General features: G+C 35.0%; 1 pseudogene; it reads left to right on the forward strand.

Annotated features, from left to right (window-relative positions):
* Nucleotides 1-8,127: 8,127 nt before the first annotated feature.
* LOC144370199 (polyamine-transporting ATPase 13A3-like) lies at nt 8,128-37,689 on the forward strand (annotated as a pseudogene).
* Nucleotides 37,690-72,089: the final 34,400 nt, after the last annotated feature.

Consider the following 72,089-nt stretch of genomic DNA (forward strand, 5'->3'; position numbering starts at 1 on the left):
ATAGGAAATGAAATCTGACCATCTTTTAATTTAGATTAAACACCATGTTCCTTAATAAAAATTTTATAATGTGAAAAAATAAGTAAACTTTCAAACATAATCATTATGTTAAATTTCATGAGAATGAATTCTGATAGTTTCACTTTGTCCTATATTACCTTTTTTTTTTTAAACACAGCAAGTCAGTTTCATTATAAATTCAAGGAAGAGTTTGGTTAAGCACAATAGGCTATAAGCTCCTTGCTATTAACATCAAGACTCAGGCATGCACTGTGGAATTGGAACTTCAGAGAGCTAGCAAGATAGTATTTATTCAAATAATAGGATCTCTACCAGTGACAGATCTTTTGAAACCCATTTAAAATTGGGGAATTAATTATAAATTCTAAATTTTAAAGCCTTAATCATTTTGAAAGCAGTTAAAACAATTAAAATAAATATTTGGAGTAGAATTCTCATTTGAATGAATTTTTATGCTTAGTTTTATTTTCAGTAAGAGTCAGATTTTGAAAGCCCTATTAATATCAACAGTTGAGAGGAATGATGATATAATGCTATTGGTAAGAAAAATTTCTTTATTTTCTGTGATTTAAAAATTGAATTGTTTAGAAAATACACCAACAAACTACCATATACTTTGTTTAGTATATTTTAAAAGTTTGCTATTCTTCAAGTAAGAATCTAATTAGATATATGATAGAATGGTATTTAATGTGTATCCTGATAAGCACTGTTTAAAATATTTTAGGATATTTTATATAATTCTTTATTTTTATGGAGTCATTGATAATTTTATGTACACGTACATGTTCTTAAAATCTTAATATGCATTTATAATATACCTATGTTTTAAATAAGTAGTGTTACAGTTGTCTCATTGAAGTTTTCTAAAAGATTATGTAAAATGTGAATTCTTGTCAATTTACTATCAGGTATGTATAATATGCTTAAAGTGAATAATTGGTTCTTAGAGCAAATTTAATATTTAAATTATTTTTAGCACTTTTACTTTGGCAAAATTTGCTAAGACTTAAGAATTTGTCTTAAAAAGCAACTGAATTCTGGAGAAATAATACTCGTAAAATGAGTGATAATTATAATATGGTCAGTAATTGTATTTAGAAATGTATGAAAATAAGATTGCTAAGGCTGTAAATTGTGATAGCTCATTTAAAATAATTGTAGTATTTCTTGGTAAGTTTTTTTAAAAAAAACTATTGAAGATGAAAATACAGTTATGCTGCACTAAGGTGAACTCATTCAACATATTTAGAGAAAGTTTTAAAATATAAATACATAAGTTTAATGAAAACATTGAATTTTAATAGCATTTCATTTTCTAAAATTGTGAAAACCATGTTTATTTATCTACTGGTGAGGAGGTTATTGTAATGAGTTAAAACAGATAATGCCTGGAATGTAGCAGATTCAGCAGTAGATTTGGGATTCCATAGGCAGATTTCTCAAGATTTATGTCCCCTTATGCCAGGAATAAATGTCTTCAAAAATTTTTGTTTTCTACCTGAAAACTTTGCTAGGTAGCTTTTGTTTTATTTATTTTTAAAAAAAGCACTTTGGTTATGGACAAATTCTACATGCTAAAATGTAGAAAGATTGGTATAATGAACTCTCATGTACCTATTCAGTTTTTAACTCAAATTTAGCAGTTGTCATTTTATGGCAATTTAACCTCTAAAGATGAGTTGATTTATTTATTTATTTTTTATTTGGAAGCAACAGAAAAGTTGGTGTACTAATGTAAAGTTGTTCTCAAAGCTCCTTGATTAGCCTTCTCATATCTGCAGATTCTGTTGGAGAATTTGTCTGTCCTCATATTCCTGGGTAAATTTGGATCTTCCCCAGCTCTTTGTCTTTTAGATGTGTCTCTCTAGAAATTATTAATTTTAATGAATCTAAAAGATCATCTTCGGACTTCATCACCTTTTCTCTATTTTTGTTTTTTATTTTATTGATTTCTTCTCTGAACCATCCTTCCCTTTTAATGCTTACTTACTCTCTCTCCTCTACTGTTTATTATGGTGTTAGTTGCTGGCCGAGATCATGACCTTTCTTCAGACATTGGAATTTGTTGTTACAAATTTCTTCTTAGTACTATTTTAGTGGCATTCCACAGATTTTGGCATGTTACACCTTCATTTTAATTCAGTTCAACATACTTTATATTTTCTGCTTTAATTTCTTTGGCCCTTGGGTTTTTAGAATTTTCAAATCGTCTTCCTGTTATGGTTTCTAATTTAATTACATCATGTTAAGTACATGCTTTGTATGACTTGAATCTTTTTTATGTTCTAGAATGTGGCCTTTCTCTGTAAATGCTTTGTGTATGTTAAAAGAATGTGTATTATGCTGTAGTTGCGTAGAGTTTTATGTAAATGTCAGTTAGGTCCACTTGATTATTGTTTAAATCTTATATGTTCTGTTTTTGTAATTTACTATCAGTTATTGAGAGGAGTATTAGGAAAATCTCCAATAATTCTGAATTTTTTCTTACAGTTTTATCTGGTCTTGCTTCAGATATTTTGAAGGTCTTAAGTGCATACATTTTTAGGATCATTATTTTATCTCCATGAATATCTCCCTTTTTATCTCCCTTTTTCATTTCAAAAGACTACAATAGTCACTCCAGATTAAAAAAAATTAGTTGTAGATGACTGGATTACCTTTTATTTTATTTATTTATATTTTATGTGGTGCTGAGAATTAAACCCCGTGCCTCACACGTGCTAGGTGAGTGCTCTACCACTGAGCCACAACCCCAGCATCAGATTTGTTTTTAAATGTATTGGCATATTGTATCTTACTTTCTTTTACTTTTAACCTTCTTGTGCCTTTATATTTAAAATGCATTTCTAGGACTGGGGATGTGGCATTTGCCTAATAAGTGTGAGACCCTGGGTTCAATCTAACAACAGCAACAAAAACCAGGTTTCTTGTAGGCAGAATATGGTTAGGTTAAGGCTGTTTGTCAAGTGAGTTTTTTATTTTTATTAGAACATTATGATTATACGTAGTATTTGGGTTTATTTGACAAAATCATACTTGCAAGCAATTTTATTGCAGTCCCCATTCTTCCCCCTTTTCCTCTCCCCCATCCTCCTACTCTCTTCTAAATATATGTGAATATAACATGATTTTGTTAAATTCATTTCATTTTTCTTCCCCTTTTTCTTTGTTCCTCCCTCATTCTCATTCTTCTCTACCAATCTTCCTTGTATCTTTACGGTATTCAGGTCCCCCCCACCTCAGCCACACCTTCTTTCTGTGATTTTCTGAGCCCTGGCTTTCAATTGCATGTTTCTTTTTATGGTTCCATTTGATCATCTTTGTTAGTTTTTTGGCTATGAGTCTTTGTTTTATTTTAGTGCCCAGCTTAGAGTTCATAATATACACTTTTAATTTACCACAATCTACTTTCAAGTGATAATAAACTTTTTGGTATATTCTGTGAGCATTTTATAATAGTATAGTTGTTTCTTCCCTCCTTTTATGTGCTGTTGTAATGTCTATTTACCTACATAGTTACCTGTTTCTGATGCTCTTCATTGCTTTGTTGTCTGTATTTTCATTTGGTGTCCTTTTTTTCCCTTCCTGCTCGAAGGACTTAACACTTTTTTTAGGGTAGGTCTGTGACTTATGATCACCTCCTCCCAAGTTTTATGTCTGAAAAATCTTTATTTTATCTTCAGTTTTGAAAGATATTTTTTCTGGGAATAGCATTCTCTTAGTGGTTTCACTATTTTGAAGCTACTGCTTTGACAGATTCTATCATTATATACAACTATAATGTACCGATTTAAAAAAAAACAGTCATGTTGTGGTAATTTTCATTTGCATTGTTTTGGACAAGAAGGATAACATCTTATTTGTCTTGTTATTAACATGTCTATTTTCCTATAATTAGATGATTTTTTCCCCCATGACTCTTTTGGGAGAAGTTTGACATTACTTCTTAATGTTTCTTTAGTACTTTATTAGTTGAATTTCTTGGCTCTGATGGTTTGTAGTTTTCATCTAATGTGAAAAATTTTGACCATTACATTATACATTTTTGGGTCCAACCCTCTTCTTACATGTATATTAGCATGCTACTGCCCCACAGCTTAGTAATGCTGTGGGGTTTATTTTCCCCTCTCATCTTTTTTCTCTTCATTTTTATTTTTGAATAGTTTCCACTATAATGTCTTCAAGCTCATTGATTCTTTTTTTCTTCTGCAGTAATCTAATCTGCTGTTGATCTCATCTAGTGCATTTCCTTCTTGAACATTGTACTTTTTTATTTGCAGTTTAATTTTGTTCTTTCTTTATTCTTTGGGGGCAGTTCTGGGGATCAAACCCAGCACATGAAGCTCTACCACTGAGCTTCATTGCCAGCCATTTTTAAATTTGAAACAGGGTTTTTCTAAGTTGTGTATGCTGGCCTCAAATTTGTATCCCTCTTGTAACCTCACAAGTAGCTGAATTACAGGTGTGCATCACCATACCTGCTTGGTTCTTATTTTATGTCTTTGATGTCTACTTTATACATTCTACCTTGCTTCTCTGAATATATAGAATACAGTGACAATAGCTGTATTAATATTCTTGTTTAGATTCTAATTTTGTCAGTTTTGGGTCCTTTTTTTGGTCATTGAATTTCTCATTATTGATTGACTTTTTTTTCCTAATGACTTTTAAGTTACGTTTCAGTTCAGTGCCAAACATTATGATATAATGAATGCAAATATTGCTGAACTTTGTTCTGTTAGTTTAACTTGGAAACAGTTTTATTCTTTCATGCTTATTATTTTCTTTTTTTAAAATTTCATTTCAGGTCTTATTTTTAAGCTTTATTAGGCAGGACTTGAGCAGTTTTTGTTCAGGGCTAATTTTATCCCAGTATTGTAGCAAAAATCTTTTGAATATTCTTCCCTCAGTTACTTTTTATTTTTATTGAGGATGGAACTCAGGGGCACTTAACCACTGAGGCATATCCCCAGTTCTTTTTGTATTTTATTTAGAGACAAGGTCCCACTGAGTTTTTGAGGCTGGATTTGAACTTGACATCTTCTTGCCTCAGCCTCCCCAGCCTCTGGGATTACAGGCATGTACAACCACTTGGCCTCATTTACTTGTTTTTTTTTTTTAAGCTGGTGATAGAACTTTAATGTTATTTATTTATATGTGGTGCTGAGAATTGAACCCAGTGCCTCACAAATGCTAGGCATGCGCTCTATTACTGAGCTACAACCGCAGCCCCCTCATTTACTTTTTGACCAGTGAGGTTTTCCTTTCTGGTTGGTGGGAATGGGTACTATTCTCATCCCTGAATGAGCAGTGGTTTCCCCCCCTTAGTCACTTTGAGTTGTTCTTGTTCTGGCCTTTGGTAGTTTTCCTTATAAGCTCTGAACACTCCTTAGCTGAAGACTAGAGTTGGGGGAATCAACCATCTTGCTGATCTTTGGAGTTCTTTCTTTGTACAGATCTGTCTTTTTTAGAGATGTGACCTATAAATTGAGTTCCTTTGATGCCTCCCCAGACTCCCAGCTTATCTCACTGCTCTCTTTGGTTTCCCTGTCCTCCCGTTTTGTGGATAAACTCTTCTCAGTTAATAATCTGGAACAGTTGTAGAAATCACCTTGTTTATCATTTCCCTTCATTGTCTAGTGCCCAGTTCATTGAAAACCATTATATAGTTTGTCCATTTTCTTGTTGCTGTTTTAGGGAGTTGGGCAAATCTGATCTTTGCTTTCCATCTTGGTTGAAAACCAAAGTCTCTTTATGTAAAAAATTCAGTTCCTTTCCTCAGGAAACATATAAAGGTGGGGAAGTGGGAAATAAGGATCAAAATTGGCTATCAAAAATGACCTCAGAAGGACCCGATCCTAGTACAGTATCCTTTAGTGAAAACAGTTTTGGAAAAGAGGGCTTTTGTCTTATCCTTTGTAGGTTGACATGTGTGATATTGGACTATACCCTACACATTTAGTTAGTGACTATTGATCCTTTTCACAGGGAAAAGAAGTTGGGCTCACTTAATCTTTCCATGGTCTACAGCAGCAGGCATAGACTTTGAGAATAACTGCCACTTCAGGTCATATTGATTTGATGCGTCACTGTTACTGTAGTGGAACACCTTTAGTAGTATGTTTTAGGGGACACACAGTGTCCTAGATTGAGAAGAATTCTTAACTGAATTGCCAAAAGAGTTTTGTGTAATTATGTGACTTACTTTGGAGAAGTTGGACCTTCACAATATCTCCTTTTCTAGTGTGGCACCAGGTCTGATATTTGTATTATTTGGTTAATGAGGTTTCAACAGTTGTATTAGGGATTATTTTAAAATTCTGCATTTGGCTTTTATTTGGCAATTTGTATCATATAAGAAACAAATAACTTTTGTTATCTTAGTACAAATGTCTTCCTCAGGTCATTTATTCAGACAGGTGTTTGAGTTCGTGACATGTGTCAAACCTGCTTTATAATGAATAGAGTAATAGTCAAATATAGAATCTGAAATGGGGGGGCGGGTAATAGTCCCACTGTGTTCTATAAAGATGTGCCTGGATGCTAAAGAGCTTTTGTTTCTGTTTATCAGTTTGTACCATATTATGAGTTAAAACTTATATTTAAAGATAACTGATCTCTGTGGGGGTTTGCTTCCAGGATTCCTGTCAGATACCAAAATATGAGAATGCTCAAATCCTTATATCAAATAGTGTTTTATCAATTACATGGGAAAAGTATCTGCATTTAACCCATGCATATTCTCTTGTATACCTCATATCACATCTAGATCACTTATAGTAGCTAACGCAGTACAAATGTTATATAAATAGTTGTTATGCTGTATTGTTTAATGAATAATGATTCAAAGTCTGTACATGTTCAGTACAGATCCAATTTTTTTTCAAGTATTTTTGATGCTATTGTAATTAGCAATAGTAATTTTAGCAATGATAGGTAAGCCATGTTAATAATAGCTAGAGGGTTTTTTAACCATGGGATACAGAAAACGTGTAGCTGTATATCTGACATTTGATTTGTAGATAAACAGAAAAATGTATCAGTAGGCTCAGTGAGTTTTCTTGCCTGACAAGTTTCATGGATAGTCAGAAATAATCACACGTTTGCTTAGTAGACTTGGAATCTGACAGGGGAGTCAACTGAGTGCTTTCCAGTAGGAATATGGCTACCCTAGCAGTTGACTCTTGGCCAGTGATTCCCATTTGTGTAATAGATGCCCAGCAAATATTTGTTAGGTGATTAATAACATGTGAGAAGTTGTGGGTAGGTTTTAAAATTGGTACATTACTTGACAATAGTTTAAGAAATAAAATTTAGTTCTGTGAAGTATTGTAGCTCAAGGTGGTTAAAGTAGGCTACTTTCTTGAATCTAGGGGATGAACTTTTGCTTTTATATATTTACTTATTTACTTATTTATTTCTTGCACTACTGGGGATTAAATCCAATGTTTCATGCATGCTAGGTAACTTTACTCTGCCACTGAGCTACATCCCTAGTCCTGTTTCTGGGGATTGCACAAAGAAGATTATGTGTAATTGCTCTCTGAATTTTAGTTCTGTACCATGAGCATAAATTAACTAATGACATACTGAATTTGATATTAAATAAGGCAGGTTCACAAACTGAAATACCATTGGAACTGTCATTAGAACCATCTAGCATTTTAATGACTAAGAGATCAGTTGAACTTTAATGCATGTATTACAAGAAATCTCCCATCAGCAGGTGTTCATCATTGCTTTGGAGGTATTTAAATTCTTTCAAAGTATTTTAGACCTTTTTTTTTGGCCGTGGGGGGGGTAAGGTGTACCAGAAATTGAACCCAGGGGCGCTTAATCACTGAGCCACATCCCTAGCCTTTTCTTATTTTTTTTTTTTTTTAATTTTTAGACAGGGTCTCACTAATTTCCTTAGGGCCTCGATAAATTGCTGCGGTAGCCTTGAACTTGCAGTGCCTCCTGAGTCACCAGATTATAAGCATGCACACTGTGCCTGGCTTTTTTAGAATGCTTTGATGGTATAGTAGAAACTCGATAGAGTAAAGTCTACTAAGATTAAAAGTAGTTCACTGGCAATCTTTTCTTTCTTTCCGTCAGTTCTTCAGTTGTTGGGAAGCATAAGACCTTTCAAAGCACTGTAGATATGGACAAAGAAGAAAGGAAGACTATCAACCAGGGTCAAGAAGATGAAATGGTAACCACCTTTCATGATTTACTTGTGAAATATAAAGAAGTAATCTCTTCCATTTATTATTCTAAGGAGTAGAAAAGTACAGTTATGAAACAAATCTAAATCAGTGAGTTTCTCTCCTCATCATGTTCTTCAGTTGGTATTATGTAATATCTATATTTGTTGTTTTTAGAATAATTCCTTTTTTTTTAAACCTGTGAGCTGCTCAAACTTGGGAAAAGAAGTATGCTTTTACATTTGGTGATTTGATTTGCTATATTAACTAATGTTTAAATATAACTCCAAAAGAAGATTTGTAATTTTGATTTTAAAATTTAAAAATCAACTTCATAAAAACAAAACAAACAGAAAAACCCAACTTTAGCTGCTTGTGGTGGTGCACATCTAAAATCCCAGTGGCTTGGGAGGACCGAGAGTTTAAAACTAGCCTCAGCAATTTAGTGAGGCCTTGAGTAACTTAGTGAGACCCTGTCTCAAAATAAAAAATAAAAAGTTCTGGGAATGTGGCTTAGTGGTTAAGCGCCCTTGGGTTCAGTCCCTGATATCAAAAAACAAACAAACAAAAAACCCAAACCAAAACAAAACAACTTTTCATGCTGGAGATAACAGCTCAATTGTAGAGTGCTTGCTTAATGTGCAAGCGCTCTACAATTGAGCTGTTATCCCCAAGTTCAATCCCGGCACCACAAACAAAACAGAACAAAAAATGAACTTCTCAACTCTTTAGTGAAGTGCAAGTCGAAATATGCCAGATAAGCTATAAATTTTTCTATTATATGTAAATTTCAGATAATCAAGAAATAAACCTTTAGTATTACATATACCCAGAATGTTGCATGGGACCAGCAAAGTTATTTGTTGCTTATTTGAAATTTTAAGTGTAAATAGGTCCTCAGCATTTGCTGAGGACCTATTTACACTTATGCCTGGCAACCTCTGTGTATGTGTGCATTTGTGTTTCTGTTCTAATGGTAATATTTAAAATAATTTTAGTCAGGGGTCTAGTTTATCCAATTATAGTGTTACTGAGACTTGGTAAAAAATTAAAACCTACCTTATCTAGATGCAGTGTGATATTCTGGATTATGTCCTGGAATAGGAATAAGATGTTAGTGGAAAAACTTAAAATTCTAATATTGAATTTAGTTAATAGTAATATAGCAGTGTTAATCTTTTGGTTTTGACAAATGTATCAAGACGTTAACATTAGGGTGAAGTTGACACAGGAACTCTCATTTTTGTAACTTTTCTGTAAATAAACTACCTCATAACAATGTGAATACTTGAAGAATTATTAAGACTTGTAAAAATTATAATAAAATATACTTACTATGAATATACTGTGTTAGTGGAAAAGAACTTATTAAACATCAAATACCATGCCATAAATTATAAATAGCCAATTTAACTTTAAAATTAGTTAATTTTATTCATAAACTTTTCAGGAACAAAATATAAATTATTGATTGAGAAAATATTTACTATTTATGTGACAAAGTATGTGCTTGAGGTGAAAAAGCATTTTTTAATTCATTTGTCTGCTGTATAATTTGATAATTAGTCATCTGATCATTGTGTCCATAAAGGAGATTTATGGTTATAATTTGTGTCGCTGGAAGCTTGCTATAGTTTCTTTAGGAGTGATTTGTACTGGTGGGTTTCTTCTCCTCCTTCTGTACTGGATGCCTGAGTGGCAGGTGAAAGCAACTTGTATCAGAGCTGCAGTTAAATACTGTGAAGTGGTGCTGCTGAGGACTACTGTAAGTCCATATATTGACTGATAGCTGCTTATTTGAGGAACAAAATAATGGTTTTGTATTTACTTTGTTCAAAACCATGCTCGAATGGAACATTAGGGGGAGGTGCCAGAATATAATGAATTTTGAGTATGGTATTTCTAAAGTATCTGTGTTTAAAGTGAATATTATTAGAGTGATTAGAATTTAAAGGAATCTTTAAAATGGTCAGGTTTCTTCCCTTCTTTTATAGCTCTTGATGTCCCAAGAGATTAGAAAAAGTCTAGTCCTTTAGGACTCTCTGGGCTGTTTCTCATTTAGTAGACCAGCTTATCTACTGTGGATGCTGCTTTATCTCAGATTATTTTGGTTGGTTGGTTTGTTTTTATTCTAATTTGAAGCATTTTAAAAAAAGTTTTAGTTTCTAATGCTCATGTACAGATTCATGAGTAGATTAAGGAATTAGTTGTAATCTTTCATGGAGTATATTGATGTTTGTACTGGTGAAATGTGTCATAAAATTCGTGAGCAATGAAATATACTTCATGTTTGAATTTATTCGTCTTCTTGTAGTTTAACATTTAGTGAACAGGAAATTATGTTTTTAGGCAGGTACCATGGTGCATACACATAATCCTGGCAACTTGGGAGGCTGAGGCAGGAGGATTGCAAGTTTCAGGGCAGCCTTAGGAATTTAGTGAGACTTTCAGAAACTTAGTAAGACCCCCATCTCAAATAAAAAGAACCAGGGATGTAGCTCAGTAAAACATCCCTGGGTTCAATCCCTAGTACCAATAAATAATAAGTAATGAAAGAATAAAACAGACAGATAAAAAAAAGCCTGGGGATATTGCTCAATGTTGAAACAACTCTGGGTTCAATACCCAGCATGGGGTTGGGACCATTTGGGTTGGGGAAGCAGGAGGAGAAATTATGCGTTCGTAATTAGAGGTGGGTAAGTATGTACAAAATGGAAATTAAAAACAGGCAGTCATATAATATACATAATTGACTCTTTTCCCCTTTCTTCTAAGGATGAATTCAGAATGTGGTTTTGTGCAAAAATTCGTTTTCTTTGGAAAATTATCCATTTTCAAATCCAAAATCTGTAACTGATAAGATTTCAAATGACCATGCAGTTCATTTAACTGAGAATCCTGCTGAAGAGAATAGGCATGAGATGAGTAAATATTCACAGACTCAGACACAACAGGTATTGTGATCTAGTGTTCAAATTTCTTTAAATTGTGAATATTTTGTGCTATCATATGTAACTTATAGGATACATATTTTGGGTTTACTGTTATTGCTTGAGATAAATTTATATGCATATAAAATAAAATACCTATCACTAAATGTAACAGTTTAGGTGTTCCTTAAAAAAAATTACATGTTACAACAAATGATGATATGCTTTGATGTAACATTTATGTATGTTCTACAGATTCGTTATTTCACCCACCATAGTGTAAGATATTTCTGGAATGATACCATTCGCAATTTTGATTTCTTAAAGTTAGTATCTTTCTTTTTTTGGACTATATTAAGAATTTTTTGAAAATGTTCCAAGTAGAAAAGAATCTATTGTAATTTTACATAGAATTGAAGGGATTTTATTGCATAACTTTTATTCATTTGTTCATTAACAACTTCTGTAGTTTTTTTTTTTTTAAACCACTGATTGAACCCAGGGTGCTTGACTACTTAGCCACATCCCCAGCCCTTTTATGTTTTATTTTGAGATAGGGTCTCACATAGTTACTCAGTGCCTCATTTGGGTTGCAGAGGCTGGCTTTGAACTTGAGATCCTCCTTTCTCAGCCTTCTAAGCCACTGGGATTATGGGCATACACCACCATTCCCAGTTCCCCCCAGTGGTTTTGAAGACTCAGTATTTTTTTTTTAAAATCCTTACCTGTAACTTGCATTGGGTAAAATTTACATAAGAGTTAGAAGCAGTATGATACCAAAGTATTCCGAAGTCTGAGGTCTTTTGATTTTCACCTCAAAGTGATTTTGTTAAAAAAATTATGTCTAATAGCTTGTTTAAAATAGATTTATTCATGTAGGTGGTCCTGGGAATTGAACCTAGGGTCTTGAACCTGCTAAGCAGGCATTCTACCTCTGAGCAGCATATGTAGCCCACTATGATTTAATTAGAGGATCTGAATTATTACTTTCTGATTTGTTGACAGTCCCATCCATTGTACTTGAGGACCATACTAATATACAGAAATAGAAATTTAATTTTACTGTTTGGATAAAGAATGCAATGTTGTCAGACGTGTTATCTTTGGGTAGCATACATTGGAGTAATACCTTAAAATTTATTTTTGCCCAGGCTGGCCCCAAATTCTTGAGCTCAAGTGATCCTCCTGTCTTAACCTCCTGAGGACTGATGGAGGGACTATAGGTATAGTTCAGTGATAGAGCACTTGCCTAGCATGTATAAGACCTTGGGTTTCATCTCCAGCATGTGAGTGAGCATATGTATATGCAAACTCACATGCACATATAACTTTTAAGAAAGTGGAAATGGATTGAAATTGAATATATGTAAGGTTCTGTTTGTTGTGGAGTACCGTGCTTATACCTTAGTTAAAATAAACATAAATAAGACATTTTGGGGAACATTAAATGTTAGTTGGGTCCTATTTAAGATTTTTACAGATTTTAGACATTATCTGACTCATAAATTCTGTACTTTTAACCTATGCATTATTTAGCTCAGGGAAGGATTTGAATTGATGCCTTTCTGAAGATGATAGTCTATGCATAGGATTTCTTAGTTTGATGCTAAAGGTATAAAGGAGAAACTACAAATAGAAAGTAAAAATAATTTAATCTTTAGTTTGGAATTCTCAAGTCAGTTATGCTTAATCTTAACTTTTATTATTGACTCTTATAGCTTTTGCATAGCCTTAAAAGGATAATGGTGTTACATAAACAAGAATTTAGAGTCATCTTATGTGAGAAATGCATTAATTAACTTATTTGCTATGTTTTAGGCCATTCATAATTATTTATGTTAAGATTTTGAGATTTTTAATTTTCGTTTCTAAATTTATGGTAAGCATTTCTAAGAAGATTATAAGGAAGTTACACTTTTAAAATCAGCCATGTAGAAAAATGAGACATTAAGAAATTTGGATATTTTAAACTTTGATTACAGTGAAAACTTTGAATATATTTAGGGGGCTGGATGAAGGTGTTTCTTGTACATCAAGGTGTTTCTTGTACATTTTTTTTATGAAAAACATGGTGTGGGACTGACAAAAGAGATGCATGCCTGCAGGTAATTTTTATTCAACTAAAGTTAGATTTGTTCTCAAAATTTTTAAACTTAGAAATATATATGTGTATGTGTGTATACACACACACTAGGTCCTTTGCCTTGTAGTACATATTAACAGGTGTTTAAATACTACAGACTAGTTGTTGAGAACTTATTTCATTTGAGTAAAACTGTCTCAGTTTTAAGAATTATAAAAATGTTGAAGCTGAAGTTGAAGTTGATGTACCCAAAGTTCTACAGTATTTCCTCAATTCTAAGGTGCACATTTTCCCCCATTTTAATATCTCTAAAATTGAGCCATTCCATGTAGCTGTTTGAATATCATCCTTTGCTTGACTGAAGATTTATCTTTCTTGATCATATATAAAATAGTGGTGTATCTTGTAAAAGGATAACATCTTAGATTTTCTGAAATATATTTTCAGATTCACACAAGGAAAATTTGTAAAATGAGAGTCCTACTCTTTCATGTTATTAAAGCAGAAAATATACATATTGTATGTTTTATACTTATATTTGTGAAGTATGCATATTGCTTATTTTAGATAAATGCCATTTTCAGATTATAATAGAAATTTTATTGTATTTGTGTAGCATTTTTTTTCAAAGAGTTGGAACAAAAAAATCAGTCAGACTTACACTTTCTTATAAAATGTAAAATTATTATATAGAAGGTACCATAAGGAATTATCTAGAAGGATTTAAGGAACATTTTAAAAATATTGTTTTCCTTATAAGTCAAATGTACAGTGTTTTGAAATAAATACTCAGTACAATATTCTTATTAGAGGAATAATATAGGATTCCTTAAATTTATTTAATCTCTTGTAAAACTTAATTGTAATTCAAACTTTGTTAACATCTGTTGCCTTCAAGGATGGAGAAGAGATCCTTTTGCTTAATGATTATTGACTAGTGGGATTATTATCAACTCACATGTAAGATTTGAATAATGAAATGAAACAGTATAGTTATCCAGGATTGACGTCTGTGATTTAAATACAGTGGGTAGAGAATTTTTTTTCATAGAGAATTTTAATTGTAGAAGCATGTTTTTAAAAACATAAATTTAAGAACAGTCTGTGGTTTGAATCTTATCTAATGCAATCTTTCCTAAATTATACTGTTATTTCATGATACAGTGTAATACTATTAATTCTATTTTCCTGTTACAGAAAATTGCTTTATGGTGTAAATGAAATTACTGTGAAAGTGCCTTCTGTTTTCAAGCTTCTAATTAATGAGGTAAGACCATATAGAACTCAATATTTGTGATTAGTGAATTTGTCTATTAAGAAAGAGTCACAATTAAGCAATAGAATATTCTTGGTTTCTGTTTGCTAACTTTGCTTGCCATTTTACAATGGAAAAAGCTTGGCAGAGAAGAATTTGGGGTATGAATTTTTTATTTTGTTTAATTCTGTTTTTATTGAGTTTTTTAAATTTTCAAAAAGTTGCACATGTAAATCTTTTCCTATGTTACAGATGTAATACCTTTCTTCCTTTTTAAGAAAAAAATTGTTTTCTTCACATGGTATTTCATGGTACATTATTGGAGACGAAGCATTGTAGCAGAACTTTGAAAATCAGTACATGACATGTATGATGCTTGATCTTGAGGAACTTGCACTGTATTCTGGGAAGAACCATGTTAGTGGTTATTGTGATGAGGGTTTGTTTGTGCCATTAGAAGCATGAATAAAAGATAATGGGCATGTCAAGGCAGGGGTAACAGACTAAGCAGCAGAGGAAAACTTGCCTTCCCTATTTTTTTCTGTCTTTTTTACTTTGAAAGCATTTTCTCTGCTGTTTTTTTATCTACAAAATTAGAATAAGTTCTTTTTTAAATATCTCATGGTTTTGAGTAAAGTGGAACTGTATATATGAAAGTGCTTTAAAAAGTATAGAATCAGTGTTAAGACATCAGAGAGGTTATTAATGAAATTGATAAAATACCATGAAATTTGGTTAAATGAATTTTATTGTCAGGGCTCCCTTATTTTATTTTTATTCAGGATTTAATCCTTAATTTCCTTTAAGAAATAAAAATACTTTAACCAGTATCTCTTATTTGTTTTCCCTTTGAACTTTGACCTTTTGACATGAGTAGATTTGTTCCATTTGATAAAAGTTTTGTATTTTACAAATACTGAAAGGCTGGTTCCACTATTTTCTTTCTTTTTTTAAAAATAATTTTTTCAAGTTCATAGCAGCACAATTCACAATAGCAAGACTGAGGGAACCAACCTAGATGCCCTTCAATAGACGAATGAATAAAAAAAATGTGGCATTTATACACAATGGAGTATTACTCTGCATTAAGAAATGACAAAATCATAGAATTTGGAGGGAAATGGATGGCATTAGAGCAGATTATGCTAAGCGAAGCTAGCCAAGCCCTAAAAAACAAATGCCAAATGTCGTCTTTGATATAAGGAGAGTAACTAAGAACAGAGTAGGGAAGAAGAGCACGAGAAGAAGACCATCATTAAACAAGGAGGAGAGGTGGGAGGGAAAGGGAGAGAGAAGGGAAATTGCATGGAAATGGAAGGAGACCCTCAGGGTTATACAAAATTACATACAAGAGGAAGTGAGGGGAAAGGGAAAAATAATACAAGGGGGAGGAATGAATTACAGTAGTGGGGGTAGAGAGAGAAGAGGGAAGGGGAGTGGAGGGGAGGGGGGATAGTAGAGAATAGGAAAGGCAGCAGAATACAACAGACATGAGTATATCAATATGTAAATCAATGGAAGTGTAACTGATGTGATTCTGCAAGCTGTATACGGGTAAAATGGGAGTTCATAACCCACTTGAATCAAAATGTGAAATATGATATATCAAGAACTATGTAATGTTTTGAACAACCAACAATAAAAAAATAATAATAAATTTTTACTTGTAGACGGGCACAATACCTTTATTTATCTTTTATTAGTCCAGAGTATATTAATTATTGAAAACAAATGTATTTTATTACTGAAGCAGAATGTAGAACAACTATTCATATACTTTAGCTTTTTCTATGCAAATCATTCAAATCAGGCCAAATTCTAGTAATTTCTTGGTAAACAAGCATATACAGCCAGGCATGGTTGTATTGCATACCTATAATCCCAACTACTCAGGAGGCTGAGGCAGGAGAATTGCAAGTTCAAAGCCTGCCTGGGCAACTTAGCAAGATCCTATCTGAAAATCAAAAAGGGCTGTAAACATATTTCTGGTAAAGAGTCTCTGGGTTGGTTTAATTCCCAGTTCAGAAAGAAAGAAAGAACATACTAATATACTGCCCTACTCTTTAGAGTAACACATGTTGCCCTAGGCTACTACAGGGTTTATATCTAGTTAAGGTTGAGGATCTACATGGTTGTAAATATGTCATTAAATTTACCTTTCAAAAAAAATATATATATTAGGTTCTCAATCCATTTTACATTTTTCAGCTGTTCAGTGTTATACTGTGGAGCACTGATGAATACTATTACTATGCTCTAGCCATTGTGATTATGTCCATAGTATCAATTGTCAGCTCCGTATATTCCATTAGAAAGGTGAGTCAAAATTTATGGTTTTAGAACTATATTTGTATTTTGTGATAACCCGATAAAGGTATGGAATGGTATTTGATACAAAATGAATACTCATTAGTCATTATTTTAGTTTAATGGATTTATAAGCCCTTGTGCTTTTTTTTTGGGGGGGAAGCTAGATTTGTTTTAGAATTAGATTACCTACCACTTGACTATGGGAAATCTAGTTGCTTGTCACAGAGTGGAATACTGAAAGGCTGGTTCCACTATTTTCTTTTTCTTTTTTTTAATAGTTTTAGTTGTAGATGGGCACAATACCTTTATTTTATTTTTATGTGGTGCTGAGGATTGAACTCAGTGCCTCATTTGCAAGGTAAGGTAAGTTCTCTACCACTGAGCCACAACCCCAGTCCCACCACTATTTTCAGAACTATTGCAGAGTACTTCTTTTTTTGTTTGAGAGAAAAAAAGTGAATGATCCTTCAATCACTGATTCTTGACATTTTTATAAAGGTGGAGTACTACGTATTTATCATATTAATGTACCTTATATTTTAGCATTCTTTTAGTGTATTTAGAAGTTGATTTATATTGGCTGTTTTAAATTTCTTTTCCTCTTTCAGCAATATGTTATGTTGCATGACATGGTGGCAGCTCACAGCACTGTGAGAGTTTAAGTTTGTAGAGTAAATGAAAGTACATATTTCAGGTGACAGTTAAGAATTAAAAAAATGACCATTAAGTGTTAAAGTGTAAAGTAAATCCAAATTATACATATACATTTGTTTTTTAAAAGAGGTAAAAATACGTGTTTGGATTCCTGAGTTTATATCTAATTCCTTCATTTATGTAAATTTTAAATTTTCTTTTTCTACAATACAAAAAGGTAGTGTAGTGTAGGCACTATGCGCTCTAGGGATTTAGTCTTCTTGGAAAGACAGATGTTAAACAGTAACAATAAGGTGTGATAAGTGTGCCAGGTGTAATGGTGCACACTTGTAATCCCAGGGACTCTGACTGAGGCAGGAGAATTACAAGTTTGAGGACAGCTTGGGCAGCTTAGTGAGAACTTGTTTCAAAACAAAAAGAGTGGGGGCATAGATCAGACATAGAGTGCTTGCCTAGCATGTGTTAGGCCCTTTGTTTGATCCCTAGCAACACACACACACACACACACACACACACACAAGTAACACACATAGTGTGATAAATGCCATGATACCTAGAGGTCATTTACTGCAGGTATCAGGGATAGCTTCTTTGAGGAAGTGGTTTTAAGTGGTGACTATTTGAATTGGCCAAATAAGATGAGAAATTGGTAAAGTGAAGGACAGAAAGGGCTACAAGAAGATCTTAAGTGCCTAAAGGCCAGAAATTGCAAATTGTGTGGTCATTATAAGAGCTGAAAGAAAATCAGTGTGACACATATAGTAAGTGAATGATGGGCAAGGCTTATTAGGAATTTGAACTCAATCCAACAGCAAGCCATTGAAGCACTCCTTTGTGTGGTCCTAATGTTTTATGGTACACTGAAAAGAATGGAATTTTAAGTAGTGCTAAAGCTTTAAGAAAAATAAAGTCTTAATTTTATTTTTTTTTTGTACCAGGGATTGAACTGTTAACCACTGAGTCACAATCCATTTGCTTTTTTATTTGGAGACAGGGTCTCCCTGAGTTGCTTAGGGCCTCTAAATTGCTGAGGCTGGCTTTGAACTTGCAATCTTTCCTTCCTCAGCCTCCTGAGCTGCTGGGATTACAGGCATGCACCATCACACCTGCCAAAGATCATGGTTTTAAAATAAGGCTTTTATTATAAAAAATGAATTAAATATCATTCTTTAAAAGTTGTTTAATCAAAATTTAAACTATTTCCTCTTTTAGAGAGAGAAGTATTTGTCATATAGACTAATATTGCAAAACAATAGTGTTTTTCCTCACCCATCTTTATATTCAAACTAACGTGACTCTCCTGCAAACAATATTAAATCTGGGGGGGGGGGCTGGGAAATGAAGAAGTAAGAGGAAGAGAGAATGCTTAAATATTAGGTGACTCAAGAAAAACCTCTTGTCCTTTGGAAGATCTTTTTAAAAAGTGTTTAGCTAATTTAGATTTTCAAGGAAATAATACACAAGGTAAAATGTTATAATGCTTAATTTATTTAATAAATTTAGTCATATTTAAAATAATATGTAAAAAGACTAAAGAATATTGAAAGCTGTGAGACATTAGGGTTATAAATAGTATAAAAAGAATACTGGAACTGTATTCAGAAATAGTCTATGGATATATCTTTCATGTGCAAATTTTCAAATGCTGTATATTTCACACACACATACCATACATAGAAGAATATTATAATAAAAATACTCTTTAAAATATGCTAAATTTTTAAAGTTTTCATGTTAATAGAAATTCGAGTTTGACCTGTTTCAGTGACTCTTCTGTATAGATGCATTGTGTTTATTTTCTGAGATGGATGGATGGATATGTTATAGCTAAAATTGATCATTCACAGGTGTCATGAATGTTAAAGTGTAAACACAGGCACTTGTCATCGCCTGTACACAGTTTATCCTGTCAGGAGACAAACTGACACACCCATACTTTGTTGGTTTAATCCTATTTCTCAAAACATTGGATTTATGAGTATTTTTGTGTTAACACTAAGATCAGGAGACCTTTGAATGAATCATTGATTTGTTTGCCCTGCTTTTATTTCAAGTTTAAGGATATTCTTTTCAGATTTTTCTTTCTTAAAATTCAGAAATAGAAGAGATATTTTCTACAGACCTTGTGCCAGGAGATGTGATGTTCATTCCTTTAAATGGAACAGTCATGCCTTGTGATGCAGTACTTATTAATGGTACTTGCATTGTAAATGAAAGCATGTTAACAGGTGAGTTAAACCAAACCAATAAAATTGTATCAATCGTTTATAACTGATACTAACATTAAATAGTTAACTGTTTAAACTTTTAAAATTAACTGTCATGTATATCTTTTACTCATAAATGTGCGTAGACCAAATTCTGCAAAATACTTAGCTGCGATCCTAAGTAACCATGCTGGTATTGGGTACGTGTGTTGGCCTGTCTCTTGCTAATTTTTAAATATTTTTTAGTTTTAGGTGCACACTTTATTTTACATTTGTGTGGTGCTGAGGATCAAATCCAGTGCCTCATGCATGCTAGGCAAGCACTTTACCACTGAGCCACATCCCAGCCCCATCTCTTGCTATTTTTTGACATAAGGAAATGATTTATAGTAAGGAAAGAAGAAAAGTCCTTTGCCTACAGAAAACATAACATATTTGCCTCCCTGTTTGTTTTGTAAAAAATGGGAATACATAATGATTTATATTTATGCTAAACTGGGGAAACGTAGACTTTTAAAAAAGTAGACTACCTCCAGACCATAATCTGGAGGTAGATATTTATATCTTTTTAAATATGTGAATGTAGTCAGTTTGACAAGAAGATGTTTCCTATATAACCTTAGGAAACTAGAGTTTTGTATTAAAATACACAATCACATATATGCTTTAATATCCAGTGCCTCCTTTGAACCAAATTATATAAATGTACAAAGAACTAAATTTTGAAAAGAATTTGGCTGTTAGTGATTGCTTGGGATAACCCCCAAACTCCTTATTTTTATCTCCCTTGCCCAGATACCTTTTCCTTGTATGTGTGTGTGTGTGTGTGTGTGTGTGTGTGTGTGTGTTTGAGAGAGAGAAAGAGTGTGTGTGTGTGTGTGTGTGTATAGGGGTTGGCTAGCCATGGATATTCATATTATAGGGTATTTGAGGTAACAGTGCTTTCTAGTTCCATTGTTAGGGGTATAAGAACAGGTGCTAGGGTATTGCAACTCCCCTGTTCATCTTCAAAATTATTTGAAACTCGATAGCACTATCATTTCCAAATATAGACAAATACTACCTTTTAGTCACAGATCTCTTTCTGGAATTTGTATGGGAGACAAAACTTCATATCTAGGTGACAAAGTTCAGAGAAAAAAGGCTAATTAATTCAGCTGTAATTCTTAACAACTATTGTAAGCAGTACTCTAGTATTTATAATATTTCACAATTTAAGGTTTTTATGTTTGGTACTAGTTCTGTGTGTGCTTTCATTTAATTTAATAATTTGTGATTTTTTTTAAATAGGAGAAAGTGTTCCAGTGACAAAGACTAATTTGCCAAATCCTTCAGTGGATATAAAAGGAATGGGTGAGGAAATATATAGTCCAGAAACACATAAATGACACACTTTGTTTTGTGGGACGACTGTTATTCAGACTCGTTTCTACACTGGAGAGCTGGTCAAAGCCATAGTAGTTCGAACAGGTAGAAAATACATCTCTTGTATATTTTAGCATGTTTGATACCTGTTGAATGTTTAAAAAGATATTCTGTTCTGAGAGATAATTGTTATTTCTGTATAGAAAATGTAAGTAATTTTAATTTCTTTCTTTCTTTTTTTTTTCGTGGGGGAAAGGATTTAGTACTTCCAAAGGACAGCTTGTTTGTGCCATATTGTATCCCAAACCAACTGATTTTAAACTCTACAGAGATGCCTACTTGTTTCTGCTGTGTCTTGTGGCAGTGGCTGGCATTAGGTTCATCTACACGATTATCAATAGCATTTTAAATGAGGTATGTATGAGGGCTCTTACTAGGATTGATCCTTAACTATTTACCTCATGTGACTCTTGAGAATTTTGAAATGTGACTAGTAAGACTGAGAAACTAAAATTTTAAGCTAATTTTAAGAAGACATATGAACCTAATAGTTATTGTATTACAAAGAACAAATATAGGATATTTCTGTCATAGCATTCAGGGGTTTTTGTTTTTTTCTTTCTTTCTTTCTTTCTTTTTTTTTTTTTTTGATGACTCTGGGTTAGATGGGCTTTTACTTGCCATTTTTTTTTTGAGCGGGGAGGCGCTAGGGATTGAATACAGGGCTTTGTGCTATGTAAAGCAAACACTCTACCAAATGAACTATATCCCCAGTCCCTCTTGCCTATTTGTGACTTTAAAAAAGGAAAAAGAAAAAAAAACCACATAAACCAAAAACTTTATTTTTTATCTTTGGGATACAATATACAGAATAAATTTATTTTTTGAACATTTAATTGAAAGGACCTTGTAAGATCTCTTTTTTTTCCCTGGTGGAGACTGGGTCAGTATGGCGCTTACCGGATGAACTGTATCTGGCAGAGTTTGTTGAACTTGTTTTAGAAGTGTGCCTTGTGAAAAATGTAGGACTATAAATATATAACTGTCAGAAGTTTCCTGTAGCTGGGATTTTACAGTTTTCTTGACCATTCATTGAGTTTCTATTTTGTAGAATCTCTGAAGGAAAAAAATTAGATATCATAATAGATGTGTATATGTATGTATAAGTATACATATATACACTTGTAGCTACACACATGCTTGTATATCAAATTAAAAATGTTTACAGACTTATTGAATAAATATCCACATTAATTTAGTAAATATTTAATATGGGGTTTGACATTTAGTTTTTGTTTCATTTGTAGGAAGAAGTTGGGGTAATAATTATAGAGTCTCTTGATACATTACAATTACTGTGCCACCTGCACTTCCTGCTGCAATGACTGCTGGTATTGTGTATGCTCAGAGAAGACTGAAAAATGTTGGTATTTTCTGTATCAGTCCCCAACAGATAAATATATGTGGACAGCTGAATCTTGTTTGTTTTGACAAGGTTGGTTCAGTTTCATAATTGTTCTCAAAGGTTACTGGGTAGCTTTTAAATATTTAGATTGCTTTCATTTTTTGTCAACAAATTTATAGTCATTTTTTTAATGTTTCTAATTTCCCTCTTTCTCAGTTTGTTTACTTATATATCTTTTAAAAATATTTTTTAGTTTTAGGTTTACACAATTCCCTCCCTCCCTCCCTCCCTCCCTCCCTCCCTTCCTTTATTCCTTCCTTCCTTCCTTCCTTCCTTCCTTCCTTCCTTCCTTCCTTCCTTCCTTCCTTCCTTCCTTCCTTCCTTCCTTCCTTCCTTCCTTCCTTCCTTCCTTCCTTCCTTGATTGAACCCAGCACTGCGCATGCCAGGCGAGTGCGCTATTGCTTGAGCCACATCCCCAGCCCTATACATCTTTTTTATATTTTTTTTATTTTCTCAATTTTTAAAGCTTTGGGATGTTACTTATTTGCTCAAATCTGCAATTGATTAAGTGCATCCAGTATTATGCCTTGTTCTGTGGTAATAAGTAAGCTGGGCACAGTGGCATGCACTTTTAGTTCCAGTGCTTTGGACAACATCTGAGACAGGGCTCTGCTAAGTCCACAGGTTTGAGGTCAGCTTTGGCAACATAGCAAGAACCTGTCTCAAACAAAAATAATAATAAAAAAGGTTCAAATATAGTAGCAATAAGTGTAAAAATTATGTGAACTTTGTATTTTTAGGTAGTCTTAATTTAACAGAATAGGCTCCATAGACACATTTGCTATGATTTTTTTTATTTGCTCATAAGTATATGTGTTTAATGTTGCTCTAATTTTGAGTACATGTTGCAAAATTATGAAGGTCAGAAATTTTATGAAAATAACAAATTGTGTACTTTTGTGAGATATGTTTTCCCTTAATGTTTCTCTCTCTATTTTTTTGGTACCAGGGATTGAACCCAGTGGCACTTAACTACCAAACTACATTCCTAGCCCTTATTTACTTATATATTATATTTTATTATACACATGCATTTATTATATTTGGAGACAGGCTTCAGTAAGTTTCTGAGGCTAACTTTGAACTTGTGATCCCAATCCTCCCGCCTCAGCCTACCTAGCTGCTAGGATTACAGGTGTGTGCCACCATGCGTGGCCTATTTCTCCTCTTGAAGGGAAGTTAGGTATTGCTGAAAGATTAAACTAGAAAACCTTTCTTCAAACTGTTCTAGGTAACTGATAAAAGAATTTTATTTTTTGATCACTTTGTTTTCAAACATGAGAAATGTATGTTTTACTTAACACCAAAAAACCCCAAATAACCCAATCAATAAATGGGCAAAGGAACTGAGCAGGCACGTCACAGAAAGAAGAAACATGATTAGTCAACAAATATATGAAAAAATATCTAACCTCTCTAACAGAGAAATGCAAATTAAAACTACATTGGGATTCTATCTCATTCTAGTCAGGCAATTATCAAGAATGCAACTAACAATAAATGCTGGCAAGGATGTGGGGAAAAGGTACATTCATACATTGCTGGTGAGACTGCAGATTGGTGCAACCACTCTGGAAAGCAGTATGGACAGTCCTCAGAAAACTTGGAATGAAACCACTATTTGACTCAGTTATCCCAATCCTCACTTTATACCCAAAGGCCTTAAAATCAGCACACTACAGTGATGCTGCCACATCGTGTACCTCAATTCACAATAGCTGAACTATGGAATCAGCCTAGGTGCCCTTCAACAGATGAATGGACAAAGAAAATGTGGTACATTTACATAATCAAATGCTATTCAGCCATAAAAAAATTAAGTTATGGCATTTACTGGTAAATAGATGGAACTGGAGAATATCATGCTAAGTGAAATAAATCAATCTCAAAGAACCAAAGACTGAATGTTTTCTCTTATATGTGGACACTAAATCACATTAAGGTGGGGGAGGGTAGGGAAGAATAGAACTACTTTGGATTAGACAAAGGGGGATGAAGGGAAGGTAGAAGGAATGGGAATAGGAAGTAGAAAGAAATCAGACATTACTTTCCTATGTGCTCATATAAATACATGACCAGTAAATGTAATTCCACATCATGTATAACCAGAAGAATGAGAAGTTAAACTCCTTATGTGTATGATAAGCCAAATATATTCTGCTGTCATCTATAATTAATAAGAACAAATTATGTACTGTATGACTAATGTTATTCTACAACATGTACAATCAGAATAATGAGAAACTATGCTCCATTTATGTATGTTATATAAAAGTGCAAACATGTTTTGTTTGTCATGTATAACTAGAACAAATTTTAAAAATTAAAAAAAGTATGTTTTGAAAAAAATTAAAAGGTTATATACTCCCATCACTTTTATTTATCTCTTCAAAAAATTTGTTTATGGTGTGTGTGTGTGTGTGTGTGTGTGTGTGTGTGTATGTGTGTGTAAGAGTGCTGGGGATTAAAACCTAGGAGCTCACAAGCATATATAAGTACATGCTCTACCATTGAGCTGTACCACAGCTCTTGGAATCTTTTGTGTTAAGGAAGTTAGTTAATAGATGCAAAAGTGGAGAAAAGATACAGGTATAATAAGCTCTCATCTACTTATTAAGAGTTATCAGCATTTTGTCTCTTACCCCACCCATTCTCTCTTTGTGAAGGAGGCAGCATCAGACATTGTAACATAACATCTACACCAGTAATTACCTTCATATGTCTGGAAATAAGATGCTTATAAAAAAAGTCATTACCACACCACCTCTATCACACTTTTAAAGTTTAACAGTTCTTAAGTTTTGTCTAATATCCATTTATATTCAGATTTCATTGCCTATCTCAAAAATGTCTCATATTTAAAGGTGGGATTTTTGTATTACATTGGTTACATAACTAATCTTTGCCTTTCTTTCTCCCTCAACCTTAATCATTTTGTTGAAGAAACCAGGTCATTACATCTGGACTTAACTTCTTCCCCCAATACCATTTAACTTACTTCTCTGGACTCCCTATACCCTAAGCCATCTCAGCATTATAGGTATTGTTTACTGACTAATACATTGATTGGTGCATTCTTTTTATAATATAAGCACATAAACATACGACTGTTCAGATATGTCCACTTCACTCCTACATGGTAGGGCCATATAGTAACTACTGTTCTGAACCTTGCTTCCTATTTTAACCCTTTGTTCTAGAGACATTCTCTGTTAGTAATTGGTGATCTTTCTTGTTCTTTTCTTTCAGATTCTTTATAGTACTCCATTGTGTATATGTAGCATAGTTTTTAATGATATGTGTGTGCATTTTCTTATTTCTTGAGGTATAATAGTTACTTTGTGCATATGTGCTCTTTTTATTTTAGACTGGAACGCTTACTGAAGACGGTTTAGATCTCTGGGGGATTCAACGAGTAGAGAATGCCCGGTAAATATCAGCTGGATTTGATAGTTTATTAGTTAATTTTTCATATTTTAGCACATGCAGCATTCAATTATATAACAAATAAAATGAGACAAATGCATAACTACTGCCAAACTGAACAGTTATCATTTTGCCATATTTACTTTAGATCTTTACTTTTATTGTTGGGGGGTTGGTATAAGGGATTGAACCCAGGGGTACTCAATCAGTGAGCCATAATCCTAGCCTGTTTTATTTAGAGAAAGGGTCTAGCTGAGTTAAGGGCCTTGCTAACTTGCTGAGGCTGTCTTTGAACTTGTGATCCTCCTGCCTCAGCCTCCTTAGCCAATGGGGACTATAGGCATGCACCACTGTGCCTGGCTATATTTACTTTTAAAAGATTAAAATATTAAAGAAATTGTGTAGAAATTAGAGTCCCACTCTCCCTTTCCCTGTTGCTATTACCATTCTTAAATTATTTTTATTTTTGTATATTTTATATTTTTATTACCTACATAATCTGAATAAACATGCATGAGTGGAATGTTGTGTTTTTGCAGCTTATTCTGCCTTTCAGATTGTTTTTAATATTTATTCATGTTGATATGTAGATCTAATTTATTAATTTGAATAAAATTATTCTGATGTATAATTTAACATAATGTCTGTTCTACTAAGACAATATCATTTTTTCTCCTTGCACTTTAACCATAATACTACAATTAAATTTCTTGGACACAGCTTGTGACATGTGACTGAGTCTACATAAGCAGATCCTTGTAGGTGGTAGCCTGGATTTGGCTTCAGCTGTGCTACCAGATGTTGCCTGTTCTCTGCCTGGTGATGGTAGTTCTTATTTACACTCTCCCTCAATAAAGAAGATTACACTCTCCCCATTGCTGCATATCCTTGCTTAAATTTAGTTTTGTTGGACTTGTAATTTTAGCTGAATGAACAGATATGAAATGGATATTTATTATTACTTTATTTACATTCTTCTCATTACTTACAAAGTTAAGCATCTTCATATTTTGGGGGAGGAGAGTCATTTGTCATTCTCTCTGTTACCTATTTATAACTTTTTGTGTGGTTATTCTTTTCCTTATTGTTAGAAGTCATTTGTATTTTCTGGGTTTTATATTAAATTGTTTTAGTACTGTGCATTGCACATTCCCTTAGGCTCATCTATTTACTTTTTTTTTGAAGCTCAGAAGTTCTAGTACTATAGTTGTGCTTATATCATTTTTTAATCCCCTTAGATATCTTCGAGATTTGGGTTTATATATTTTGACAGACTGTATTATTTGGTTATGTAATTTTAAGAGTTGTATCTTCTTGCTTGTTTATCTCAGTAACACATATTACCTTAAATTCTATTTCGTTTAATATTTATGTAGCTACACACAGCTTTCTTTTGCCTAACACTTGCCTAAAATATCTTTCTCCATCTGTTTGCTTTTCAGTCATTGTGTTTGATGTACTTATTGTTATCCATTTACATATAAATATATTTAGATATATTTGAAATTATTTCTACTATCCTTCATCCCAAATTATATGCATATTTTTTAAATTTTCTCCTATTTCACTGTCTCTCTCATTTTCTTGGAATTTATGCATCCTTATCTTTACTGCTGGTTCTTAATTTCTTTTTTCATTTCTGCCTTCTGAAAACCCAGACAATAGATTACTTTTATCCTGCTTATTCCTCTCCTTTCTTAAGTATATTTATTACATAGTGTTTTATGATTTTGATTTTATAAAGTCTGCATGTTTAGATTTGCCATTGAAAAAAGTTTCATTCCTCTGGATTAAGTTATCATTTTATGCAACTACATTCGTGGATTTTATTTCATTGTCACTCTTGAATGATTGTATAACTATGCAGGTATCTAGGTTGTCATTTCTATTTTCTCATCATTTTGAAGGTGTTACTTCATTTCTCCTGACACTTTTGTTTTGTATGTGGCTATAGCTTTGTTTCCTATTTCTGTATTATATTAAAATCCAAGTCCTTGGAGTATAGAGATGGCTTCCTCTCCTCCCTCACGGGCCACAGCATCAGCTCATGTGCACAACCTTCCGCTTTTCCTTTCCCTCTTTTTCTGGCACTTGGAACACTTCCCTTTCTTAGGAGATCAGTTTTGGATTTAAAAGTTTGTCTCTCTTTCTCCAGCCCCTGCCCTGGGGCTCAAACTCATGTATCCCCAACCCTTTATATTTTTTTTAAATTTTGAGTCAGGGTCTCACTAAGTTACTTAGGCTGGCTTTGAACTTGCAGTTGTCCTGCCTCAGCCTCCTGAGTCACTGGGATTACAGATGTGTTCCACTATGCCCAGCTTGAATTTAAAAGGGTTTTGTTTTTGTTTTGTTTTTTTAAGTGAAGTCTTGCTGTGTTGACCAGGCTGATCTCAGATTTGTGATCCTGCTGCCTGAGCTTCTCAAGTAGCTGAGATTATAGGCATGTGCCACCCTACCTGACTTGAAAGTAATACAAAACTGAAATTGCCTGTTAGAATATTGTCTTGAGTCTAGGGATTTATGAACCTAATTCAGTGTATTTTCTGTTTAGATTTCTTTTACCAGAAGAAAATGTTTGCAGTGAAATGTTGGTAAAATCTCAGTTTGTTGCTTGTATGGCTGGCTACCTGTCATTCACTTACAAAAATTGAAGGAATGCTTTCTGGTGATCCACTTGATTGAAAAATGTTTGAAGCCATTGGATGGGTAAGTTCAACATTTTAAAATATAAGTAACTTCAAAAAATTATATTAAAATTAAATTACTCTACAGTAGGATTATTTCTGTTGGTAGTTTTGATAACAGTCTATCTTAAAACTGTAAAAAAGAATCAACTATGAAATTTCTAATGATGGAGAAATATTTCTAATTGAATGAAAAGTATCTGTTTCAGCTGAATTAACACATTTAAATACCTTTAATAGAGGCTGATCACTTAGGCTGTGTTTAATGTTTATAAAGTAATTCAGGTATCTGTAGCTGGTGCAAGTATGTTAGAAGTCAATAAGGAGGACCTTAAATGAGTCAGTAGGATGACTTCAGACCTCAATTTCTTGGCATTTTTAAGTTTCCTTCTGTTTTGCCACTGGTAATTTTAATTTGTAAGTGCTTATGGTTGTTACACTTTGAAAGCATTCACTTCTTGTTTTTTTTTTTTTTTGGGGGGGGACTGTGGATTGAACCCAGGGGGTGTTTAATTAACCACAGTCTTGCTAAGGTGCTAAGTAAGGGTCTTGCTAAGTTGTTGAGGCTGGCTTTGAAGCCTCCAAGTTGCTGGGATTATAGTCGTGTACCACTGCATTCAGCTACAGCATCCACTTATTTATAGGTGCAATAATAGTATTTTAAAGATCCTTTCTAGCTTTTGAGTTATTCATTTTGTCTGGGAACATTTCCCCTGTTCCCCTTTTGTTTGTTTTTGGTTTTTATTATTCAACTGGATGTTACTTTGCTATTCAAGTTTGAAGGTCTGATTTGATAATTCTGGGCAGTTGCAGTCAGATTTTTATTTTTGCCCATATGTCTCTTTTAAATCAGTTTTTATTAATCAGTATTTAAGTTTGCCTTTTGTTTACTATTTGAAATCTGCTCCAGCCCCTTCTTTGTTTTCTTTTTGTTGTTTTTGTAATTTGTTAACATTTTGAAAGAGAGGGAGGTGGATGATACATACTCTGTCTGCCATCTTTGAAAGTTCACAGTAAGTACTCTTCATATTTAATTCCTGAAGAGGTGCCTCACTTTATTTATAGAGAGAGAAGCAAAATGGGATGATTTATCTTTTTTGTTCTTTAATGCTTTTCTCCAGTAAATGGGTTTTCAATAGATTTAGTGTTCAATGTTTGATCTTTTGAAAAAATTGTATAAACAAGTAAATTCACATAATAACAGTTTTGTAGACCCTGAGATGTTTTGATCCTTGACTTGATAAGATCTTATATATCAGTTGATGGTTTCATATAACCAGGCACGAATGATCCTTGTAATTAATGTCATAAAAGTTACATCCCAATTCCAGAGACTTTAACATGTAGAGAGAAATAGAATTATATAAGATTGGTTAATTGGTCACAATTTTCTTCATTTTTTTACTGATAAATCACTTCAGTTATAGTCAAATTAGTGTGTTGTTTCTCTTGAAAACAAGTTTAATATAGGGTTTTGTTTGAGTTAATTTATTTATTTGATGTTGGGGATCAAATCCAGGGTCTTGAGCATAGTAGGCACATATTCTACCATTGAACTATATACCCCCATTTGAATTTTTTTTTAACCAAGGAAAATGTTTTTAAAGTAAAATTTCAAGGGATTAAGGTAGTATAGCCTAACAAGAAATGTTCATACTAAAACTCTAAACTCATATTTTGGTGCCTTAGTCTGTTCTGTACCTGTTCTATTAACTATATCTGTGAGCTCCATATACTGTGGAATCTTCTCCTGTTGGAGGAAAGGAGTCCTTAGGAGCCGCAAGAACTCTGTTTTCACAGAGCTATTACCTAAATCCAGTAGGTTATAGGAGCAAAATGAGAGATGTTTTTCTCATTTCTTTTCTCAACTTTAAACCTCATGTATCCCTTATATCATGTGTTGCTAGGTATCCAATTAGTTCTCTTTGTATTTTGTTTTACTTATGTGAGATAGCAGTTTTTTTTAATTGACTGAAAATGGCCATTAATTCCATTTAAAAATGTATTCAATGAACTGAATTTTATGAAGTGATATAGTGAATTGCCACAGTCTGGCTGGGCACAAAATCACGAGCCACTCACAGCTTTGTAGATTCAAACAGCAATTCTTTATTCCCAAACTAACACTGGCCCTCTACAAACACGTTCTGGGGAAATCCACGTTCTTCTCCAAAATTCATGTACTCCATCAGGCTTTGAATCCCAAATACTTTCTGAATCCCAGGAGAACTCAAGGGGAACTCAAGGATCGGGCGTGCCTGAGGCAGCAGGATACGCCTGATTCCCGCAGGGTACACCTTAAACCTGGAACCGCCCTAAACCCAAGGAGCAGGATACTCCCTAAAACCTGATCCGCCCTAAACCCGGACCCGCCCTGGTTCTTGAGCAAGGTCACCTTACTCAAGCATACATGCAATGTCACTGCAAATGATCTAAGACAAGTCCATTTCCACAATGGAGAGTCCATCCTCTAAGCAACATGGGGTACGCTGGCAAGGAAATTTCGATGTATCATTCCTTCTTGGCAATGGCTCTCAGCAGTGAATATTTTCCTTCCAGATTCTGGAAGAAGCAATAGAAGAAGAAACAGCACTTCATAATCGAATTATGCCCACTGTGGTTGGTCCTCCTAAACAGCTGCTTCCTGAATCTACACCTGCAGGAAACCAAGAAATGATGTGAAATTGCTTAATGCTGGATAGTACTATTTATTGATGCATCCTTAATGTTTAATTGTGATTTTGAAATATTGCTAGAAGAGGGAGTCAGATGTCTTTCTCCTATGCAGACGTCTATGTTTTAGTTCATTTATCAAACTATACCTTTGGTGTGCTATGTGCATTCTTTATAAAATGTTGAGATTTAATTCTCATGCCATTACTTTTCTTTCCTGTATAGTGAGCAGCTTTTAGTGTCTTATGACTTACATACATGATCATTAATCCTTTAAAATTACATCTGTATACTTAGAATTTCATGAAAAGAATATTTAAGTAATTCCTTAATGAGAAAAATCTTTAAGTGATTTTTTAAATTTTCCCTTGTAGCATTTAATGTTTTAATATTTCTAGAGTACTAGAATATTTGAAAATTTTCAAGAACATAATGGTAGAGAAGGAATATCAAGTCTTGACTTTCAAATAATGAGGGATCCTTGATACTCTCCCAATGTTTGTGGATGCTTAAAGTTTTTTCTAACTTGACTACATTGATTGACTTAATCTGTACTCTTTTCTTTTAGTTTTAGGAACTGTTTGAACTTCCAGTAAGTGAAGAACATTTATTTGTTACCTAAATGCATTTGTTTTTATTGTTAAAGAATAATAAATGCTTTGTGCATCTTTTGAAATTATATAGGCTATTTATGAGATAGGAATTGTTTGCCAGTTCCCATTTTCTTCTGCTTTGCAACGTATGAGTGTGGTTGCAAGGGTGCTAGGGGATAAGAAAATGGATGCCTACATGAAAGGAGCCCCCGAGGTCATTGCCAGTCTTTGTAAACCAGAAACCGGTAAGGAAATAACTAGGATTTGGATAAAATTCTGGTATTTCTGTAAGCTGGTATTAGTAGTGTTAACTGTGAAATTTACTTTTTCTTTTAAAAGTTCCTATTGATTTTGAGGAAGTTTTAGAAGATTATACTAAACAAGGCTTTCGTGTGATTGCTCTTGCACATTGAAATTTGGAGTCAAAACTGACATGGCATAAAGTACAGAATATTAGTAGGTAAGGTTGGACAGCTGTCCCTACAGTTTTCTCAGTAATGCATCATATGTGTTTATATGTCAGTAAATACACATCTTTATTGAATGTATGCAAGTATATGCACATGTGCATTTATAATGCAATATGGTTTGAGACAATTGAGGTAAAAGTACATTTTTTCCAATATCTAATTTCCTTTTATTTTTAAAATTAAATATTTATTTTAATAAACTTCCTTTTTTTTCTTTTCTTTCTGTATTTTTATGTGGTGCTGAGGATCAAACCCAGTTCCTCATACATGCTAGCCAGGTGCTCTACTGCCAAGCCACAATCCCAGCCTCTAATTTCCTTTTTATTTAATATTGACTTTTTGCCTATACTATTATAACATTGTATGTTTTTCCTTAAAAGTGATTGAAACTAGTTTAAATTTGTTAAGTATCAAGTGTTTACTATGTGTCAGGCATGTTCTTGAAACATTGAGCAATTCTACAGAAGTTTTTTCTTCCCAGATGATCTTGTTTTGCCTAGTGTTTGGATCTAAACACTAATTTGGTAAAAAGTGTCATGAGTCACAGTACCCAATACCGTTTCTCCACCCCATTTATCTCTGCCTTTGGTCAAATGGCTTTACCAACATCACATTTCTTTCTATATATAAATATGGGTTTCCCCCATATTTAGGTTACATAAGTGTATACTCAGCTCCTTTACTATTGAATTTTTATGTAGACAAATTACTTAGCTAATTGCAAGTCTGAAATTCTAGTTGCTAACTTTAAGTCCCCTTTCCCTATTGAAAAACATTTCTATGGTATGATTTTGCTACTTTTTGCCCATGAGCAGTGTCACATGCCTTTAATCCTAGTGACTTAGGAGGCTGAGGCAGGAGGATTACAAGTTCAAAGCCAGCCACAGCAACTTAGGGAGGCCCTAAGCAACTTAGTGACTCTGTCTCAATAAATAAAAAGGGCTGGGAATGTGGCTCAGAGGGTAAGCACCCCTGGGTTCAATGTTTAATACCCCCCACAAAAAAAGAATTGTTACTTTTATTATAACTGGTTAAAACCTACCCCTTGAAGATAGAGTTTTTGTTTAGGAACCTTATAGTGTGCCTAATAGTTTGCAAACAGAAAGAAATGTTCATTGGTTGTCCTGGTAATCTGTATATTTGGGGGTATTCTAAGCATATGTTGGTTTTCCTGGTAGTTCCATGTATTTGGGGGTATTCTAAGCATGTGTTTTTAAACAAAACAACTTCTACCTTGTGATCTGATGCGCATGCATAGGCAGGAACCACAGATGTATCATACCTCCTAATTCCTGCAAAGGGCACATTTGTCTCTTGTTATTTCTTTATTACTTCACCTTTTGCTGTTTTCCTCTTATAGATTAATTGGTGAATTAGCTGTAGTTCACTAGCTTTTCATGTTTCACAGAGCCTTCCAAGCCTGTCAATAGGTTGTTTCTTTTGCCCAGAATGTTCTATCCCTCCCTCTCAACTGTCTCTTTCTATTTCCTTTATTCTTCATCCTTTAGTCACCAAGACCTCTGTTTTTGCATTCTGCCTTACAGAAATAAGCCTTTCTCATAGCTTAATCTTTTATATCTTGAACAGTACAGTCTATTAGAGGTCATGATTTCCTTAACTTGTATTATTCACAGGTGAGTTAGGAAACCAACTGAAGCCAGGAAATAGAACCTTATAGGAAACCTGGTACTGTTGACCGAATAGTTTCACATTGGTACAACTTCATACTTAAGACAATATCAGGCTTCAAAGCTTTTTCTCCTTCCTTTACTACAGAGTGTCTTTCACTTTGTTTTCTATCTGTTCTTTAATATCTTTACTATTTATTGATATAGCATTTAGGTTGCATAAGTGTATACTCAGCTCCTTTACTATTGAAATTTTATGTAGAGGAATTACTTAGCTAATTGCAAGTCTGAAATTCTAGTTGCTAACTTTAAGTCCCCTTTCCCTATTGAAAAACATTTCTATGGTATGATTTTGGTAGGATGAAATTTCTTGAGAATGTGACTGTCATTGAACAGACTTCATTCTTCATTATAACTCTGAAGTACACATTATTTTTACATATTTCTCTAGTTACATGTCATTTCCCTCATTAAGTGTCTTAAAAGTAGTCATCATTTATGCCTTTTTGTCTTTCACCTCCCAGTGATTGGCATACTTGTGACTAGCATAGTGCTGGTGCATTCAGCTATCTGAAGACTAGCATCTTGATAACTGTATTGTTTATCAGTATTCTAAAAGGCTCATCTCTGGATCTTGAATAGATCTAATTGTTGTACTTCTAATGGTTCTTAAACTTTCTAGGATTAAGAATTCTATTTCTTAGAAATTTTATAGTATTGAGACATAATAATGAAAATAATATCAAATGTGCTTGTGGTACAGTTTTTATTTTTCCTTTTTTCTCTTGACATTTAAATTAGGTTATATTTTATGAAGGACAGTAAAGAATATATTTATGCTTATATTTGGATAGGATATAAAATGATCATTCCTAGACTAGTATTCCTAGTGCTAGAATAGATTATTTTTTCACAAAGATATAGATTTCCAAATGTTCCTTGTTTTTCATGTTTAAAAGTGTGGAATTTTATTTCAATATTTCAAAAGTATAGTTCTTGGAAATTGTTTTCCAGGTTTAAATTTTTTTGAAATATTGAACTTAGATGCACACATGATTTATTCAGCATATAAAATGTTTTACTTTATAATTTATAGATTTTAAAATGTTTTATAAACATAAAGAGAACAACATTGTTCTCTTGACTAAACCATTATGTGTTAACACTTTTTTTCTTGCAGAGATGCCATTGAAAACAACATGGATTTTATGGGATTAATTATAATGCAAAACAAATTAAAGTAAGAAACCCCTGCAGTACTTGAAGATTTGCATAAAGCCAACATTCGCACTGTCATGGTCACAGGTTAGACTTTATAAAAGAACACAGAAGAAAATTGAATGTGGCTATAAAGTCCAAGTTATGTAATACTGAGGATAAGTTAGTTATTAAAGTATATCTTGTAGTGCTCCATCCTACATTGTCCTGCTTCAGCTCTGAATATCTTTCCAAGGTTTAAGATAATCTTGGTGTACTCTTCTTGAGGTCTTGCAAATTCTGTTTATAAAAATTCTGATAAAATAATTAAGAAAACTATAAAATTTCCAACTTTCCTTTTTATTATTTCTTTAAATCATATATTTGTATAGCACGTAACATACTTTGCTGTATATTAGTTACTTGTAAATTAGTTTGTTAATTAGTTACTTTCTCTAGAATATAAAATTATTGAGAATTAAGAGCACGTTTTATCCATTTGAGCTCCTTTACAATTTTCAGACCTGCAAGGTATATAGAAAATTATTAATAGATACTTGTTAGAATTAGATTTATATACATAGGTGTGTGTGTGCACATATATAAAATATTATCCTTACTTGAATTCATAATGACTTTCGAGGTTCATTTTGCTTTTTTGACACAATATTTGATTTTCTTTGGTGTTTTTATACTGTTGAAAATGTTACATAATTTCTATTCTTTAGCTGTGTGAAATTGTACCAGCGCTTTTCATAGTAAATAATCAGGTTTAAATTACCTTACTTTTTGGCATTTGTGTGATCAGTAAGACTTTTTGAGAAAAAACCTGAGTACATTTTTGTCTTTAACTCCCAAAATCTAATCGCACACTTCTTACTGCATGGCTTAAGATAACTAAATCTATTGGTGTTCTGAAAATTCTTAATTCTAATGTCTCCTTCAAGGCATTTTACAATCTGTGTCTCCTTCTCCTTCACCATGACAGAATGTGACTATTTCTCAAGGGCCACAGGAAGATACTCTAGGAGGTAGTCTATAGAAAATGGAGAAAGATATTTAACTCTTCATTTCTGGTAGCAGTGGTATCCCCAAACCTTCGCCTACTTCTCCTGTCCTTGCTTCTCTTCAGTTCTTTCCTTCTCATGACGGAGAAGTTCTTTTTTACTTCTTATTACATCTATTCCTATTACCTGTCTTAACTTTTTGTTTTGTGTAATCTTGATTTTCTATCTCATCTTTTTCTGTGATACCACCCTAGTATTCTTCCTCCTAGGATATTTCAGTGTTTATTGTGCATCTGTTGTATATTTTGCACTGTGTTGTTTGTTATGGGACACAAATACTGTCTGGAAAAGATTGTATTTGTATTTAGAAGTTGTGAGCAAGATTTTAGCATATATGTACTTTGCATCATTTGAGGCTTCCTTAATAAGTGTGCCAATTGATTTGCTTATTTTAAAATTTCCAAGGATAGCTGGGCACAGTGGCACATGTCTATAATCCCAACAACTCTAGAGGCTAAAACAGAAGGATTGCAAATTCAAGGCCAGCCTCAGAAAGTTAATGAGTCCCTCAGCAATTTAGCCAGACCTGTGTCAAAATTAAAAATAAATAAATAAAAGACTCCCAAGGATCAAGGATGTAATCCTCATTCTTCCCAGCCCAGTCATAGCAACTCCATTTGGTTCTCAGAAAATACTTGTTTGATACACATTCATGTTGTAATTTTAATCTTAATACATTGAAAATATTTTGAAAAATAGGTGACAACATGTTGACTGCTGTCTCTGTGGCCAGAGACTGTGGAATGATTCTGCATCAAGATAATATTATTATTGCTGAAGCATTACCTCCAAAGGATGGGAAAGTTGCCAACATAAATTGGCATTATGCGGACTCACTAACACAGTGCAGTAATTCATCAGCAATTGACTCTGAGGTTACGTCAAAATTCTCTTTTGAAAACTTGTTTATTTGAATTTAGTCTGGAAAAAGAAAAATGGTGTATTAAAACAAAACAGAACAACAACAACAAACAAAATCTAAATGAAAACAGAAACCTCAACTAACTTCCCAAAGATTCATTAGGACTGAGGAATCTCATTTTTCTTTTCTTTGAGTAAATGTTAAAGTCTTAGTGTCTTATATGAAATATATGGAATAATTTAGTTTTGGAGGAATTACATTTAACATAAGATTATGTTATTTGGTTTGGCTGTGTAAGTATTGTTCTGGATGTTTCATATACAGGCTATTCCAATTAAGTTGGTTCATGATAGCTTAGAAGATCTTCAATTGACTCGTTATCATTTTGCAATGAATGGAAAATCATTTTCAGTGATATTGGAGCATTTTTAAGACCTTGTTCCTAAGGTAAGTGATAGAAGTTTATGGACATGTTCATGATTATATTGTGAACAATATTTTTAATAAATTTTAATTTTTTCCAGTTGATGTTGCATGGCACTGTGTTTGCACGTATGGCACCTGATCAGAAGACACAATTGGTAGAAGCATTGCAAAATGTAGAGTAAGTATTGGTGGATTTGATGTTTTGGAATTTTTAAAATGGAACTTGTGGGTTTTTGTTTTTTTTCAATAATGTTTATTACAAAACAGGTTGAGCATTTTTAATCCAAAACTTCAAAACTGAAATGCTTTTTGAGGGTTCAGTAAAATTTGGAACATCTCAGATTTTGTGTTTTCAGATGAGGAATGCTCAACTGTTAAAATAATCTAAGCAGATATACCAAAATCTGAAAAACCTTGAAATCTGAAACACTTCTTATCCCAAGCATTTCAGATAAGGTATATTCAACCTTTGTATGTATATGTACTTACACACAAATAAATAAATGTCACCTGTAATACAAATCGAAAGCTTAATTTTGCTGGATACAAGATTCTTGGTTGGCACCTATGTTCTTTCATAGCTTGATATATGGTGTTCCAGGATCTTCTAGCTTTCAGTGTCTGTGTTGAAAAACTAGTTTTCCCATTTATATAATCTGATTTCTTTCTCTCATGGCTTTTAAAATTCTCTTTTTATTCTGTATATTGGGCATTTTTAATTTTTTTGTTCTAATATGGTCTCAATGCCTTTATTTGTTTTTATGTGGTGGTTGGATCAAACCCAGTGCCTACACTTGTGAAGTAAGTGCTCTACCACTGAGTGACAACTCCAGCCCAAGGGCATTTTTATTATAATGTGTCTTTGTGTGGATCTGTTGTAATTATGTACATTTGGCATCCTGTAGGCTTCTTGAATTTTGGTTTTCAATTCATTCTTCATGTTTGGAATTTTTTCTGATATTATTTCATTGAATAGATTGTTCATTCCTTAAGTTTGGACCTCTATGCCTTCCTCTATCCCCAAAACTCTTAAATTTGGTCTTTTTATGCTATCCCATATTTCTTGAATGTTCTGCTCATGTTTTTTTTTACCATTATCACTGTGTGGTATAAGTTCTTTTCAATATTATATATTGTATCTTTATTGTTTGATGTTGTATTTTCCAAGTGGTCTACTCTGTTGGTGAGGCTTTCATTTGAGCTTTTAATTTTGTTTATTGTTTCTTTCTTTTAAATGATTTCTGTTTGCTTTTTTTAGAAACTCTGGTGAGGTGATCTTTTGCTTCCTGTATATGTTTATGTAACTTCTTGTCAAAGTGTTCTTTTACTGCTTGTTTTTTCTCTCTTATATGTTCCTTGAGTTCACCAAACATTTTTACCATGTACATCCTGGACTCCTTCTCTGTAATTAATTTTACTATCACTGCCAATGATTCTAATGATGTGGTGTCTTGATTTGTTTGGGGCACTTTCTTCACTTGTCTTTTCATGTTGCTCATGTATTTTTTTTCCAGCTCTGTGGGTCTGGGGTGTTATTGTTTTTATCTTATAGGTTTTTAGTGCTCTTGTAGCATTCCAAGATCTCTCCTTTGTGGGGAAGGTCAATGTTAACAGACCCCAATATCAACAATATAACACATATAAACAATTTGTTGTTATTAAGGCATTTACAGTTTAGTCTAAATGTACAGAAATGTTGGATTCAATTATTGTCTAAAATATAATGAGTAGTTTTGTAAAAAGGTTTACAGTTTCTTATTGTGAACAATGAAATAGGGGTGGGGTGTAGGATGTTATGCTGAGGAGGTAGGATGTGAGGATATAGAGTTAATATATCTTAGGTAGTGTGAAAGAAAAATCTAATGAAGAGGGTTAGTAGGAACGGAATATCAGAAAATAATTTAGGATAGACAAGTATGTGGGAAAACAGTAGAATACATAAAACAAACATATGTAATACAGGATGTTAAAATAGTAAAATTTGAAATAAGATAAAAGAAAAGAAAAAAGGGCATATACAACATCTCTATATTATATTATTCATGTGACTCAGTCCTCAAAATTCTATTTTATGCAAAGTTCTTCATTTCACATATGATGGGGCTATGAGGGTCAGAGGATTGAGGGCTAGAAGAAAAAGAGAAAAAAAATTTGAAAAAAAAGCCAGGGTTGTTGCTAGTTTTAGAGATCTGAATCTTTCCTGCTTCTCTTGTCATCCAATAGTTGGGGTTGTCTGTTGTAAGACGGTGTCTCTGCCCTCAGGATTGTGGAGGTAACCAGGGTGGGAAGACTGGCCTGGTGTAGGGTGCCTGCAAGCAGGGAGTGACACCTGCCAGTCCCTGAAGGGAGACTGCACCTCACAGGTCTCTTTTTGGGACCACTCCTATGACTTGTGCACCTGGTACTATCTCCCTAGCTTGCCTGGAGATTTTCTAGTTCCTAATCTCTCTGTTGGGTTCCAAACTTTAGCCCCATCTCCCTCTCCCTTAGCAATTTCCAATTGCACAACCTCTCACACCACAGCTCACACCAGGTGGGTGATGCCCTGGTCATACTGCACAGCTATCAAACTGAGAGTTGTTTTGTGTTGGGTATTTACTGTATTGAGTTATCAACACTGAGGAGGGAGGAATTGGAAACCTTGTACCTGGCCAGATGGAGATCTGATCTAGAAGCTGCCCCTACCAAATATGGTGAGACAGATGATCCAAGATGGAGGCAGTCTGCGTCTAGCACTGGGGTGTCTGATGAGGTGGAGGGAGCCGGGTGATGGTGTTGTGCTGTGGGTAGGTAGCAGCCAAGTGAACTGTGTGGGAGTAAAGCAAAGTTTGAGGCTTCTGCAGAGGTGCAGAGGTGCTGATAGGTGATTCTGCTAAGGTGCTCATAAGCCCTCTGTGGGCTAGAACTTCAGGCTTTGGGTTTCAGGAGCCAGAATCTAGAGTTCTAATCAAACACTGAGTCTCAGAGCCCTGCATGGGAGCCACAGCATTGGTGATTTCTGCAGAAATCAGCTGTATAGGGGTCTTCTAACACTCTAACAGATGCAGTATTCCGACTAGGTGTGACCTGGATCACAGAGCAACACAGAATGCTGCCTCCCTCTGGCCCATAATCTTCTCTCTCTGGTATTATTATTTTCCCTGTTATATAAAAACTGAAAATCAGAGTTGAAATAATGCTTATTACAATACAAATAATAATTTATAAATCCAAATTCCAACCTAGACATTCTAGTTCTCAAGATATTTGTATTTGATGATCTAACACTTTAAAAAATAATGCAATACTATCTTCAGTGTGACACTGTAATTATACATGGAAATCAATGAACCTCACTATGTGTGGAATTATAGCACATTTTATAAATAATAAATGATAGCACATTTTATAAATGAGGCAGTTATCTCTGAAACTCACTTTATCAAGTTTGAGAAGACAATGGCAAAGCAAAACACTTAAACCTTTTTCTCATGAGACCCATGCTTTGTGCATCACCACACAATTCACTTCAGAGAGCAGATACTGATCTTCAATAAATAAATGATAACCTCCCTGTCACAAGATGAGTCCAGATATTGCAGAAAAATTCCTTAGCAGAGAGATATATGGATCTCTAGCTATAAATGGACTAGATACATTCCAAAGTGCCTCTCAACTCTGAAAGGCTATCAGATTAAATATAATATCTCTGTGAATGACTATCTCAGTCAAAGCCACATGTTCTGTGCCTTTTTGACTCCCAGGTTATGAGATTCATACTCAGTATAATACATTTTCAAGTAAAAAAGTAGTTCAGATTTGGTTATGATTTAGAATTTCTTATTTTCTCACATTAGCAATGCAGTTGCATTTTGCCACAATCTTATGCATAATAGAAAACATTTGTTTTAATTTCTTTGTAATATATTTGAAAATTAAGTCCCTGCAAGAGGGAAATAATTTGACCAGATTTCTATAATTAAAAATTTATAGAATTGGGGTTACATGTTAGTCCTCTCTTCTGTGTGTTCTGCCTTTGTGATCTGTTCCTGAAAAAATCTACTTCCCCTACCCCTTATTTTTCTTCAAAATAGAAAAAAATATATCTTTAAAATTACATTTCTCTTGAACTGTCCAGTGTCTAGTAAGTGTCACATTGATCTCTGTAATTTTATGCATATTCTAAACCAAAAAAATGCAAATATTAACCAGGTAATGAACTATTTTATCTCTGTTTCCAGATAGTCTATGTTCTATTTTCCTCCTTTTAAATTTTCTGCTTCATTGCTTTTTGGAGATATGTGGTCTTAATCTATAAAAGCAGGCTGCCAGAATGTAATTGGAACATAATTTGTCTTAGTCTTTGCATGGCTAGTGCTGTAAATTTGAAAAGGTTTTGACATAAAACTTATACCATTGTGACAACTTAATTGCACTGACAAGAAAAGTTAACCAACAGATGAAAGGAGGACCAAGAGTATTGCAGGCACTGCTGTCCAACCAGGTGATATGACAGAACAAGCTGGAAGCTCTGCAGAAAGGTGCAGACAGGAAGCCTCTATGAACAATCAGCTTGTGTGGGATTGGGGAGAATCTGTGGCTGTGAGGTCAGCATTCTCCTACATACTCTGTGATATGTTCCTTGGGGTTAAAAAGACATAAGGGATCTAGACAGGAACAAAGGTAATTATGCTTTATTGAAACTCCCTTTCTCTCAGAGAAAGGAATCTGTTTATTGTACTGAGAAAAAACAATAAACACACATGAATGCAACCTGATTCTTTACCTCCTAAAGGCACATGTAAGCTTCTAATCTTTTTAGCTCTACCCAATTCTCTCAATGGACCTATATGACAACTCTAGGGTGAAGTGCAATGCAATTCTAACTTAATGAGAGACAAAGAGTCTCCTTTTCCTATGCAAATAAAATCACCATTGAGCACTCAAAATTGTAATTTAGCAGATGCCTGGAAACTTCATATTAGTAGTAAAGGTGAACATATGGGCAGTTGCTTCCAGAGATGTGAAGCTTTACATGCTCTGTGGTGCCTTGAAAGAACAAATGCTGTGCACAGTGGAAAGGCCTCAAGCTGTTCCACCCTGAATGTTGAGTCATGTTTCTTGAAGGCTGTTCTGTTTCCTGTAATTTAATATTTTACTGACACCTGACTTATGCAGGGAACAGCAGCAGAGCCTGAGATAAATTAAGATATAATAATACATTTATGTAAAAGAACAATGTATTTTTGATATTTTAAACAATAAAACCAGAAAACCCACCTCAAACATACCTGAAACACTAGGAAATGCGTCGTTTCACCACATTGGAAATTCAAAGTAGAACAGGCAGCAGAAGCACAGCAGCGAGAGCATGCTGCCTCTGATCTGGACATACAAGCATTAGCTTTGTTCCAAGATTTCAGCATCTCCTTCTCCATTCTACCTCTTCATTGCAAGATGATATCTGTGGTGGGCATGGGTCATATAAACTACAAATAATTATCATGCTCATTGGAGATCAACAGATAACTAAATTTGTAATAAAGTATTTCAGGGAAAAATAGAAAACAATAATTACTTGCCTCATCTCTAGTGTATCCTTGAAAGTGGCAAGGGAATTTTTAAAAGGCATTTATGTGATACAAACACATTTCTTATAAATTATCATTGAAAATTGAAATAACAGGCAAAATAGATATTATTTTATAAATAGATATTATTAACCTCCATTATGTAGATAAGAAAATATATAACTGGTCACAGATATAATGGCATTATGAAAAATATTTCTAATCTTAATAACTAGGATAGAACCAAACACTAAAATGAAAATACAAATATTTTTGTCTTTAACAAAGATCCTGAGATCCTTATTTAGGAATTATAAGAGTTAGGAAACATGATACCTTCTAATAATGAGGCAAATTAAAGGAGGAACCATTTGAGCTGGAAATTGAAGACTAGGTAGAATTAGAATTGGCAGAAGAAGGAATAAAGTCATATGAAGATATTTATTATCTTAGTCAAAATGAACAAGAGGTAACAAGGAAATCAGGTTTTGTAATTGAATAGTAATTGATTCTGTTAAAATACAAGATATTTACAGTGAGCTAGACATTCCACTGCTTCACATTCCCCTCACTCATCTATTATTTTGGCAATGATGGAAGCATCTCCATGCATTTTTGGACTTCAAAAACTAGCTTTTCAATGAGTCTGTGATTGTTTTTAGTTGTGCTCTTGAATTTAATTATATGAATAATGGTGTAGATGTCTGTATAGCTCTCTGATGTTAGGTTTAGAGAACTGATGAAATAGAGAAAAAATGTCAGTAAATGTAATAAAATTTATAATGAACATGAATACAGGATAAATACAAAGGAGTTAAAACAGAGATAGTTGACAATGAGAGAATTGGTAAGGATGACGTTATTTTAAAGTCTTGATAAAGTCTACTTGATTTTCTTTATTGATCACAACTGGGAGTAAAGAAAATAAGGGTGGTCATCATTGGAGATGTCCACATATGAACTATTTTCACAGAATAATTACTGACCTCTCTTGTGACCACAAGAATGGGTTTTCAAGCTAAGTGCATCACAACAGAGTGATTTAGAGATCTGGAAGATAATACCAACTAAAAGAAAAGAGAAAGATGGAGAAAAAAATACTACCCTCTATCTATTATTAACTATGAGATTTCCATTCAAGTTTCATGAGGAATTATGTCCTTATAGAATGTACAAGTTTAAATTGAGAACAGAGATTCATAAAACATTTTATGAAAAATTCTGTATAACAATGAAATGACAATCTTTTCCTTGATTTCACATTCCTGCTAAGAACATAAAGAAATGCTGGTTTATATTATTTAAAAACATAGGTACCTGGGTTCTTTAAAAATAATCCTCAGATGACTGAATGAAGAAGTATACTGCCTCTCTTGTCAGTTCTATCTTCACTGGCTGGGAATAAGAAATGCCTAGGAAGTGCAGGGGATTAAGGGACAGGAGAAATGATCAGACTCAAGGAAACATTTTTGCAAGACCATTGGCCTGACATGTCCAAATATATCAATAGCATGAAAGGTATGTAGACTGTTCTAAGCAGAATTGGATGATCAAATGCATAAAACGTGTAAAGAAAGAAACATCTCCAAAATAATATTTTGGACAATCACAGAAATCCAATATAGGCAGGGTGTTATGAGAATGTTCATAAATCTTTGAAACACCATAGAGATGTAATCATTGAATATAAATAAGGCATAAATACTTTAAAGTGTCTCAAAATATCTCAAAGTATCTGCTATAAGATTCCTATATCCAGTAGTTGTTCAATGAATGTTTTACCTTAGAAGTTTTATTTTATACTAATAGGTGGATTTTTATCTTATGTATACTGAAATATTAATTTTATTACATATAGAAATTAACAGATCCAAATAAATTTTCACTATCATTCTAAACGTGGCTTATTTTAAAAAGAAATGATAATTAGATTTTCTTTATTGATCATATTAAGTTGAACTAATCAGTAGAGAAAATATTCCTATATTTATTTATTTTATTTTTTTCTTTTTGTATTGGTTGTTCAAAACATTACAAAGCTCCTGACATATCATATTTCATACATTAGATTCAAGTGGGTTCTGAACTCCCATTTTTACCCCAAATACAGATTGCAGAATCACTTCAGTTACACATCCACATTTTTACATAATGCCATATTAGTGACTATTGTATTCTGCTAACTTTCCTATCCTCTACTATCCCCCTCCCCTCCCCTCCCATCTTCTCTCTCTACCCCATCTACTGTAATTCATTTCCCTCCTTGTTTATTATCCCATTCTCCTCACAACCTCTTATATGTAATTTTGTATAACAATGAGGGTCTCCCTCCATTTCCATGCAATTTCCCTTTTCTCTCCCTTTCCCTCCCACCTCGTGTCTCTGTTTAATGTTAATCTTTTCTTCCTGCTCTTCCTCCCTGCTCTGTTCTTAGTTACTCTCATTATATCAAAGAAGACATTTGGTATTTGTTTTTTAGGGATTGGCTAGCTTCACTTAACATGATCTACTCTAGTGCCATCCATTTCCCTGCAAATTCCATGATTCTGTCATTTTTAGTGCTGTGTAATACTCCATGGTGTATAAATGCCACATTTTTTTATCCATTTATCTATTGAAGGGCATCTGGGTTGGTTCTGCAGTCTAACAATTGTGAATTGTGCTGCTATGAAGATCGATGTGGCAGTATCCCTGTAGTACGTTCTTTTAAGGTCTTCAGGGAATAGTCTGAGAAGGGCAATAGCTGGGTCAAATGGTGGTTCCATTCCCAGCTTTCCCAGGAATCTCCATACTGCTTTACAAATTAGCTGTACCAGTTTGCAGTCCCACCAGCAATGTACAAGAGTACCCTTTTCCGCACATCCTCACCAGCACTTGTTGTTGTTTGACTTCATAATGGCTGCCGATCTTACTGGAATGAGATGGTATCTTAGGGTGGTTTTGATTTACATTTCCCTGACTGCTAGAGATGGTGAGCATTTTTTCATGTACTTGTTAATTGATTATATGTCCTCCTCTGAGAAGTGTCTGTTCAGGTCCTTGGCCCATTTGTTGATTGGGTTATTTTTTATCTTATTGTCTATTTTTTTTGAGTTCTTTGTATACTCTGGATATTAGGACTCTATCTGAAGTGTGAGGAGTAAAAATTTGTTCCCATTGTGTAGTCTCCCTACTTACCTCTCTTATTGTTTCTCTTACTAAGAAAAAACTTTTCAGTTTAAGAAAGTCCCATTTAAATAAGACATAATCATATATGATTTTAGGTTTTACTATTTGTTCCTATACACTCTTAAATTAGTGGTATATATATCTTTACCCTGAGGTTACCTGAGTTGACTAGAACTGATTGGACAGTTCTAGAATTCTGTAATTTAATGTAGTATAGCTAATTAGAACTTGAAATTCTGCTAGTCTGAATGAAAGTTGGGCTTTTTATTTTAATTAATCATAAAATTAAATAAGCATCTCTGGCTACCGTATTGTAAAGTATAGTATAGAGAGAATGAAGACTACAATGTAAGAAATGGTCTTTATTTATTAATACAACCTCTTTCTTATTACTTGCACAAAAATACTTCTGACAATTTATAATTTGTATGGAAGAATAGCTTACTTTAGATACTTGTAATAACAATAACAGCAAATACTTATTTACTTGTTCTATGTTGTGCACTAATATATCAATACATTTAATCATTACAGCAACATGATAAGATTGACACTAGTAGTAACCTTACTTTAAAGTAAGTAGCAACACTGTACCTATATTTTTTTCACATAGCTAGTGAATAGCAAAGACATAACTTAAACTAAGACAATAGCAGTATCAGAATTTTTAAGTTGTCTCTAGCTAAGAACATTTCTTCCTGCACTAGTTTTTATAACTTATAAAATGTATAGAAATAAAAAAATACACAGTTATCTGAAGTTTCCTATGCCTAATATTTTGAGATAGACTTAAAGCAATTTCGGGAGCTTTATTTTAAAAATGACAGACCAAAAATATTCTTTTTTCTTGGGTGGGGAGGATACCAGGAATTGCACTCAGGGGCACTCAACCACTAAGCCACAATTGTAGCCTCATTTTTTTGTATTTTATTTAGAGACAGAGTCTCACTGAGTTGCTTATCACCTCCTTTTTGCTGAGGCTGGCCTTGAACTAGTGATCCTCCTGCCTCAGCTTCCCAAGCTGCTAGGATTACAGGCATGTGCCACCACACCCAGCCAAAATATTCTATATCCCTCTTTCCTGAGGTCTCATTGAAATTCAGAAATATATAGATGTTCATGTATATATATCTCCATACCCATAAATTTATGTATATTTTCATACACATATAATGAAACTCAAATAATATTTGAAAATAAGAAAGCCTGCAGTAAATCCAAACTTTGGATTAAAGAACTATAATAGCAAAGATGACCACAGTCTGATAAATTCTTTGCATCCAAGTCTTAGAAGATGTTACAAGATCAAAGTTAACACATTTTAGTGCAGCTGCACATCATCAGAGGAATAGGAAGAAAAGTATTTAAAGAAGAACTGAGCCTAGAAACATTGAACCAACAAGTACATTCTGTCTTTCAACTACCCATTCTAGGGTTCAAATAACTTTTTTCCAGAGAATATGAGAAATCTATTACTGCAGAGTTTTTATTTACACAAAGGGAGAAAATGTTTTAATTACTATGAAAATAAAGTTCTATCCAAGAGTAAATACATAAAATAATCTTCTGTGCCAAAAATAAAAGCATGCAGTTGGGGGAAGGGTGTGCTCTATATACTATATCTCTTACCCAAATAATGACTAAAAGGGAATTAAATTATTTTACATTCTTTGTACACATAAGCAGATATGTAATTAAACATCTAATTCATGGAAGAAATCTGTTGAGAAATCTATCCTAATCTTCGATAGATGAAACAGTGTCAGCTACCTTTATTTATCAATACAGTTACTTGACTACTTAAAAAAAGAGAAGGATTAATATGAACAAACAGACCTACATCCCATAGATAAGAGATATACATGAACATTCAATTCATTCAATACTCATGTCAGAGATATTTAAGAAGTTGATGCATCCACCAAATAAACACTATCTACAAGGACAAACATAGCAATCACAGTACAAAATTTTACAAGAAATGAATATATAACTGCTGAAGTAAATATAAAACACAAACTGGAAACAAGGAACAAGAATTACCTTTAAAAATTTTTATCATAACATAGAGCATAAATGTATAAAATTGAAATATAACAGAAAAGCTAATATGCAAGGAATTCAGCTTCGTGTAACTGAGTTCAATATCTGTCTGATGGTCATTTTAGCCAACTGCAGGGTAGATGTAATAGAAGAAAGTTCTCAAAATTTGAAAAAAGCCTGATTTGAAAAGCTGACATAGAGAGGGATCCAAGATTGTGGAATAGAGAAGGTACTGTTTCTGGCTGCTCTGTGGAATTAAATCAAGAAAACAGTCAGGTGGCATCTCCACAAGGTCTCATCTAGATGGAATAGAAGATCTCAGAGCATGCAACAGGACACCTGTACAGTGGATTTTTGCAAAAACCATCAGAACTGCAACCACCTGTGCAGAAATCAGACCCTCTGTGTTCCAGTAATTTTCTGGTCTCCATACCCAAAGCCTGCAGTTCTAGCATACACACGGCTCTCAAGCAGCATAGCAGAAACACCTAATCAGCTGCACTCCTCTCCCTCATAGGCCACATGGCTGCAATCTAGCCACAGCAAAAGCCATCTCAGCTCCCCCCACCTCACCAGACACCCCAGCACTGAAAGAAGATTGACTCCATCTTGGAAAACCTCTTTTCTCATTTTTTTGGTGGGAATGGCTATCAGTGCAGGTATCTGGTTTCCAACTTTCTCCCCTCCCTCCCTCCCCAGCTGTGATTACTCAGTACAGTGACTATTCATCTCAGAAACTGCTCTCAGCTAAATGGAAACACAGTGTGACCAGGACACCCCCCATCTGGGGTGACCCTGAAAATGAGAGGTCCCGCAGTTGGCACCTGATAAGCAAAGGAGGTGAGTGGTCTAAAAAAGTGAAGCAAATCAGAGAGAATAGGATTGGGAAGCTCCAGGATTCAGAGGGAGATGATATTGGGATGCTCAAGTTTTCTCACCCTGGTTACCTACACCACCCTGAGGACAGAGACTCCACTTAAAATAGACAACAAAATTCTAAGAGGTTTTTTTTTCTGTCTTATCTTCTTCCTCCTCTACCTTTTATCCTCTGGCCATGACAACCCCAACATATGTGAAATTAAGAACTTTACATGAAATAGAACTTTGAGAACCCAGGCACCTGAATAATATAATATAGTGGAATTGCATAAGGCCCCCTCCATTTTTTTTCTTTTTTTCCCTTTCTTTTATCTTTTTTCTTTTTCCTTTTTTCCCTTTTTTTCTTTCTTCTTTCACCCTCAAAATTTTACCATTTTAACATCCTATAATTTTCTAAATACATATGTGTATTTGTTTTTATGTATGCTACTGTCCTCCCACATACTTGTATACCCTAAATTACCTCCTGTCTATTCCCCTGCTTCTAACCATCTTCATTAGAGTTCTTCTTCAAATTTCCTAATTTATATTAGCCCCATACCCTCACATCTTTATCCCTTAGCATATCATCCTACAACCAACCCCCAGTACATTGTTTTTCACCAGAAACTGTGCAACTTTTATGAATCTACTGCTTATAATTTAAATAATAATTGAATCCAAAATTTCTGTACATTGAGACTAACTAAAAATGTCTTAATAACAATAATTGATTCATAGGTAATGTACTGTTGATATTAGGATCTGGTAACATTGTCCTTCCCCAAAAAGGAGGGATCTTGGAACCACACAAGAAGAGCACTATAAATCTATAGGGTAAAAATAATAACACACTAGTTCCACATAGCTGAAAAGAAAGAGACGTAAGCAACATGAAAAGATAAGGGAAGAAAGTACCACAAACAATTCAAGACAACACATCATTAAGAGAATTCATAGCTACAGCAAAAAAATGACAGATAAAGATTTCAAGATATATATATATATATATATATATATATATATATATATACACACACACAATGTTTTAGGATCTCAAACAAGGCATTAGAGAACAAATACAGGCAGTGAAAGATCACTTTGACAATGAGCTAAATAAATGAATCCAAGAAGCAAAAGATCAACTCAACAGGGAAATAGAACTTATACAAACAAAAAACAGAAATCTTTGAAATGAAAGAAATAATAAACCAAATTAAAAACTGAAATGAGAGCATTACTAACAGAGTAGACCACTTAGATGATAGAACCTCAGACAATAAAGATAAAGTATATCATCTTGAAAAGAACATGGACAGCACAGCAAAAATGATAAGAAACCACTAGAAGAATATCTAAGAAATATGGGATAGCAAAAAAAGACCGAATTTAAGAGTTATTGGGTAGAGGAAGGCATAGAGGTCCAAACCAAAGGAATGAGCAATCTGTTTTATAAAATAATGTCAGAAAACTTTCCAGACATGAAGAATAAAATGGAAATCCAAATCCAAGAAGCCTACAGGATGCCAAATGTGCAATATCACAACAGATCCACAAGAAGACACATTATTTTAGAAATTCCCAAAATACAGAATAAAGGGAGAATTTTAAAAGCCACAAGAGAAGGGAATCAGATTGCATATAGGAGTAAACCAATTAGGATAATGGCAGATTTTTTAACACAGTCTCCGAAAGCTAGAAGATACGGGAACAATATACTTCAAGCTCTGAAAGATAATGGGTGCCAAACAAGAATCTTGTATCCAACAAAATTAAGCTTCACATTTGAAAATGAAATAAAAACCTTCCACAATAAACAAAAGCTAAAAGAATTTATATGTAGAAAACTGGCACTACAACACATCCTTCACAAAATATTTTATGAAGAGGAAATGAAAAACAACAATGAAAACAAGCAGAGGGAGATAGTGAATTGAAGGAAAAACAAATCAAAGAAGAAAACCACGTCAAATTAAATAACAAAAATAAACAAATATGGTTAGAAATACAAACCATGTCTAAATAGTAAACCCAAATGTTAATGGCGTAAGCTTACCCATTAAAAGACATAGGCTAGCAGATTGGATTAAAAAAGATCCAACAATATGCTACCTACAGGAGACTCATCTGTTAGGAAAAGATACACACAGACTAAAGGTGAAAGGTTGGGAAATCAAACCATTCACATGGACTGCGGAAGCAAGCATGGGTTGCCATACTCATATCAAGTAAAGTTGACTTCAAGCCAAAGTTAATCAAAAGGGATAAATATGAACATTACATACTGCTCAAGGGAACCATACACCCACAAGACATAACAATCTTAAATATATATGGCCCAAACAATGGTGCAGCTATATTCATCAAAGAAACCCTTTTCAAGTTCAAGAGTCAAATTGACCACAACACAATAATTATGGATGACTTTAACACACCCCATCACTGCTGGATAGATCTTCCAAACAAAAGTTGACTAAAGATATTATAGAGCTTAATAACACAATTAATAACTTAGATTTAACTGACATATATTGAATATTTCAACCCGCATCAAGTGGATACACTTTCTTCTCAGTAGTACATGGATCCTTCTCTAAAATAGACTACATACTATGCCACAAAGCAACTCTTAGCAAATACAAGGAAGTAGAGATACTACTATGTATTTTATCAGATCATAATATAATAAAATTGGAAATCAATGAAAAAAAATATATACATCATATGGAGACTGAACAATATGCTACTGAATGAACAATGAGCTACAGAAGACATCAAGGAGGAAATTAAAAAATTCTTACAGGTAAATGAGAACACAGAAACAACATATCAAAACCTCTGGGACACTATTAAAGCAGTACTAAGAGGAAAATTTATTGCATGGAGTTCATTCCTTAAAAAAAGAAAAAAAATCAACAAATAAATGACCTCACAGTACATCTCAAAGCACTAGAAAAAAAAATCAGCAGCAAAAGCAGTAGAAGGCAAGTAATAATTAAAATTAGAGCCAAAATCAATAAAATTGAAAGAAAATAAACAATTGAAAAAATTGACAAAATGAAAAGTTGGTTCCTTTAAATAAATAAATAAATTTGACAGATCCTTAGCCTCACTAATGAAGAGAAGGAGAGTATTCAAATTACCAGCATATGTGACAAAAAGGGCAATATCACAACAGACACTACAGAAATAAAAAGGATAATTAGAAATTATTTTAAAACATTTTACTCCAATAAAATAGAAGACATTGAAGGCATCAAAAAATTTCTTAAGTCATATGATTTGCCCCGATTGAATCAGGAGATATACACAACTTAAACAGACCAATATCAAGTGAGGAAATAGAAGAAACCATCAAAAGATTACCAACCAAGAAAAGCCCAGGACTGGATGCATACACAGCCAAGTTCTGAAAGACTTTTAAAGAAGTACTAATACCAGTAATCTTCAATTTATTTCAGGAAATAGAAAAAGAGTGAGTACTTCCAAACTCATTCTATGAGGCCAATATCATCCTGATTCCAAAACCGGACAAAAACACTTCAAAGAAAGAAAACTTCAGAACAACATCTCTAATTAACATAGATGCAAAAGTTCTCTATAAAATTCTGGCAAATCAAATACAAAACCTCATCATAAAGATCATGCACCATGATCAAGTGGGATTTATCCCCAGGATGCAAGGTTGGTTCAACATTCAGAAATCAATAAGTGTAATTCATCACATCAATAGATTTAAAGATAAGAATCATATTATTATCTCAACAGATGCAGAAAAAGCATTTGACAAAATACAGCACCCCTTCATGTTCAAAACACTAGAGAAACTAGGAATAACAGGAACATTTCTCAGCATTGTAAAGGCTATATACAGTAAGCCTCAGGCCAACATCATTCTAAATGGAGAAAATTGAAGGCTTTCCCTCTAAAATCTGGAACACGACAGGGATGCCATCTTTCACTACTCCTATTTAACATAGTTCTTGAAACACTGGCCACAGCAACTAGACAGATGAAAGAAATTAAAGGAATATGTATAGAAAAAGAACTTAAATTGGCACTATTTGCTGATGATAAGATTCTATATCTAGAAGGCCAAAAAGCTCCACCAGAAAACTTCTAGAACTAGTAAGTGAATTCAGCAAAGTAGCAGGATATAAAATCAACACCCATAAATCAAAGGCATTTCTGTATATCAGTGACAAATCCTCTGAGAATTAAATGAGAAAAACTACCCCATTCACAATTAAAAAAAAAAAAGATACTTGGGAATCAACTTAATAAAAAAGGTGAAAGATCTATACAATGAAAACTATAGAACCCTGAAGAAAGAAATCAAAGAAGAACTTAGAAGATGGAAATATCTACCTTGCTCTTGGATAGGAAGAATTAATATTATCAAAATGACCATACTACCAAAAGCACACTTTACATATATAATGAAATTCCAATCAAAATCCAATGGAATTCTTCATAGAAACAGAAAAAGTAATCATGAAATTCATCTGGAAAAATAATAAGAGATCCAGAATAGTTAAATCAATCCTAAGCAGGAAGAGTGAAGCAGGTGGTATTTTATAGCAGACCTTAAACAATATTTCAGAGCAATAGCAAAACAAACAAACAAACAAACAAAAAACAACAAAAAAACCAACCAAAAAAAAAAAAAAAAAAGCACCATGTATTGACACCAAAACAGGCCAGTAGACCAGTGGTACAGAATAGAGAACACAGAGTAACCCACAAAATTACAATTATCATATATTAGACAAAGGTGCCAAAACATGCACTGGAGAAAAGACAGCATCTTCAACAAATGGTGCTGGGAAAACTGGAAATTTATATACAACAAAATGAAATTTAATCCCTATCTCTCACCATGCACAAAACAACTCAAAATGGATCAAGGAAGTAGGAATTAAACCAGAGTCTCTGCATCTAATAGAAGAAAAAGTAGGCCCTAATTTTCATCATGTGGGAATAGGCCCCAACTTCCTTAATAAGACTCCTATAGTATAAGAATTAAAACCAAGAATCAATAAATGGCAGGGACTCAAACTAAAAAGTTTCTTCTCAGCAAAAGAAAACAATCTGTGAGGTGAATAGAAAGCCTATAACTTTGGAGCAAACTTTTACCCCTCACACATCAGATAGAGCACTAATCTCTAGGGTACATAAAGAACTCAAAAAGCTAAACATCAAAAAAAAAAAAACTAACTAACTCAATTAACAAATGGGCTAAGGGCCTTAACAGACACTTCTCAGAAGAGGATATACAATCAATCAACAAATATATAAAAAAAGTTCATCATCTCTAGCAATCAGAAAAATGCAAATCAAACTACTCTAAGATATCATCTCACTCCAGTCAGAATGGCAGCTATTATAAAGACAAACAACATTAAGTGTTCTCAAGGTTGTGGGGGAAAAGGTACACTCATATATTGCTGGTGGGACTACAAATTTGTGCAGCCAATTTGGAAAGCAGTATTGAGATTCCTTGGCAAACTGGGTATGGAATCCCCATTTGACCCAGCTATCCCTCTCCTTGGACTATACCCAAATGACTTAAAAAAAGCATACTAGAGGGACACAGCCACATCATTATTTGTAGCAGCACAATTCACAGTAGCTAAATGGTGGAGCCAACCTAGATGTCCTTCAGTGGATGAATAGATAAAAAAATGTGGCATAAATATACAATGGAATTTTACTCAGCTTTGAAAAAGAACAAAACCATGACATTTGTAGGTAAATGGATGTTATTAGAGAAGCTAACACAAAGTGAAGTCAGCCAATCCCCCCAAAAAAACAAATACTGAATGTTTTCTCGGATATAAGGAGGTTGACTCATAGTGGGATAGGGAGGGAGAGCATGGGAGGAATAAATGAATTCTAGATAGGGAAGAGGGGTGGGAGGGAAACAGAGCAGCCAGGTGATTAGCAAGGATGATGGAATGTGATGAACCTCATTATACACAGTACCTGTATGAAGAATTGAATACAAACAGAGATAAAAAATTGTGGTATATATATGTGTATTAAGAATTGTAATGAAAAAAAGCAAAACAAAACAAAAACAAAGTACATGTATAAAGGCAAAAAAAAGAAGAGCATTACATTAGATTAGGTAGAGGGAAGTGAAAGGAGGGGAAGGCAGGGGATATGGGGATAAAAAAAGATAGTAGAATGAAACAGACATGTTTCTGTATATGACCAATATGATTCTACAGTATACTCAGAAAAATGAGAAATTATATCCCATCTATGTATGATATAACAAAATATATAAGTACATTTTACTGACATGTATAACTAATTCAGACAAATAAAAAAATTAAAAATAAATAAATAAAATAAAGATAAAAAGAAAAAAAGAAAGGCTTATGTAGATCAAGCAGGATAACTAACCAAGTACAATACATCCAGGTAAAATGCTATGAAACTTCATTTTCAATTTTTAAGAAATAAACTACATTTTTTATGGAAAAAACAAAATGTTCTACAAAAATAAGATTGAAATTTAGTTCTATTCACTAAAACTAAATGTTAGTTCTGAGAGAAAAATTATATTGTAATTGCAATTTTTGCCTTGATTATCTGTCTATAAAATTTGGTAGAAAAATAAAAAAAATATTTAGACTTGTATAAATTTTAAATTGTTCAGAAGACAATTTAAAAAAAAATAAATTCATGAATTTTGAGACTGAGGAAAAGAAGTATCAAATTACTAATGGATCAAAATAACATTGATAGCTGCATCCCAATTTTGGAAAAAACCTCTTCCTTCAGCAAAAGGCATTTATATAATTGCATTTTATTCTATTTATTGATTCTCAATTTCATTACCACTTGAAAACAAAATGTGTGCTAAGTATGGTTGCTAACAAATATCAAAATACTCCATATCAATGGAATATCAACAAATCTGTTTTAAAACATTATAACTAACATGCAAAACTAACACACTTGCCATGCAACAGAAGAGACCATGGAATAATATATAAAAGAAAGAATAGCTTTATTATAGAATCCTTTTCAAAAAGAATACAATATAAACTGTTAAATTGATAGTATTTTAGAAATTAGTGCACTTGCTATTCTAGCAGTGTATAGTTATCTAAATAAAAGACAAATTAGTAATAATTATTTTAGGGACTGGGTCTCCTGAGTCAGGGGAAAACAAACATTACTTTTAATTTTGTTACTCTATTTGCTGTTTGGACATTTTAACATGCACATGTATTACTTCTATAATTAAAATATCAGTAATTTATTGACTTGTTCTAAAGCATATTATCTAATTCCCACTTTTGAATGGCTTTGGTATGCTGATTTTCTATTACATAATTAACTTTTAGCATAATTTTGAATCAAATCATTACATGTGTTAAGTACCTAGGACAGTTTGTGAATTGTTTAAGGTGGTCTCAATAGGGTAACTATCCATATTTAATTAAGCAACCATTCATTTAAGAACTTATCTATTACTTATTTTCCTGATCTACATATGCTAAAATACTCTGTACAGAAGAAGTTGGCAGAAGTTTTATTAAGGTCCAGATAGTAAATATTGTAGTCTGTACAAAGGCTTAAGTCAAAGAATCAATTCTGATACTGTGGCATAAAAATCACCATAGACAAGTTGTAAATTATAGCATAGTTCAAAAACAAAAACCAAAAACCTTCATTTGCAAAGACAAGTAGTGGGCCAGATTTAACACACAGGCCTTAGCTTAACAACACCTATTCATGTTTGCTCTGCCTTTTTTTTTTCTTTTTCCTTTTAACCCTGGGGATTAATGAAGGGACACTTTACCAGTGAGCTACATGCACAGTCCCTTCTGTTTTATTTTGAGACAGGGTTTCATTAAATTATCTAGGCTGATGTTGAAGTCTTGGCTGCCTGAGTTGCTGGGATTTTAGGTGTCCACCTCTGTGTCCAGCTCATGTTTGCTTTTTTAAAAAATATTTTTAGTTGTCAATGAACATTTTTTATTATATGGTGCCCAAAATCAAAACCAGTGCCTCACACATGCTAGGCAAGTGCTCTACAAGTGAGCCACAACCCCAGTCCTCATGTTTGCTTTAATTAATATCTATTTCCTTATTATCCACTTGCACAATTTTACTCATTGGAACATGCAGGTCAATATTAAGGTGCTGTAAATGTTATAGCAAAAACTTTATAGTAGGTCTAAAGTCCCTAGTCTGTTTCTTGATGGACATATATTGCCTCCCTAGTTTTTTTCTCATCAGTTATTTTAATAGATTTATAGCTTGCTTCATGATCTAGGTCCTTTACACTGATTAGAAATGGGAAGGTTTCCTACACTGACCCCTGGGAGAATGCAATCCATTTTTTCAATATGAAAGGTATACTTATGCTCAATTGTAATTTCCTGCTGCTTGTAACTAAAGTATGAGGCTAACCATTGTGAAGTATTGGGGAGGGGATATCTTTTATACCAAGATAAAAATAATGTACATTGCAATTCAGTTGGGTCACTGAAAGAATGACCTTAATTTCTATGCAGCATGCTCTGGTACACTTTCAGATGTAGTTGAGAGATAATGACCTACATTGAACATGGCTGCCATCCTGATAAAACTGACAAGATAAAGAGATAAGGGAGTACCACATCTTCTTATTTTTGTGTTTAGCCCTGTGGTTTTTTTTTTTTTTTTTTAATTAGAGCATTGTTGCTGCTTTGTCTGGTAAAGCCAGATTAAGATATTTATGGAAAGGTTGATATAGGAGAGACCTGACATCAATTTAAGACACACATAATGGAGCTAAAATTCTTAATAGAATATTACTCAGCACTAAAAAATAACAAAATCATGGCATTTGCAGGGAAATGGATGGCATTAGAGAAGATTATGCTAAGTGAAGCTAGTCAATCCCTAAAAAACAAATGCCGAATGTCTTCTTTGATATAAGGGAGCAACTCAAAACATCAGGGAGGAAGAGCATGACAAAAAGATTACCATTAAACAGGTATGAGAGGTGGGAGGGAATGGGAGAGAGAAGGGGAATTGCACGGAAGATGGAAGGAGATGCTCATTGTTATACAAAATTACATATAAGATGGTGTGAGGGGGAAGAAAAAAAAGAGAGAGAGAAATGTGTTACAGTAGATGGGGTAGAGAGAGGTGATGGGAGGGGAAGGGAGAGGAGGGGGGATAGGAAGGGCAGCAGAATACAATAGGCACTAGTATGGCAGTAGGTATAATCGTGGCTGTATAACGAATGTGATCCTGCAATCTGTTCACGGGGAAAAAATAAGAATTTATACCCCATTTGAATCAAACGTATGATATGACAAGATCATTGTAATATTTTGAGCAACTAATAAAAAATGTTGTTAAAAAACTTATGCTGATGCCAGAATTTTAAAAAATCAAGTCATTTGAAATTCACTGTTTCTGACTTTCTTAGCTTTGTAAATACCCTCCCTGGAAAGCACAATATGCAGTAGAGTAGGCTCTTTCTATATTTCTCTGGATATAGAAGTTAGGAGATCAGGCAATGTATCATGTGAGTGATAGGATTAGGAATATTTTCAAAAGGAGGATGGTGGAATATATAATCTTATGAAGACACAAATATATAGGCACCAATAGTATTGGAATTTGAAAGCATTAGGCAACATAGACATGGATCTTCTTAATAATACATGCTTTCATTAAAATTAGGCTTTGGTAGAATCCTAAATTCAGTGTGAGCATTGCATTTTGTGTCAGGAAAATTACTTTTATGAAATGAATATGTAGATCAGGTGACATGAGTGTTTCTTCCACCAATTATGGGAACATGTTTTGAAACCCTATAAATTAGTATTTGGGGATACAGATAGGTGTACCATGTGTCTATGGATATTAGATTTTAATGAGATGATGCATGAATAGACCATACTCTGAATAAATGATATATCTGGTTCCAATTTTCAATAATGGATTGAATTGATATTTTAAAAATATATGGATCGAGTATTCATTTACATACATTCATTTCAACTATGTATATGTCTAGTAGTAGTATTAAGGTTAGTATTTCAAACAAAGTGTGGGTGAGTTTTGCTTCAGAAATGATTATGGCAATCAAAAATTATGTATCATGAAAGAGGGCTCATGAAAAGGTGAGTAGAGAAACATGGAGCAACATATGTGTTCTGACACAAGAAGTGATTGAAAATAAATCAAATGCATATAAATTTGTGAACTTGTGGATGAAAGGATATATCATATGATGTATGGATACTGAAGAAATACTAATGTATCAATGATAAATGAAAATAAATGTCAAAATAAATATTATGTTCCATAGGAATATACTTGCATTGATGTTAAACTGGGGTCAGTTAATGTCATAATATTAGAATTAGTATTCAATATTCACTGCAGTTAGTCTTGAGTATTAGGAAATGAATATGTATGTCGGGAAAAATGAATATTTCTGAGAATGATCTAGTGAAAAGTTGATTATAAATCCACATACATGAACATGAAGGGCTCAAGATAGTGTTATAATATGACTCATGTATTTCATATTTGGAAATCTGATGACTGTATATATGTATATATATTAAATACATTAAAAGTAGCAATAGATATGCAAATCAAAATTCATAATGTAATATCTATCATTCAAAGAACACAAAAATATTCATTTTACTGTACATGGTTTTATGTATAAACTTCTTCAACTATGGAGCTCACCATAGGTTAAATTTTCAGTTCCCCCAGGGATTGGGGGGAGTAATCTTTTCACAGAATTTATATTTGCCAAAGTCAGAGTACTCACAAGAATGTAGCTATGATATCAGGTAGGACAATATATATGTATACAAAAATACATGTTCTGACTCAGGCTACAGAGAAAGGGAATCAGGAAGTTACATATTTGTTAAGTTTGAAAATTCATGGAGAAGTATTAGAAATGAAAATGTGACTAGTATTATAACACATAACCTTGATAAAGCAAAAGGCAAGTCAAAGAATACACAATGCCTCCTATGAACTACCTTTATTTCTTTTATTTTAGGTTTATTTTTATCCATAATGTTAGGATAAGTAGTCAGTGTCTAGTAGGAAAGGGGTAGGGTCAGAGATTCAATACTTCCAAGGGAAAATATGAAAATTAATCCAATGTGTATGCAAACATGTGCTACACAAAAATACTTCCCATTGTCATCCAGAAAAATGCCTTGACATTACCATTGCCCCAAGTAAGACACAAGGAGAGATAGAAGAAGAAGAATATCTGTGAATGCATATCTGGAAGGGAAAATGTTCAGGATCAGAAACTTGGAGTTGAGCTGGTTTAATGACTTCTTGACAACCTGCCTCTAAGCTTTTGTCCCTTGAAATACATGTTGATGTCAGGAGCCTTAGCTCTCTCTGTGGTGCGACCATCAAAGCTGGGACTGCATCTATGTGAACTGGAGGACGTAGTTTCATATTTTATGATGAACATGAGCAGCAGAGCTGAATCCTCTCTTAGTAGGTAAACTGTGGCTACTGGGGGCTGAGTGTCTCCCCGTGTGGACTGTGAAGCCATTGAGTCGTCCTCCACTTTTCATGGTGTTTCTTGCAGCTGCAGTGGGAGTTTGTATTTGCTTCAAGAAATACAAGAAGATCAGCTGGGACACAGTGCTAAAGGGAGTTCTGTCACGTGTGGTGAATCATGGTCTGCAGGAGAAAACTCCAACTGGACTGCTATGCTATACATCTTTTCCACTTGAACATAGCAACCTGATTCTGAGCATTGCCCTGAAGTCTCTCCCCACAACAAGATGCCTTTACATATAAGGGTCTTCTGGCTGTAACATGTCAGTAACATGTTATTTTGAAAACAATGGCAGATCCACATGGCCCCACCACAGATGTTTGATCACACACCTGCACTCTACTGCTCAAGGCCCAGTTCCCAGTGTATTCAAACTTACTGGCATCTCTTTTCTACGCCATTTTCATGAATTCCAGTCAATAAAGGCACTGTCTGGTTCAGTCATGATGAGCAACAAGAGATCCTAAAGTTCTCCAGTCCTTCCTGGTGATGGGAATTTCAAATATTTCATGGTATTGGTCTAGCCATATTTCAAGAATGAAGTATATGGCACTGTGGGGTTATGATTCATTCAGAAGTCATTAAGTAGTGAGACATCTTCTCTCAATGAAAGCTCTGGAGAATTCAAGCAGGCAAGTCTTCCCAAATAGTGGCCAAAAGGTCACATGAAGCCAGGCCCATCTGGGTCTAAAATGTGAGGTCCATGTATGTTTTGGCTTTCAACTATGAATGACAAAGCTGAACAGAAAAAGTTGTGTGATATCCTGGCTGAGATTCCCAGTGCTGTGGAGAAAGCCACCCTGGGCCTAGCTCTTAGTTTCACATGTATGTGATGACTTTTCCAAAAACACAGCACTGCCACTGGCTTTTCTAGAACGACTATGGCCAAACTTGGTGCCCAGAATGTGGCAGCAGAGCACAACTTTCTAGCTTACGTGACTCATAAGGGACCAATGGCTCAACATGGAAGAAGAGGACACTCTCCTTTCATGGCTAGCATTTGCTGAGAAAGCTTAAAGGGGACCTTTCCTGGGTCTAAGCCTTAGGACAAAATGGTTAATTGCAGCATGTAGCAAGCCCCATCCCTTCTGGAACATGCTCCAGTTCACCAGCCTGCTGTTCAGTACACTACTAAATCATCTCACAGGCTCCCTTCATGGTATGACTTACAGACTTCTGACCTCCTGAAGACTCTCACTCATTCAGCAGAAATTTCAAAATGAAGGCAGGACATGAACTTATGCCTATTTCACATGCAAAGTGTGAAAACTACAAGTCCCAGAATATACCAGATGTTAGCTGCTGTCTGCCTGCTGATGGTCAGGCAGTCTCTTAGTGGGCAAAGGCTGCTTTACCAGGGTTGCATTGGCCCCATCTTGATCAGGACTCACCTTTTGCATTTGTGATATACTGGTACTGAACCCAGAGCTCTTCCACATAGTCCCTAATTCTCCAGCTGAATGGGACACAGTTGCAAGCACCCTTGGGAAGGCTCATATGGTTCTGCACCACGATGGAGGACATCTCACTCTTGGATCTGCAGTGAGGTGAGGTGAAGGTGCTGTGGGCCAGGGGTGGCTCTATGGTACAGTGCTTGTCTAGCTTGTGGAAGGCCCTGGGTTACATCCCATGAACCATATCAAAACAAGACAAGGTGCTGAGGCTGTGCAAATGGCTGCTGTCTCCCTTTCTGGCCAGGGCTTCTGCTATACAAGAACTGGAGGGCTACTTCATAACCTTTGTTTACAGACAGAACAAAATCAGGCCACCTGTGCAGGGCCTAGGAGGGGCTCAAAGCCTCAATCAGAACCAGGTCTCCAGTGCCTGTGCCTGGCCCTCTACTGCACCTTATTGGCCTACATTCCAGAACTGAAGTCCCTGAAATCTGAACAGGAAACTTGGGGAGGCCCCCCACAAACAGGAAACAGAATAGGGGAACAGAAGCATGATTAAGGACATATTCTCTCCAAAGGGAAGTGTCTCCATGCACAGAGTCTAACCCAGCTTTCTGAACTATCACAGGTGCATTGAGAGAAGAAAATGAGGAGAGAGGAGATAGGACAAAGACCTGCGAGGATGTCACAACCTCTAGGCTGTAGATGAGCTGGCGAAATGTTCCTTGGAAAAGCAGCACCTTCGTTCTCAAGCACAGGAGAGCGACTGAGGGTGCTGTGTGGATTTTCATTCACCTTATGTTATTCATCACAAGTGGAATGTTAAGCAACTTAGTGTTACTAAAAAGATACATCCACAGGTCCCAGGCCCAGGCTGGTGAGTCTGGTCTGATCAGAGTCTCTTGCTATCTCTTTTGATGAGAGAGATCATGCTCACCAGCAGAAGGGTGACTGAACCTTGGACCAGCTTCCAAAGGGTGTGCCTGTAGCAGGGTCAGGACAGGGGACAGGGAACAGGGTACAATGGCTCAGCACCACAGTCAGTGCTGTGATCTCTACACCTCTTTCCGCTGTGTCAACAAGCCTTCTAGCCTACAAACCAGGGCTGGAAATTGAAGTTTTCATCACTTTTAAGTGTAAGAGACTCACAAATGCAATTGTCTTAAGATTAGAAATAGGACTGATTGGAACTTAATTCTACATCTAGGAACAGTAACTAGTGCCTTAAAAGGTGAAGAAATATTTGTTGCTTTTTTATACAATTTTTTTAGAACAAGCCAACTAGGTTCTATAAATAAAACAAATAAGGACCAAATTCACTAAAACAATTAAATAGATACTTTAAGTTAAAAAAGCAGTTGTATATAAAATATAATAAATATGAAGAAACCAAAATAAATTTGATACAGATGAAGTTAAATAAGGAAACATGTTTATCTAGAATTCTGCTTTACTTATTGGTGTTTCTGTAACTACTGCTGAGTAGTTTAGACTGACGGTGGTTAACTAGTTGAATAAACTACATCTCATGTTCAGGTTAAAATGATATAATTTTTACATAATAAAAAATTCTGCAATTTATTGTGGTAAAAGACAATAAGTATTTGCGCTGGGGACAAAAGTAAAGCCCTTTGTAGGACTTTTTTCTGATTATGTAGTACATAGGATTCTAGAGAGAATTTAAAAACATCTACTGAGAAGACAACCCATTAGTCAAGGAAATCACTTGACTTAAGACCCCAAACTAGAACATGCATAGACGACAGGTGTAGTGGTGAAAGAGGTTCTGGGCTGGAACATCTGAGTGCCTAGGAAGTGCTCAAGAGTAATGCAGTCACCTTAGAGGGCATCCAAGAGACCAAATTTGAAAAAACTTGAGAATAAAAAAAAAAAAAAGGAAGGCAACTGGTTACATAACATGATTAACCAGAGAACTCCTGGTGTAAAGGATTCCAAAGAGGCTGGCTATCTAGCCCCAAGGGTATGTGACATTAAATCTGAGACACACAGTGCTGGTGAAGTGTCAAAACATCCCGTGACAATGCAGCAGGCTTCCAAGGCCCTGCCAGCCCCAGAAATGGGCATTGAGGGTACTGTGCAGAGAAGTCCAGGTGTTCATGGGTGTGGCTGGTGACCACGGAAAAGAAACTGGTCCCGAGTGCTGTGTACACCAAGGGGCAGTGAAAAGGGAGGCTGGCAAACCCAGCAAGGACAGAGCAACAGTGGCAAAGGGTCCATGGGAACATGGCTTGGACATGTGCTAGGAAATGGAGACCATTCAGGGAGACAAAATCCTGTATAGTTTCTGGGCTCACAAACTTCCTTCAGAAGGGTGAAAAATAGGAAAGAAGTTAATGAGCACTGCAGAGAGAACTTGAAACAGAAAAGCTCCTGTGGTGAGGAAGCCAGCACCCATGGGCTGGCCTTCCAGGACTCTGCCATCGCCCACATTCCCCCTGTGGGCCACGTGGGGAACCAGGCCTGGAGCCAGGGAGTCACAAGGTCAGAACTGGAGGGACAGTGGAGGACCTCAGTGGCCTAAGATTACCCTGCCAACAGGTGGTTTTAGACCCTCAGATTCTCCATCTGAGACCCTGAGCAATCCTCCTGTCCCCATAGCACAGGCTCTTTAAAGATTATCTCAAGTCTGAATAAAAGGGTCTGTAGAAAAAAGACTATGAACAATAAATGTCACTTCTGGATCCTATTTTTGTATTTGCTATTACTTCAAGCAGCAGTCCTAGGAAGATAATTTCTGTAACTTCCTACATATCACCATCTCAATTTTAATAACCTTGAATGGCAACTCTGGCTGCAGTTTATGACATGCTGGAAAACATTATATGAGAACAATTTTTTTTAATTTTGCAATTATGAAAAATATTAAGCACACAAAAGCAGAAAAAGGAAGCCAACAATCCCCCATAACCACCATTCAAGTGACCAAAAATCCACCATGACCAACATCCAGGTAGCCAATAAACACCCCAAGACTACCATCCACATGGTTAACAACCACACATGACCATCATCCAGGTCTATTTGGGTTTTTTGGAACAAAAACATAGCTCTGCCCTCCTCAGAGGTGGAGAAAGAAACACCTAGCATGCTCCTTCCCCTGGGATAGTATAACAGGTCCCTGCACTGCCCGCTTCTCAGTACCTAAGGTGCCGGCCTCCTGGAGTGCATCCTGGTTCACAGCCTCTTGCTCCACCCACTACTTCAGACTGCAAAGTCGGTTCTCTTCTTGATTCTTTAGAAGGACAGAGAGGCATATCTTGGATACCTGCAAGAATTAGGCTGTGAAAAGTCAGAAGGGAAATTATTTGGTCCACCTGTGCGCACCAAGTTGGAGGTTCTGCTGTGCTGCTTGACCAGTTCCCCCACAAAGGGAAACCATACGTCCTCTGGCCAGGCCAACTCTAGAGCAGAATTCAAGAGATGTCCTGAGATTTCTGCAATGCCAGCTGCATACGCCAAGCCACAGGAACCTAGATGGGCAGCTCACCACACTCAGTCACAAAATCCCCACTGCTCAGGAAGGGCCTGCTGGGGTAGGATGAGAAGCATGGGTATGACTCTTACCACTGCACACATTGTCCCCATTCAAGAGGCTGAGGAGGATGGTGACTCTCCTCATGTTGCATGGGCAGCTCTCCTGGTCCTTGAGCATCCCCATGGCACTCAGCAGTCTGGTGATGTCCAGGACCTGTGCCTGCCAAGGGAAACAGCATATTTTCTGTTGCTGCCATGTCCAGGGTGTGTAAACGCTGTGCTACCCACATGTGTAGATGGCCTGGTGTCCATGGTGAAGTTGACCTACTGACCTCCCCTAGCTGCTCACTGTGTGTTGTCCAACACCCCTGAGAACCACTGGCAAGGTAATGGCTGACATCAGGGATTTGGTCAGTGGTTGAGGGACAGGAAAGTGCTAACTAGGAGCCTTTATAAAGAAAGGAATGCCAGATATTGTCCTGGTAAATCCCTCACACTTCCAGCATAAAGAGAAGGCAAGGCTTAGCCTGACCCTGGCACAGCCACCTGAGCTCCTCCAGCTCAGCCGCCTGTAGCTAATGGGGGAGCAGAGAACTCACATCACCACCCCTCAGGTCCACGGCCCCCCACTCTATCTCCTCCCGACCTTCCTCTTTCATTTCCATTTCTGCCACCTCCCTGACTTTCTGGTCTCCGCCTCCATTGCCTCTTCCTGGTTGCCTTTGGCTTCAAGCAAAGGGAACACAATCAATTCACCGCTTGGAGAAGGAAAAGGATGAGGTGGCACCAAGTCTGTGCCTAGGCTGAGCCTCACCAGGGTTTCCTCTCCAAAACTTTAGTAGCAGCCCAGTTAAGGGGACTTCTGTCATCCAGATCAGCATGAAATCCACTGGTCAGGTGCCCCACAGCCTGGACTGAGGGATGGCACATGACCCACAGCACACCAGCTGATATACTCGGGTCTGCTCCTCGGCCTTCCCATGGCCCTGGGGATCTTTACTGTGAGCAAGAAAGTTCAGGGCCACATCCTGAGTTCCTGCTGAGAGCAGGTGCTGATACTCAAAGTTTACTCAAATGTAGCAGCCCTGACTCCAGCCCCATAGGAGGCTGTCTAACTCGGCACCTTCCACCTGCCTCTCTGACCCCACTGCAGCAGATTGCCACCTTGAAATTCAGATTTTGGACTGCATCCTGGCATGAGAAGCTGGCTAATGCTTTCTTCTTGTCAGCCATACTCCAGGACTTCCAGAGTCCTTCCCCAGCAGGGTTCAAGGGGTTCTGAAGGTTGAGTGGCATCTGCTCAAGGAATGAGACAAGGAGTCATTCCATTGGAGCAAAATCCACAGAGAGAGCTCTAATACAGCTTTCTCTGGGTCACCTTTTATTACATTTTTTCTTATCATTATGGATTCAGAATCATTAATAGAATATGTCATTGATTTTCTCAAAATGTGACATTCCCTTTGCAATCATTATGGGTATAGAAAAATGTGTCATCAATTTACATTTTCCCAGGATGTGATATTTCCTTAACAATCAATGTGGGCACAAAATCATTAATAAAATGCATCACTAATTTGCATTTTTTATATTTTCTCGAGATGTAGTATTTTCTATGTTAATAACAGATGCCAAACCATGTAACCAGATTCTAAGTCTCCCAACCTATCAATAACCTTTAAGTTTAAAGCACACCTGTACTTTATTTCTAATCAAAGATCCCCATCTAAAGAATCCCCCTTAAAACTTATACTTAAAATATCCTAAAGTCTATAAACTATTTTTAAAACATCTTAAGGACCCATACAGCTAAGAACTTAAGAATTCTAAGCTTAAGAATCTAAATAAAATAATATTTACAAAACTCCAAGAATAAGCCCAGGATGGCCAATTTCATTCCTTTCACAGTCCCAGAGTTGCTACCCAGGGCAATTAGGCAGGGAAAAAAAATGTACTGGGATTGGAAAAGAAGTACTATCCTCACAGACAGATAACACAGTCATCTAGATTGAAACCTCAAAGAAGACACACTGTCCCTTGTATGCCTCACTAATGAACCTGCAAAGGTGTAGGACACAGAGACAAGGTGCAGCCATGTTTCCAAGGGCTAGTGATGAAAAGTATAAAAAAAATTGAAAAAAATAATTTTTAAAAATATATATTTTTTGTTGTAGATGAATACAATACCTTTATTTGATTTATTTTTTATGTGGTACTGAGGATCAAACCCAGTGCTCAAACATGCTAAACAGGTGCTCTACCACTGCACCACAACCCCATCCCTGAGAAAATCAATTGTTATAATAGCAAAGGAATAAAGTACTTAGGAGTAAATTTCCCAAAAGGATTGCAGACCTTACCATTAGCAAACTGAAAACCATTGTTGAAGGAAATTAAAGACCAAAATAAATGGGGAGATATTCCAGGTTCAGAGACCATGAGATGTAATATTGTTAAGAGGTCAGCACTCCCCAAACTGACCTACAGATTCAAAGCCATCCCTGTCAGAATCTCAGCTGCTTTCCTTGTAGAAAATGACAAACTGGTTCCAAAATTCATATGGAATCCCAAGGGATCCAGAAGAGTAAACAATGCCAAAAAGAGGAGAAAAAATCAAGAGAACTCATTCTTCTTGATCTTATGACCTACTGGAAAACAATGGCAGTGGAGACATAGAAGTATGTGAGGGGAATCTTCATGGCTGCATCAACAGACCTCTGACAAGAGTGCCAAGATCACTCAAGGGATAAAGTACAGTGCCTTTTTCAAATGGTCTGGAACAGCTGGATCTCCACATACAAGAGAATATGCCTGAACCCTTACATCATACCATGTATAAAAAGGAACTAATGTTAAGAGCGAACATTCTGTAGAGATTTCAGAAGGGATCTCTCCATAATAGAGCACTTGCTTAGTGTATGGTCCTAGGTTCAACACCCAGTGCCAAAAACAAAACAAAAACCTTTTAGAGGGAGACACAGGTAAATCTTCATGACCTAGGATTTAGCACCAAGATTCTTTGATGTCAAAAGTACTAGCAACAAAATAAAAAATAGACACATTGAATTCACCAAAAGTAAAAACCTTCCCAGGTGTGGCAGGGCACACCTGTAATCCCAGCTACTCAGGAAGCTAACACAGGAAGGTTACAAATCTGAGGTCAACCTGGGCAACTTTGTAAGAATGTGTCTCAAATAAGAAACAAAAAGAGCTAGGGATGTAGCTCAGTGGTAGAGTACTCCTGGTTTCAATTTCTACTACCACAAAAAGAGGAAAAAAATTAAAAGTCTCTGTGCTTCAAAAGAAACCACCAAGAGTGAACACAATCCATAGAATGGGAGAAAACACTGTCATATCACACATCTGACTGGAGATTTGCATGTGATTATCCAAAGAACTCTCATAAGCTATGATAAAGGGAAGACATACAGCCTAATTAACAAAATGGACCAAAGATATGAACAGAGATATGTCCAAAGACATAGAAAACAGGAAAATCTAATAAACAAATGAGAAGGTACCTGAGGTCATAGCTATCAGAGTCACCAGAGAAACCACTTCACACCCTGAGCCTGCACAGACACAGGTCTGAGAGCACAGGCTGTGGGGGTGTGGAGGGTCAGGACCCTCCTAGCCTGTAGCTTACATAGAAATGGTCCAGCCACTGTGGGAATGGTCCATACAGTCTTCAATCACACAAGTACCAAGTGATCTGATAGCGACTCCACCGTAGGCACAGAGAACATAAATTGCATGTCCACAAGAACCTGTGTGTGGAGGTTCACAATAGCAGACTTGTAACAGCCATCAGTCAAGGGGAGCCCAGATATCCATCAGGGGACAAAAGGACCATAAAAGCACACTGTGTCCATATGATGAGAAACATGTAGCCATGAAAAGGGTCAAAGTACTGACAGGTGCTCCAGCATGGACAACCTTAAACACATGCTCAAAGAAACCAGGCACCCATCTGTGGAATCAACCCAGATGCCCTTCAATAGATGAATGGATAAAAAAATGTGGCATTTATACTCAATGGAGTATTACACAGCACTAAAAATGACAAAATCATGGAATTTGCAGGGAAATTGATGGCATTAGAGCAGATTATGCTAAGTGAAGCTAGCCAATCCCTAAAAAATAAATGCCAAATGTCTTCTTTGATATAATGAGAGCAACTAAGAACCGAGCAGGGAGGAAGAGCAAGAGGAAAAGATTAACATTAAACAGAGACATGAGGTGGGAGGGAAAGGGAGAGAAAAGGAAAATTGCATGGAAATGGAAGGAGACCCTCATTGTTATACAAAATCACATATAAGAGATTGTGAGGGGAATGGGAAAAAAACAAGGAGAGAAATAGAGAAATGAATTGCAGTAGATGGGGAAGAGAGAGAAGATGGGAGGGGAGGGGAGGGGGGATAGAAGAGGATAGGAAAGGCAGCAGAATACAATAGTTACTAATATGACATTATGTAAAAATGTGGATGTCTAACCGATGTGATTCTGCAATCTGGATGTGATTCTGCAATCTGTGTTTGGGGTAAAAATGGGAGTTCATAACCCACTTGAATTTAACGTATGAAATATGATATGTCAAGAGCTTTGTAATGTTTTGAACAATCAATAAAAAATTAAAATTAAAATTAAAAAAAGAGAACATAGTCCTTTTGTTTTAGCTCAGCAGTTGGAGCTCTATCAAAAGCAAGTTAAAATATTTGCAAATACCTTCCCTTATTCAAAAAATAGCAAGGGATGAACATTTCTAATCATTAAAATATAACAAGAAAAAAAATCAGAGAGATACAGGAGTGAGGGAGGGAGGGTGCTCAAAAAAGAGTGTGTACTGTGTGTGGAATTTCTTCCACCTGATGTGAACAGGTTTTGCATTTACTGACTGACTGTTGATATGAAAAAGGACCCTACAAAGTCACATGGGCTTGCCATGCTGGGAGACCCTGAGCCATGAACCATGTCTGTACACCCCAGGAGCTTGGAGGAGGGAGACCAGCAATGCTGAGAGGTTCCAGGAACACCCAGGCCCCTTTTCTGCGTTTTATGTGCTGTTTATGGCAAAGGTCATGCATAGGTGCAGGAGTAAATGATTTTGCAAGGCCACCTTTGATTTTTTGTTTCAAACTGACTCAACTTAGAAAAACCATAGAACTAAGTGTTAAACAAATGCATAACACATACATTTTCTCTATGACAATGATCATTTAAAAATATGTGAAAACACAAAGGCCAAAAAGTTGGGTGGGAATGAAGCAAAATCTCAGCACCCAAGAGCTGTGATTTGCTTTTGCTTTTTTTTTAGTTCTCGGTACTGAACTCAGGCCTTACACATGCTAGGCAAGTGCTCAACAGCTGAGCTAAATCCACAGAAAAAAAGAAAAAATCTAGATGTCTGGATTGGCAACTGCAGAGGACACTGGGGCATTTGCTGGTGTACCAACCTCCCATTTTGACAGAAGGCAGCCCACACCACATAGGAGCCTGCACAGGGGGATGCACCAGCTGTTCTACTTACACATCCTGATAGATGTCCACAAGGTGCATCAGCATTTTGAAAATGTTCCCAACATGCTAGGGAAGAAAAGAGAAAAAGAAATATGAAAGGCTCAACCAGGAAACAGCTGCCGAGCCAAGAAGGGAGAAGGGCACAGAGACTCATCCTATTCTCCCTGCACAAAAGCCTCAAGGGCTCAAGGGCCAATTTTCATTTTCCACCAGTGAAATGCATGCTGTAAATTTAAACCATTTTCTTTCTCTTTTTTCCTTTTATATTTTTTGGTTGTGGTTCTTTTCTTTTTTGAAACTGGGAATTAAACCCAGGGCTTTGCTGATGCAAGTTAAGTGCTCTGCCACTGAGCTACATCCTAGCCCTTACACTATTTTCTTCTTTTAAAAAAAATTAATAATTAATTAATTAATTCTAATTAGGTATATATGACAACAGAATGCATTTTGATTCATTGTACACAATTGCAGCACAACTTTTCATTTCTCTGGTTGTACATGATGTAGCGTTGCACCATGTGCAGTCATTCATGTACCTAAAGTAATGATGTCTATCTCATTCCACCATCTTTCCTACCCCCAGATCTCCTCCCCTCCCCCCCTTTGCCCAATCAAAATTCTTCCATTTTTCTTATGCCCCCCCCCCATTATGGATGAGCATCTACTAATCAGAGAGAACATTCAGCCTTTGGTTTTGGGGGATTAGCTTACTTTGCTTATCATTATATACTCCAGCTCCATCCATTTACCTGCAAAACCATATTTTTACTCTTTTTTAATGCTGAGTAATATTCCATTGTGTATATATATATCATAGTTTATTTATACATTCATCTATTGAAGGCCATCTAAGTTTAGCTATTGTGAACTGAGCTGCTATAAACGTTGATGTGGATGTGTCACTATAGAATGCTGATTTTAAGTCATTTGTATCTAGACTGAGAAGGGGGATACATGGGTCAAATGGTGATTTCGTTCCAAGTTTTC

The sequence above is a fragment of the Ictidomys tridecemlineatus genome, chromosome 13, assembly GCF_052094955.1.
Source record: "Ictidomys tridecemlineatus isolate mIctTri1 chromosome 13, mIctTri1.hap1, whole genome shotgun sequence".
NCBI classification, from domain to species: domain Eukaryota; kingdom Metazoa; phylum Chordata; class Mammalia; order Rodentia; family Sciuridae; genus Ictidomys; species Ictidomys tridecemlineatus.